The sequence below is a fragment of the Hordeum vulgare genome, chromosome 1H (genome assembly GCF_904849725.1).
Source record: "Hordeum vulgare subsp. vulgare chromosome 1H, MorexV3_pseudomolecules_assembly, whole genome shotgun sequence".
NCBI classification, from domain to species: domain Eukaryota; kingdom Viridiplantae; phylum Streptophyta; class Magnoliopsida; order Poales; family Poaceae; genus Hordeum; species Hordeum vulgare.
Genome location: NC_058518.1, coordinates 515071985 through 515144073, shown reverse-complemented (window position 1 = coordinate 515144073; position 72089 = coordinate 515071985). Strand labels below are relative to the sequence as shown.

Here is a 72089-nt window from a genome sequence, read left to right as displayed (position 1 = left end):
TACATATTTGCACAAAACCCCTGATTTTATAATAAAATGGAAGAATAAAAAGCGTGATGTTTATCGGGGTCCAAGTCGGAGCCGGCCTTCTCTACGTAGTACGTCGGTAATTTATAAGCAAGTACTCCTAGTAAGTACGTCGGCCCGTCCATCAAATCGGGAGACCCCAAACGGCGCACGTTCGGATCGCTCCGCCGCCGCCATGATAGGACGCGGGAGCGCGCGCCACGGCCGCAGCAGGCCGCCGCCCCGCAAGTTCAAGTCTGTCCCGGAGGCCATCTCCACCGGCGACGGCGACGGTGACGGCGGCCCCGTCTTCCGCGTCGGCCCCATCATCGGCACCGGCTCCTTCGGGGAGATCTACCATGGCACGGACGCCGAGACCAAGGAGGAGGTCGCCATCAAGCTCGTACGTGAGCCCCTTCCTTCCTCCTCTTATTTTCAATTTTCTTGATTAACTATATATCACAAGTGCTGCTTAATGCCAGGAATCTCTGAGGGCGAGGTTCCCCCAGCTCATCTACGAGGCCAAGGTCTACAGGCAACTCCAAGGACAAAGTATATAATACTGATTCACCCCCTGCTTAATACTGTATTAATTGTTTTGTTTTGTTTGCAATTGCACACACACACATACGTGTGTGTGTGTGTGTGTGTGTGTGTGTGTGTGTGTGTGTGTGTGTATATATATATATATATATATATATATATATATATATATATATATATATATATATATAATCCTTGCAATAATTGTGTACGTGCTTGGCAGCCGGGATTCCAAATGTGAGGTGGTTCGGCGTCGAGGGCGACTACAGCGCCCTGGTCATGGACCTGTTGGGTGCCAACCTCCAGGAGCTCTTTGAGTCGTGCGACGCCAACTTCTCCCTCAAGACCGTCCTCATGCTCGCCGACCAAATGGTACACCTCTGCAATGCAATGCAATTAACATGTACTGTATATATGCACCATGTTTTTGTTTTACTAGTTATTAGTTAACGCGCGTCTTGTGTTTTTGTTTGGGTAGATTGATCGGGTCGAGTGCCTCCATGTCAACTCTTTCCTACACAAGGACATCAAGCCGCAAAACTTCCTCATGGGCCGCGGCAAGAGCGCCAATCTGGTACCTACCTACCTACTTTGTAGAGTTGTAGTTCATAGATCGTTGCATATTATTCATTGCATGGATCATTGCAAGCAGGTATACGTATATGTTTACTTGTTTTGTACTAAGTATTTTCGACACCTCTTAGGTTCATCTTATAGATTTCGGAATCGCGAGGAAGTACATGGAGATGTCCAAGCACGGCAAGCAGCACATCCCATACAGGTGCACATACCATTTTGATAGTAATGCCTTCTTAATTATTACCCATAAGGCAACAGTTTGGAACAAAACATGTGTATACATTTTTTTTGGTCGATTTAACCAAATGCAGGGATGACATGATGGGCCTGCAAGGAACACCGAGATACGCCAGCATAAACAACCATCTCGGAATCGGTAAGGGTTTATCTCATTCGATCTACATGCACATGATATATATTATTATTCGGCGCGGTTGTTTTCCCTTGGAGCTTCGATCTGCCTTTGGGTTAAATTCGACATTGCAAAAATCTGACACCCAACTTACAATTCCCCGCAGAGCAAAGCCGGAGGGATGACCTAGAATCCATGGGCTACATGCTGCTCTACTTCCTCCGAGGAAGGTCAGTCCTCGATCTCCAACAGAACTTAACCTCCCTGCACTCAATCTCTACCATTAATCCATAAGGCAACAGTTAATCGATCCACACTTGGTAACTAACACATGCATGCATGCATGGCGTTGTTGTTGCTATCTGTCGACCTCAGCCTCCCATGGCAGGATGCGGACGCCGGGAACCACAGGGAGACGCACGACATGATCAAGGACATGAAGGTGGCCACATCGCCTCAAGAGCTCTGCCGCGGGCATCCAACCGAATTTGCGTCCTTCCTCGTCTACTGCCGCTCGCTGGGTTTCGAGGACGAGCCCGACTATGGCTACCTCAGGAAGCTGTTCAAAGACCTTTTCGTTCGACAAGGCTTGGAGTATGACTATGTTTATGATTGGATGGTTCCCCGCCATTATTACAAAGACGACGACTACCGGTACTGAGTTTTCTCTTTGTAAAGATAAAGAGCGAGGATGCAATCCAGGAGCTAGCCATGGATACCGGCGACTACAGGTTGTGCATGCATGTTGCCGAGTTTGTTTCGCGACTAGCTATATATGCAAGCAAGATTTTGTTTATTTGAAGGGAAGGCGTTTTTAATCTGTACTGAGACATCATGAATGCTATAAGTATGTTAAATTCCAGGAATGAGTGTATGCACGTATGTATGAAACATCATGAGTGCTCTAAGAATGTTAAATTCTACTCCCTCCGTTCCTAAATATAAGTCTTTTAAGAGATTTCACTAGGTGTCTACATACGAAGCAAAATAAGTGAATCTACACTCTAAAGTATGTCTATATACATCCGTATGTAGTCCATTAGTGGAACCTCTAAAAAGACTTATACTCCCTCTGTAAAGTAATATAAAAGTGTTTAGATAACTAAAATAGTGATCTAAACGATCTTATATTAGTTTACGGAGGAAGTATTTAGGAACGGAGGGAGTAGAAATGAGTGTATATATGCACATATGCATTGTATTAAAAAATACTAGTACTTATTAAACTCCATAAAATTATTCAACGAAGTCGGGAGTGCGCGGGCAGCAGTGGAGTGGCGCCTCCCTTCTTCTGGGTTAGGGAAGGCGGTGCGGGCTACTTGCACGACAGAGATGGCCCCTGGCGGACCAGAGCTTCTGCTCTCGGTAGGCAATGTTTAGGCTTAGAGGGTGTTTGGATCACTAGAGACTAGAGACTAGAGACTAGTAGTAGTCACCTTTAGTCAGTAAACCTCCAAACACCCCTGACTAATGGGTGACTAAAACTAGTTTAGTCCCTAGTCACCCCACCCCCAACTAAAAGTGACTAAAGTCTCTTCTCCAATTAATAGCTCATTCTCCCATGCTGGCACGCCAATGGAAGGGAGATAAATGAGAATAATTTAATACAGAGACATTTAATGCTGACTAGTAGTAGTCACCTTCCAAACAGGGCCTGACTAAAAACTTCTAGTCTGACTACTACTAGTCACATGACTAGAGAGTATCCAAACACCCTCTTAGTTTGAGGTCAGCGGCGGAGCTAGCCAATTGAATCAGGGTGGACCAGCAATGCTATTATACATACATAAGTATAATTTATTTTTATTTTTTATCCTTTCTCCTATATGGCATAAAAACTATTTTCAAAGTTCAGGGTGGGTCATGGCCCACTCTGGCCATCCTTTGTCTCCGCCACTGGATGAGGTCCTCTCCCCATGGGTATAGTGGTTAATGCTGGTGGTTGGGACACCGCTACATTTGTCGGACACATCTGCGGGAAGGCCATGGGCATGGCGTCGTGTTAGTTTACTCAACAACGACGTTGGTAGTCACGGGGTTGTGTCTCCCCCCGATCCATCGAGACTGGATGGGGATGCAAGCATGGGCACCTCCTGCCATGAGGCATCAGCCCACTCTCCGTTGCTGATGTCGGGCTAGGAGTGAAAGGAGATGCCTTCTACTCTTCCTACCATGCTTGGTGCACTGTGATGTGGACGGGTGGTGGTGTCTCAGATATAGATGATGGGGTCGCGACCTCAGATGGCAGTCAGCATGGTTGGCTCTCCTACGGACACCACGGCCGTGGTGGTGGCTTTTCCTCTTTGTCGTGTGGGCGGCGACAAGTGTAATGGCAGGTGGCTCAGGCACGCTCTTTGCACTGGCAGTGACGACGCCATGATACTGTTGGAAATATGCCCTAGAGCCAATGATAAATAGTTATTATTATATTTCCTGTTTAAAGATAATCATTTATTATTTATGCTATAATTGTATTGAATGAAAACATAGATACATGTGTGGATACAAAGACAAAACAATGTCCCTAGCAAGCCTCTAGTTGGCTAGCCAGTTGATCAATGATAGTCAAGGTTTTCTGACTATATGCAAGTGCTCTCACTTGATAACAGGATCACATCATTAGGAGAATCATGTGATGAACTAGACCCAAACTATGAACGTAGCATATTGATCGTGTCGTTTTATTGCTATTGTTTTCTGCATGTCAAGTATTTGTTCCTATGACCATGAGATCATATAATTCACTGGCACTGGAGGAATACCTTGTGTGCATCAAACGTCGCAACGTAACTGGGTGACTATAAAGGTGCTCTACATGTATCTCCGAATGTGTTCATTGAGTTAGTATGGATCAAGACTGGGATTTGTCACTCCGTGTGACGGAGATGTATCCCGGGGCCCGCTCGGTAATACAACATCACACACAAGCCTTGTAAGCAATGTGACTAAGTGTAAGTCACGGGATCTTGTATTACGAAACGAGTAAAGAGACTTGCCGGTAACGAGACTGAAATAGGTATGCGGATACCGACGATCGAATCTCGGGCAAGTAACATACCGAAGGACAAAGGGAATGACATACGGGATTATATGAATCCTTGACACTGAGGTTCAACCGATAAGATGTTCGAAGAATATGTAGGATCCAATATGGGCATCCAGGTACCGCTATTGGATATTGACCGAGGAGTGCCTCGGGTCATGTCTACGTAGTTCTCGAACCCGCAGGGTCTGCACACTTAAGGTTCGATGATGCTGTCTACAGAGTTCTCGAACCCGCAGGGTCTGCACACTTAAGGTTCGATGATGTTTTAGTATAGTTGAGTTATATGCGTGGTTACCGAATATTGTTCGGAGTCCCAGATGAGATCACGGACGTTGCGAGGGTTTCCGTAATGGTCCGGAAACGAAGATTGATATATAGGATGGTTTCATTTGGTCACCGGAAAGTTTCGGGCAATTTTGACAGTGTACCGAGAGTGACGAATGGGTTCCGGGTGTTTACCGGGAGGGGCCCACCCACCCGGGAGTGAGCCCAAGGCCCTAGGGTGGCGCACCAAGTCCTTATTGGGCTGATGGAGTCAGCCCAAGAGGGCTATGGCGCCACATAAGAAAATACCAAAAGAAAAGAAGAAGAAAAAGGAAAGAGGGAGGTGGGAACGAAGAGGAGGACTCCTCCTTCCCAAACCGAATTGGAGGAGGAGTCCTCCTCCTCCTGGCGGCCGGCGCACCTTGAGGCCCTTGTGACTCAAGGCTTGCCCCTCCCCTCCTCCTATATATAGTGGTGGTTTAGGGCTTTTTGAGCCACAACTTTGCCACGTGCAACTCAAGGCTATTCTACATAGGTTTTTTCGAGCCGTCTTCAATCATCTCGTAGGTACGTATCCTTTGCAATAAAATATATATATGCCATTGAGTCGGACTCCAATGCTTTGGATTGATGTAAATTTGGGGAATAAGAAATCCACATAATGTTGAACCGACTTCTCTTGCTTTGGCGGGTTATGATTGATAATGACGGGTCATGATTGTTGGCAATGCCCCGTCAAACAATTGTCATCTTTGAAAATGCTCTTTAAATTTTTGATATATCCATATTACCTGTAGCCCCCAAGCTCCAAGTTTAGCAGTTCATGATGACTTGGAGATTTGCAATAATATCTTTCACCATGTAGGCCCCAAGTGCCGGGTTGTCTTGCCTGCATCAGCCTGGGACTTGTAATCATCTTATACTTATAAAGCTTCAGCTGGTGTAGCCCCAAGGGCCGGCTCATCAATGTGTGATGGGTCGGGTATCATCAGCAGCTTGATTCTTCAATCAAGGAACATGATGGAGTTCTAAACCTTCAAATCTTTTCTCAAGCTTTCTCACTGCGTTGCAATACCCAGTCATGGAAGGGTTCCTCACATCCCGCTCTTTCATCACTTGATTAACCACCAGATCCGAGTCACCATATACCATCAAGCGTCGGACGCCGAGCCAGATGGCCATATGCAACCCGTAGAGGAGAATCTTCAATTTGAACCTCATGATCCATGAAACAACTGAGTACTATAGCCCCCAAGTGCCGGGTCGATTGCTTGCGGTGACTCGGGACTTCCATATTATTCTCCTTTGAAAGTAAAACATCATATGATGTAGCCCCCAAGAGTCGAGTCATTATGCAATGATGAGCACAGACTTTGTAAATCTGATGATGTAACCTTGAGCAACAATGTGTAGCCCCCAAGGGCCGGGTCATTATAAAAATGATGAGCCGGTTCTTCGTTGAATCCATATTTGAAATAAAGAGCGACTTGTAGCCCCAGGGCCGGCTTATCTCCTTGAGGTAGCCGGGTCTTTTGATGATGTGATGATTTGAAAAGCGGATTGCATTAGCCCCCAAGTGTCATGGTGCATGCTTGCAGCGACATGGGACCTTCATACTTTGATGTAATATCGATTTGAATAATGTAGCCCCCAAGTGCCGGGTTGCGTGCCTGCAGCGACTTGGGACTTTCATACTTTGATGCAATATTGATTTGAATAATGTAGCCCCCAAGTGCCGGGTTGCGTGCCTGAAGCGACTTGGGACTATTCCTTCCATCGTAGAATCATATCCACTCTCATGATACCTTTGTGATGAAAGAAATCCTTGGCCGTGGTTGCAATGTGACTCGGCAAATATATGGTTGAGAAATCCATAAGTGTTGTAGTTTACTACAGAGCACAAGTTGAAGAAATCCAAGAGCCGGTCAATTAGATGACCCGACATTATATGTGATAGGGCAGCTCTTTGAAAATAATCAATTCTTCCGAGCTGACTTTAAAAAAACCCCAATCATTGAACACTGGTTATGATAAACCATGATGAAAATCCAGCCATATTGGCTATTAAAGATTTATTTGCTCCTGCAAAAATTTATGCTTTGACCCGGTTTGAAGACCGGCATGATATGTATGTATGATGCATGATGCAATGCAATATGATGCATGTATATGATAAAACAATGATGGCAACACCATAGTATGGCATCAAGTTATTTTAAATAAGCTGACTCAGTGAGTCATGGCGGCCGACTCAGTGAGTCACGACGGGTAGGATGAGCTCTCAAGGCTCTAGTGGTATCCGAAAAGGTTAAGCCGACTCAGTGAGCCACGGCAGGCTAGGACGAGCTTGCAGGGCTCTAGTGCTACCCTAAAGAGGCTTTTGAAACAGCCTTTGTTGTTTAGGCTGACGGATCAGGCACAAGTCAGGCTTCAGTGAAGCAAGTTCAGTGAACCCATGGTTTGACTATTTTCCATATGCCGGCTCCCCCAAGTGACCTATGATTAGGGAAAATTCGGACATAGGATTATAGAAGCGTTTACGTTCTTACTGCAAAACGACTTAGGGACTAGTAGCCCCAAGTAAGCCGACTTAATCCTCAAAATCATATAAGGCGCCCATGTTTGAACCGTGCAACGTGGTAACTTTGGTCCTCTTTGGCTTACCAGTACCCATGTTTGAACAAGTGCATCGTGGCAACTTATCTTGTTTGATACTGATAGCGTCCATGCTTGAACGGCTTATGAATCATCCGCCAATAAGGTCGGGCACCCATGTTTGGGCGGTCGCATCATGTCGACTTGTCTTCTTGGGCGATTTTGAAATCTTCTCGTCAATGAGGCAACAGCCCCCAAGACCGGCTTAATTTTTCTGTAACAACCCGGGGTTCTGGAATTATTCATCCGAGTTGAGTCTGGGATGAGTCTGCCGAGCCATGTCCATGTAGCCCCCGAGTCTTAAGTCGACTCAAGGAGGCGGCTTGAGATTCTCCATACTTGATTGTGGCATAAACCGGCATAAGATTTGACAGTTGATGATGGATTTTTGACCCGTGCTTAATTCTCGGGTGGCCCGGCTTTCGTGGTTCCTCCAGGACCACTTTCCTTTTCCTTTGTTGCTTGCTTTGAATTGCCGGTTCAATAATGACCGACTCAAATTGTAGCTTCACGAGGGATGTTTCCTTGACAAACTCTCATGTTACGTTTGATATGCTGAAGTAGATAATATTGGCCAATGCGCCGATCCATTGAACAATCCGACGCAAGTTAGAGCTGGTCCGTGTTTTGATGATGTTGTGTAAGATACGAATGTCATGTTTTCCTTTGCTCCAATGTTGTTGGGGGAGATGGGCCGCAAAGGCATCTTGCATGCGTCCTTTGGGCGGCTCGTATAGGAGAGCACCACACCGATATGTTGATGGAGAACAGACCGTAGGGACGATGGCTTGCACGTGTCTGTTGGGCGGCTCATACACGCGAGCACTGCACTGATATGTTGATGGAGAACGGTCCATGGGCCCGGTGACTCGCGCACATCTGTTGGGTGGCTCGTATAACGAGCACTGCATCGATATGTTGATAAAAACCGGACCATGGGAGCGGCGACTTGCGTCCGTCTGTTGGGTGGCTTGCACAAGCGAGCACTGCACCGGTGAGTTGAGTTGAGTGCGAGAGTTATCTGGCGATTTGGCACAGACTCGAGAATCGGTCGCGACGTTGCAAGCCGCCTTGGTCGTCCGGATGTGAGAGTTGGCCGCATCATTGTAAGCCGTCTTGGTCGCGCATACGTGAGAGTTGGCCGCATCATTGTAAGCTGTCTTGGTCGCGCATATGTGAGAGTTGGCCGCCGTCATGGTTGCGCGGGCGTGAGAGTTGGCCGTGTCATTGTAAGCCGGCGTTGATGGCGAGTTGACCATGACACTGTAAACCGATGTGGACGGCAAATTGACCACGACGTTTGTAAACCGGACGCCTATCCCGCGTCGGGTTGATGTTGACCGGGCTCCGTACAAACAATATAATACCATTTTTATACTTAATAATTATTCTGGATAAAAGATATTGCAATGCAAAGTAATTGTCTTTCGATGAATAATGTGTATAAAAAATAGATGAGAAAGATAGCACCTGATTTAGGACGACGGTGTTCGATTGATGAGACCCGGTTGTAATATTTCGCTGTACTATTTCTTGCTGCAGAGCGATCAATGTGAATCTGGTGTTGTATTTGCTAACCAACTCGGGCCATCATCTGCGTATAGATCGATCATTTTTCCTTTTTCTTCTTTGTCTTGTTGATGAAATAGTACTAGTGCTTTATGGCACTACTCCACGTGGGGTGTAGCTCCGTTTCATGGTGCTGAACCGCTGAGGCTTCGTTTGGTTAAGGGGGGTTGGGGAGGTTTTGAGAGTGAGCGATTTCAGGGGATTGAGTGAATCCCTTTGTTCCATCCAATTCTTTCAAATCCGCGGGGCTTTGCTTTCACTAGTCCATCGAGGAGGGTTTTGAAACACATGGATAGAAAAGAATTGAAGGGGAACGGAGGGGATTGGGCTAAGCAAACCCCTCCTATCAAATAGACATCCGAGGATCTGTGAGTTTCTGGCCCTTTCGAAAATTTCCTCTCAAAACCTCCCAAATCCCTCTTAACCAAACGAGGGCTGAGGGATTTTTTTTCCTTTCCTTCTTACACGCCAGCAACTCATGATGGATGGCTGATACAGCAGACCGACCATCCCATGTTGACGGGTTGCAGCCTCGCAGGGCTCTGTACATACGTGTGTCCTTTGTATCCAGCTGATCTCTTACCAATTGCCGTTCACTGCTCGTTCTTTGCTTACATGCTTACTGAAATATTCCATGTTCTGCAGTTCTGCTAGTGGATAATGATAGCGTGGCATTAACTCGTGCGGGTCTTGGCTGTATCCGGCTTTGGGCCGATTTTTTTTTTATAACCTTTGCTGCAAACAAAACGCGACCCCAGTTTAAAAATAAGTTCAAAATTGACTTTTTTACGTGACCCCAACGTCTGGGTTGCACTGAAGACGTCACGGACCCTGGCGTCTGGTGATGGCCCGCTCGACCTGTCCCCCGTTGACCAGATGACGTGGCAAGGAGACCAGACACCATGGTCCCTGGCGTCTGTCCCAGACCGAGACGCTAGGGTCCCTAGCGTCTCATAAGGCCAATATAGTGCAAACCTACTCGTGCCACTTGCGCGTACCTAGACGCCAGGGTCCATGGCGTCTGGTCCTGGCCACATGACGAGACGCCAGAGTCCCTGGCGTCTGGCCCCGATAACTACTGCAGCCCCCCCCCCCTTCTTCCTCCTCACCCCTCCCTCTCTCTGTTCGTTCTTTGTCTCTCTCTCGTCCCCACCTTCCTCCTCACCACCCCCTGATCTACTCCCTCCTCCACCAAAACTAACAGATCTGACCCCCCAAGCTTCATTGAGGTAATGTTCTCCAAACTATCCAATTATTTTTTGTTTTAACATTATATTTTGATAGTATTTTGGTATATTAGGTTATGTTAGATTAGATGTTTTTTTCTTAGTTTTAGGGATTGTTTGATAGTTGTTAGATTATATAGTTGAATATGTTTCAATAGATTTTATGTAGATGTATGTTGAATATGTTGAATATGTGTATAGTTGAATATGTATGTGTAGATTATATAGTTAGGCATATAAGTATGTGTAGATTAGATTATGTAGGTCTTAGTTTTAGGTAGATTATATAGTTGAATATGTTGTGTATATAAATATGTTAGATGATGATATGTATGTGTAGGTGTTAGATATGTTAGGCATAGTTAGGTATAGTTAGGCATAGTTTATTTGGATGATGATGATTTTTTTGTATAGCATACTGGATGATATATGTTAGGCATATGTTAGATTATACAGTTGGATGATATATGTTAGGCATAGTTAGGCATATTTTTTTAAGATACGTATGTGTAGGTCTATGTCATGTCCTTTGGTTATTTTTTTTTTTGCAAAAGAGAGATGATGAAATTCGATGTATGTTATTTTTTCGTAGGATGACGAATGATAATGGCCCTTGGTATGATGGATTAATAGAAGAGTTTGACAGAGTGCACCGTGGTCCTGCAATTGAGAATCGTAAGGTATGATGGATTAATCGAAGACTTGTCAATTATTTGTGTTTTTTTATGTTTGTTTGTCGTCCTGACATGAAGCTCACATTCTTTGTAGGGTGTAGTAGCTATGCGCATGAGGGGTCATGCTGCAAATGACTTTTCCTACGACGTGCGATACGAGCCCTACATTGCAAGGTTGGGTCTGCTGCCCTTTGTTTTGCAATTCAAGAGGAACCCACCACCGGTGAACCATGCAACTCTCACCGCACTGACTGATCGTTGGAGGCCCGAGACACACTCTTTCCACCTTCCTTTTGGGGAGATGACGATGACCTTAGAGGACATGGCCATGATAAGAGGCCTTCCTCTCAACGGCGATGCCGTTACGGGTCATGTCAGTGCCGTGAACTGGCGACAGCGGGTTGGCCTCTTAATTGGTGTTGAACCCCCTCCCGCTCTGGAAGGCAAGCTTGATCCCTCAAAAGTGAAGCATTCCTGGTTAAAAGAAGTGAGAGGAGGACCGTGCCCTGCGGATGCCGATGACATTGTCGTGCAACAATATGCTCGGGCCTATCTTTGGTATATACTAACCAAAGTAGTCTTCACAGACGCAACCGGTAACTCGGCACTCTGGATGTATTTGGAGCGCCTAAGGAGCTAGGATGTTCCGTTTAGCTGGGGTTCAGCAGCACTATCATACTTGTATCGTCAGGTGAGAGCTTCTGCAGACATTTTCTTTTTAATTTGTCATGCGTCACACATTGCTAACATTTATGTATAATTGCAGTTGTATCAGGCGTCAATGAGGACAAAAGATTCATCTTCATTGTGTGGGTTTGTGTGGAGCCTCTCTGTGTGGATGTGGGAGCGGTTGCCGGTTGGACGGCCCATGTTAAAGAACCCTGATCACCCAAACCCCAATCCACATGAAGGGCTTCATCATGAAGATCCATATCGTCGCCCGACAGTTGTCTATCATTGGGATCATGTGTCTGTTTACACAGGAAGCTCTCATATGCGATACAAGTGTTATGTGAACGAGCTGGACACCTTAACTGCTAAGCATGTACCAACATTTCAGTTCCTTGTATTGTATGTTTTTCTGACGGCCATATTAGAACGTGTACCTAACATCTCAGCTCGTCCTATTGTTGTAGGTTTTTTGGCGGCCTTATGAGGAAGATCGTGAGTACGACCTCAACCAGATGTGCACGCGTGATAGTAATATTTGGAGGTCTAGGTGTCCAATGATATGCTTTTACGCTATCGAGTACCAGTTTGTAGACCGTGTTGCCAGGCAATTTGGGATACGCCAAGGTATTCCAACTGAGTTGACCAGCAGTGTAATCACAAGTCTGCATCGGTAAGACAAAATGTTTCATGATATTTTGCACTATAGCATTGTGAAAGTTTATGTTTGATAATCGTTTAAACCACCGTGCATCATTTTAGGTATAGTCGAAGGAACAATCAGGATATATCTGATTGGGCTGTCAAACACCAATCGTGGATAGCAATGTGGAATCAGAGAGAGAGGTTAATTGAAAAAGAGGATAGATCCCACAATGATTCTGCCTACCAGGAATATCTTGTGTGGTATGCTGAGCGTTACCGGTTGAAGCTTAAGCCCGGTTGGACTAGGGAAGAGTGGTCTGAGTTGGTGTCAGAAGATCCATCTGCTGCAGAAGGGTATCATGCCTTCAACATGGATGTGCGAGAGACCGGAGGTAGTCAAGTGGACTATGCACCCATGCATGACGAACTAGTAAGTGAATGAATCAGAACCAACCATCATTACATTGTCTTCTTTAATTCTGAATGTTTGTTGTGTTAATGAATTGAAGGGTAGAGAGTTCCTTATGTGCGTGAACGATGCCAGTGTAGCACTTAGTCATCCCCGAGGAGGTGCATCATCTGCGAGAACTCTTAGGACCACGTTGGAGGTATGATCATGTTTACACATTTTTGTCTTAATGAATTACTTATTTGTGTCTAACATAGTGTTTTGTGTTTTCTCAGAAGTTTAGGTCAAGCTTCCACAAGTGGGCAGCTATGCTTTCTTGCCACGGTGCTCAGTCCATGGACGTGTTTACAGGTGGTACAAGCCGCTCCTCTAGAGCTTGACGTCGTCAGCTGACCATCGATGACATAGAAGAAGAGGAAGAAGAAGAGACGGCACAGGACCATGAGGTAGATATTGATACTCCACAACCGTCACAGCCGTCACAACCGTCACAGTCCAGGAAGAAGAAGACACCACGTGTTGTGAGAAAGAAGAAATTAAATTCTCGGCTTCGTAGCCCGGAGTATAGTCGTAAGAATTCTCGGCTTCGCTTCTTTTATAACTATCACGCAATACATGAGCGCGAGCCATGGATATAGCACTATAGGTGGAATAGAGTGTGGTGGTGGTTGTGAGACAAAAAAGGAGGAGATGGTCACACTGACTCGGCGTATCAATAGGCTATGGAGATGCCCATTAATAGATATCAATCTGAATGAGTAGGGATTGCCATACAAGAGATGCACTAGAGCTATAAGTATGTGAAAGCTCAAAAGGAAAACTAGTGGGTGTGCATCCAACTTGCTTGCTCACGAAGACCTAGGGCAATTTTGAGGAAGCCCATCATTGGAATATACAAGCCAAGTTATAAAATGAAGATTCCCACTAGCATATGGTAGTGACAAAGCAAGAAGCTCTCAATCATGAAGAACATGGTGCTAACATGAAGCACAAGTGTGAAAAAAGATAGTAGCATTGTCCCTTCTCTCTTTTTCTCTTTTTTTTCATTTGGGTTCTTAGGCCTCTCTTTTTTCTCTCCCTTTTTTTTGTTTTTGGGCTCTTTGGCCTCTTTTTTTTTATTTCCTCACATGGGACAATGCTCTAATAATGATGATCATCACACTTTTATTTACTCACATCTCAAAGATCAAAATGATGATGACTCCATAGGAAATGCCTCCGGCAGTGTGCAGCGATCTAGCATGGCGTATGACGTTAAAACATCTCGCTAGCTATCTTACGATCATGCAATGGCAATATGAGAGTGACGACACAAGTCATGAGACGGAACGGTGGTAGTTGCATGGCAATATATCTCGGAATGGCTATAAAAATGCCATAGTAGGTAGATATGGTGGTTGTTTTGAGGAAGGAATTTGGTGGGTTTGTGCATCGGCGAGAATTGCGCGACACTAGAGAGGCTAGCAATGGTGGAAGGTGAAAGTGCATCTATACCATGGACTCACATTAGTCATGAAGAACTCACATACTTATTGCGAAAGTTTTTATTAGTAATCGAAACAAAGTGCTAAATGCGTACTCCGAGGGGAAGGGTTGGTAGGTGTAAACCATCGCGCGATCCCGACGTCAACACAAAGGATGACAATCAATAGATCAATTATGCTCCAACTTCCTAACATAGCGGTTCACCATACGTGCATGCTACGGGAATCACTAACTCCAACACAAGTATCTCTAGATTCACAACACCCTACTAACATAACTCTTAATATTACCGAATCCATGTCTCAAAACTAATTGAGAGGAATCAAAACTTCGTTTTCTACTCAATGCACATGAAGATGGAGGTTTTTGCATCCTCTTTGGGTACCTAGCACATTTGGGACTACTTTCATAGCATAAGCCAACTACAAAATCACGCACCACCGTGCTCTAAAAGATATAAGTGAAGCACTAGAGCAAAAGTATCATGCTCAAAAGATATAAGTGAAGCACTATGAGCATTCTAGCAAAATCACGATGAATGCATGTCTCTCTCTCTCAAAAAGGTGTGCAGCAAGGATGATTCTGACACAACAAAAAGAAAAGACTCCTATGATACAAGACGCTCCAAGCAAAACACATATCATGTGGTGAATAAAATATAGCTCCAAGTAATGTTACCGATGGATTGAAGACGAAAGAGGGGATGCCTTCCCGGGGCATCCCCAAGCTTAGGTTTTTTGGTGTCCTTGAATTTGGCTTCGGGTGCCTTGGGCATCCCCAAGCTTGAGCTCTTTCCACTCCTTGTCTCTTTGTCCATGAGAACATCACACAAAACTTGAAAACTTCACAACATAAAACTTAAACAGAAACTTGTGATAACATTAGTACAAGAAAACAAACTACCACTTCTTTTGGTACTGTATAAAACTTGAATTCTATCTATATTGATGATGGGCTACTGTATTCTCACTTTTCCATGGCTAGTACCCCCCGATACTAACCATAGTTTCATCAAAACAAGCAACCAACTCAACAAAAACAGAATCTGTCAAAAACAGACTAGTTTGTAGAAATCTGTATACTTCGTATACTTCTGGTACCTCAAAAAATTTGAAAAATTACAATGGCCTAGGAAAAAAAGCATATCAATCAGCAGAAAAAAATAATCAACTCAATAGCACTTTCTGAATAAAAATTAAAAATCATCTCGTGAGCGAAAAGTTTCTGTCTTTTTCCAGCAGGATCAAACAACCATTACCAAGACTAGTCATAAAGGCTTTGCTTGGATCAAACAAAAAAGAAACACAAAAACACAATCACAACAGAATTATGAAAGTGTGAAATCAACAAAACAGAAAGAAAAAGATAAATTCATTGGGTTGCCTCCCAACAAGCGCTATTGTTTAACGCCCTTAGCTAGGCATAAAAGCGATAGAATCACGTATCGTCGTCTTTGGTGCTCAAACCATAAGTGGCCCTCATCATGGATTCATAAGGCAATCTTATTTTCTTTCTAGGAAAGTGTTCCATGCCCTTCCTTAAAGAAAATTGAAATCTAATATTCCCTTCCTTCATATCGATGATAGCACCAATAGTCCTTAGGAAAGGTCTACCAAGAATAATAGGGCATGTAGGATTGCAATCAATGTCAAGCACAATGAAATCCACGGGTACATAATTCCTATTTGCAATAATAAGAACATCATTGATCCTTCCCATGGGTTTCTTGACAGTAGAATCAGCAAGATGCAAATTAAGAGAACACTCTTCAATCTCATTAAAACCCAAAACATCACATAAAGACTTTGGAATCGCAGAAACACTAGCACCCAAATCACACAAAGCATTGCACTCATAGTTTTTTATTTTGATTTTGATGGTAGGTTCCCACTCATCATGAAGCTTTCTAGGTATAGAGACTTCCAATTCAAGTTTCTCTTCAAGAGATTTTATCATAGCTTCGACGATATGATCGGTAAAGGCTTTGTTTTGGCTATAAGCATGTGGAGAGTTCAACATGGATTGCATCAAAGAAATGCATTCAATCAAGGAGCAACTATCATAATTGAATTCCTTGAAATCCACGGTAGTAATTTCATTACTACTCAAAGTTTTAACGTCTTCTACTCCACTTTTAATGTTTTTAGCATCAAGATAGATGGACTCCGAATCATTGGGGCACTTTTCAACCAAAGTGGATTCATATACAGCCCCATAATCATTAGGTTTGACACAAGAAAACAAAGATTCAATGGGAGTCACACCAAGCACTTTAAGATCTTCGTGATTCTCATGACGAGAACACGCCTTTTTAAGCCATTCATGTCTAGCATGAATTTGGGCGGTTCTTTCTTGGCTCTCAATCATGGAAACACGCATAGCTTTTAAAGTTTCATCCATGTCGATTTTGGGACGAGCACATCTAACTTTCAAAGCATCAACATCACAAGAAATTCTATCCACGCTCTTAGCCAAATCGTCAATTTTGAGTAGTTTTTCCTCTATGGACGCATTGAAAATCTTTTGAGAGTTAATGAACTCTTTGATATTACTCTCTAGATCAGAGGGTAATCTATTGTAATTTCCATGAGTATTGTTGTAGGAGTTGCCAAAGTTATTAAAGGAGTTACTAGGAAAAGGCCTAGGAACATAGTTTCCTCTAAAGTCATTGTTGTTGCCAAAGTTATTCCTACCAACAAAATTAACGTCCAAGCTAGCGTTGCTACTCTCAATCAAAGAAGACAAAGTCATATCATTAGGATCCAAAGGAGCACTTCTACTAGCAACCAAATTCATTAACTCATCCATCTTAGCACTCAACGAGTTAATTTCTTCTATAGCGTGTACCTTCTTACTAGTAGGTGACCTTTCAGTGTGCCATTGAGAGTAGTTTGTCATGATGTTGTCTAAGAGCTTTGTGGCTTCCTCTAACGTGATTTCCATGAACGTTTCACCTGAGGCGGAGTCCAAGATATTTCTAGAAGCGAAATTCAAGCCAGCGTAAAAGATTTGGATAATCATCCAAAGGCTCAAGCCATTAGCGGGACAATTTCTAATCATTAATTTCATTCTCTCCCAAGCTTGTGCAACATGTTCATGATCAAGTTGTTTGAAATTCATGATATCATTACGGAGAGAGATAATCTTAGCCGGCAGAAAATACTTGGATATATAAGCATCTTTGCACTTATTCCAAGAATCAATACTATTTTTGGGCAAAGATGAAAACCAAGTTTTTGCTCGATCTCGCAATGAGAACGAAAATAGCTTCAATTTAATCACATCATTATCCACATCTTTCTTCTTTTGCATATCGCGTAACTGAATGAAGGTATTAAGATGGGATGCGGCATCTTCACTAGGAAGGCTGGAGAATTGCTCTTTCATAACAAGATTCGGCAAAGCAACATTTATTTTATATGATTTTGAACTAGTGGCGGGAGAAATCAGAGTATTAATAAAATCATTATTATTAGTATTCAAGAATTCACAAAGTTTGGTGTTTTCAGTCATGGTGACTTCAGCAAGCACACAAGCACACAAGCGAACAGAAAGCAAGCGAAAGAAAAGGGCGAACGAAAAAGGCAATTTTTTTTGTAAATTTTTGTTTTTCAGAAATGGGGGAGAGGAAAACGAGAGGCAAAAAATTTAAATGCAAGAGACGAGTTTGCGATACTTACTTGGACAAGCTTCACTTGATGCTCCCCGGCAACGGCGCCAGAAATTATTCTTGCTACCTCTTGAGCTTGCGTTGGATTTTTTCCCTTGAAGAGGAAAGGGTGATGCAGCACAGTAGAAGTAAGTATTTCCCTGAGTTTGAGAACCAAGGTATCAATTCAGTAGGAGTATCAAGATGAAGCACTGATGCACCTACGCAAAAACAGCAAACTTGCACCCAACGCTACAAAGAGGTTGTCAATCCCTTCACGATTGATTGCAAGGTGAGATCTGAAGGCGGAAAGCGCAACAAAGTAAAATTGTAAGGCGGAAAATATGATGTGAAGTAGGCCCGGAGACCATAGTGTTCACTAGAGGCTTCTCTCAAGATAACAAATATTATGGTGGGTGAACGAATTACTGTCGAGCAATTGATAGAACCGCGCAAACTCATGACGATATCTAAGGCAATGATCATACATATAGGCATCACGTCCAAGACAAGTAGACCGATATTTTCTGCATCTACTACTATTACTCCACACATCGACCGCTATCCAGCATGCATCTAGTGTATTGAGTTCATGACGAACAGAGTAACGCCTTAAGCAAGATGACATGACGTAAAGAGATAAATTCATGCAATAGATATAAACCCCATCTTTTTACCCTTGATGGCAACAACACAATGCGTGCCTCGCTACCCCTTCTGTCACTGGGTGAGGTCACCGCACGGTATGAACCCAAAACCAAGCACTTATTCCATTGCAAGAATCATAGATCAAGTTGGCCAAACAGAACCCACAACTCCAAGAGAATTACAAGGATATGAAATCATGCATATAAGAGATAAGAAAAAACTCAAATAAGATTCATAGATAATCTGATCATAAATCCACAATTCATCGGATCTCGACAAACACACCGCAAAAGAAGACTACATCGGATAGATCTCCATGAAGATCATGGAAAATTTTGTATTGAAGATCCAAGAGAGAGAAGAAGCCATCTAGCTACTAGCTATGGACCCGAAGGTCTATGGTGAACTACTCACGCATCATCGGAGAGGCAATGGTGTTGATGAAGAAGCCCTCCGTATCCGAATCTCCCCTCCGGCAGGGCACCAGAACGTGCCCGAGATGGGATCTTGCGGAGACAGAAGCTTGCGGCGGCAGAAAAGTATTTTCGTGGATCTCTCTCGTGGTTTTGGATTTTTCGGGGATTTATAGGCGGAAGAAGTAGGGCAGAGGAGCCACGGGAGGCCCACAAGCCTGCTAGGCGCGCCCCCTGGCTGCGCCTAGGGGGCTTGTGGCCTCCCCTGGTGGCCTCTGCCTTGGTTCTCACGCTCCCCATGTATCTTCTGTTTCGGAAAAAAAATCTTTTCGGAGGTTTTATTCCGTTTGGACTACGTTTAATATTCTCCTCTGAAAAGGGTCAAAAACACGAAAAAAACAGGAACTGTCACTTGGCACTGAGTTAATAAGTTAGTCTCAAAAAAGATATAAAAGGCATACAAAACATCCAAAGTTTGACAAGATAATAACATGGAACCATAAAAAATTATAGATACGTTGGAGACGTATCACATATCGACCAGAGTTAGAAGAATACCCATTTGCTAAAAAGTCTAAACATTGTCGTCGTTTTCAAAAACATTGGTACACATATTTCTGGTGGCTTGAGTATTCAACTCACACTGATAGCGCTTATTGTTTGCCATGCTTTCTCTTCTCAAAAAATCCTGTTGGAGATGTGGGTCTATACATTCTCAGTTTTAGAAACTAGAAAAAGGTTAATGATGGAAAAGTGTGTGCTTTTCTAACTCATGTTGGGGGTCCTGACTCTGCTCTCAACTATTCAGTTCGGTGATATGAAGATCTCAAGACTAGTATGACTCATATAGACAAGGTGGTAAAAAAGCAAAATAAGAAACTAGTTACTGATGCGAGATTGAGGCTTAAGACTACCATTGATGCCATGAGGTAAGCAATTTTTTTACATCAACTAAAATTTGACATGACTTAATATTTTGGTATCTAACATCTAGTTGCTTTGTCCCATTAGGTGGCTGATATTCCAAGCTTGTACTTTTAGAGGTCATGATGAATCTGCAGGGTCTAAGAACCAAGGAAATTTTCTTAAAATGGTTAAGATTCTCGCTTGTTACAATAAGGGCGTTGCAACCATTGTTCTGGAAAATGCTTCAAGTAATGCGAAGTATACATCCGGAGAAGTTCAGAAAGAGGTTGTTGGCATACTTGCTCGAGAGGTGCAAAAAGCAACTAAAGAAGAAATAGGCAATGCCAAGTTCTGTATAATGGTAGATGAAGCTCATGATGAATCAAAAAAAGAACAAATGACAGTTGTTCTTCGGGTTGCCAACAAAGAAGCAGAAATAATTGAGTGTTTCCTTGATCTAGTTCATGTTAATGACACTGCTGCCTTAACTTTGAAAAATGCAATTTGTGATGTACCGTGAGATAATAACTTAAGCGTACAAGACATCAGGGGCCAAGCATATGATGGTGCAAGCAATATGAGAGGGGAATGAAATGGATTGAAGACCCTTATTCCCGGTGAATGTCCATATGCCTATTATATTCATTGTATGGTTCATCAATTACAATTGACGCTTGTTGCTGCATCACGAGAGGTACATGAGGTGCATAACTTCTTTCAGAATGAAAATTTTGTAATAAATGTTGTTAGTGCTTCTACAAAGCGCTGCGGTGAACTACTAGCAAACCAAGCGGAGGAAATTGCTCGTGGAATCAAGTTGGGAGAACTTGATACAGGTAGAGGGCAAAACCAAATAGGAATCTTACAGAGACCAGGAGACACAAGATGGAGTTCACACTATAAGTCCATACAGAGTTTAAAGAAGATGTTTGCTGCTACAGTTGCCATCTTAAGAGGTATAGGAACTGATCGTTCAGTCACAAAATATTCTCGTGGAGATGCCGTTGGATACCTTAAAATTGTCATATCGTTTGATTTTGTGTTCATTCTACATCTGATGGAAAAGATTATGAAGATCACTGATGTGTTGTGTCAGAAACTTCAATACAAATCTTTGGATATTTTAAATGCCTTGGGTTCTGTTTCTAACACAAAGGTCATACTTGGTGAGCTAAGGGAACATGCTTGGGAATCTATTTTAGAGGAGGTCAAATCTTTTTGTGTCGAGCACGAGATTGATATCCCAGATTTGGACCGCAAGTATGTTCGTCTACTTTCTAAAATTACTTAAACTTATATCTTTGTTGATTTTTATCTTGAGAATTGAGCTGACTTTGTAATGAAATTAATAGGTATGCTGATGTTATCAAATCTCGAAATAAACATGACTACACAACAACGCTCCACCACTACAAAGTTGATATTTTCAGTGTTGCAGTTGATCAACAACTAAGTGAATTGAATGATCGATTCAATACCCAAGCAACTGAGCTCCTTACTTTCTGTTCATCATTGGATCCAAGGGATGAATCTTTTGATATCCCAGATATAAGCACCCTTGCAGAAAAAAATTATCCCACTAAATTTTCAAATCAAGAATTAGGTCAGTTGGAAAGTCAACTACCTCATTTTCAGCTAGATGTGTGCAACCATCAAGAAGTGATGACCTTACCATCTATTGCTAGTTTAACAAAAGGAGTGGTTAAAACAGGTAAAACTTCTTCATATCCAATGGTTGATAGGTTGTTGAGACTAGTTATCACTCTTTGAGTCTCAACGGCGACTGCAGAGCGGGCTTTCTCGGCTATGAAGATTGTCAAGACACGTCTTCAAAGTAAAATGGGAGATGATTTGCTTCGCCATTGCATAATAATTTACATAAAAAATTCAGCAGCTTGTGATGAAATTGTTAATATTTTTGATTTGATCGACAATCGTAGAGGCCACTTTAAGTTAGTAGGAATGTAATGACATTTTTATGTCCCTTGAGCGGCTAAGATATCTTGTATATGATAACTTTTGTATTGGATTTTTTTTTTTTGACTTGCCCCCTCCTATCCAAATCTTGGCTCCGTCACTCGTATGCTATAACAACGTTTGTCCAATTTCGACGAGGAAAGTGGGAGGACGGCTCTTGTAGCTAGTCAACGTTATAGTTGACAAACCTGGTTGTAATTCTTTTTTGGTATGATTTTCTCCCGCAGATAAAAGAATAGTTTGAGCGGTTTTTCCATCAAGAAAACAAAAATTGAGCAGTCTTGTCGAAAACAAAACAAAATGGTCGGAAAACGGTATGGAACGAACGTTCGTGTTTGGAGTTGCACGCGCTCCTGCCACTCTCTCTATCCCTATCCCTATCCCTATCCTAGAGCAGCCAGCCGTTTTGCTTGTCGCCGTCGACCTCTCCTGCTCCTGCTCCTGCTGGACAGATCCCCATGCCGGTGAGTAGTCTCACTCTCTCTCCCGTTTCCTACCAGACTTGACTCTTGGTCTCTTTTTCCAGATCCCCATTCCGGTGGCAATGGCGCCGTTTTTCTGCGATCTGGGTGTATTCCTGCCGGCGGCCTTCTCCATTGGGGGTCCGATGTGGTGTACAGCGAGGAGGCCGTGGGCGACCTGCTCGCCACCCTCAACCAGCTAGCCGGCCCGGACACACACAACCATACTGCTCGCCGACGAGCTCCCCATGGGTGAGCCATCCCATCCTGGCCGATTCGATCTTCAATTCCTGCCGCTCAAGTGTTTACTTATGTGAATGGGTGGCCGATTCGGTCATCAATCCCTGCTACTCAAAGTGAATGAATCACCAATTGCTTACTTATGTGAATGGGATCATCAATCCCTGCTACTGAAAGTGAATTAATGACCAAGTGTTTATTTATGTGAATGAATGAACAGACATGGTGGAGTGCTTCTTAGAGGGGGCCATGGCGGAGGCGAGGCGATGTGAGGCGGCCATGGCTGAGTGGAGGCGTCAGTCAGTCTTCACATACAGCACACAATGCAAACGCAAGGTACGGCACGCTCAACCATTCCCCCCGCAAATCACATAGTAGGTCAAAAGGACGCACTCTTCTGTACATCAGCGATACATTTCTGTGGCGTTTATCCTGCCATTTCCCCAGAACCGGCGGGGTTGCATCCAAACTAAGCGCTCCTCGCCCAGCCTTGGCAGGGGATGCCGGTGTGTTCCAATGCAATGCCGCGAGAATCGGAGGCAGGCAATTGTTTGTTTTATGACCACACCATGTTAGGCAGCAATTGCGTTAATAATAACATCAATCAACTAGCTGATTTAGGAGTACATATACAACAGCCGGTGAGCTGTTTTATGACCACTATTACTTATTCCAGTGAGGTCTTGGTTCTATTCTGCTAGCCCCCCTCCCCCCCTCTCTGATTTCAATATGTTAAACTGGAACGTGAGACCTGCTGGCATAATGCAGGCTGGAACGTGGGAGTTCGGGGTCTCATGAACAAGTTTCCTCTGAATTAATGTATTTATGTTAAACTGTCTGAGTTGCCAAAGCTTTTGGATCATGCTTATTTTGCTTTTCTCAATCTGTGGCTATACGTGGGAATTAATGCTGCAGTCTTACAGTGAGAAACCTTCAATTTAGCCGGCACTTATCAAGAGTAGAACATAATTTTGCCATGTATGCATTTAGCACCACGTTTGCCGGTGAGCCTGAAATCACAATGAATCATTACAAGCTTTCATCACTTCTGTACAACCTAAGGCATTCATGGGAAGAATAACTAAACAACACATGCATGGGGCATACCAAGTCCCAACCATGAAAGCACCTCAAACCAAATCTGGTGTGCCAAGGGACAGTCAACTAACAGGTCAGCTGTCCAGCACCGGATACATTGCTGGATACATAAACATACCCAGCACGCCTCGCTGGTCAGCGACGTGCCTGGGGAGTTTCCCGAAGCCTCCCTCGCCCCAACCCTCACCGGCAGTGTTCTTGATACGCCAGAACTTGACACCAGCGGAGTCAGTGTCATAACCGACGATCAGGACGTAGTGCACAAACATCCCTTCGCTTTTGGGTGCAGCTGGTGGCGAGTCAATAATACCCCCTTTATACTCTCGGAAGCTCCCTGAGCACTGCAAGCGAATGATAACCGGTTGTTGTGATACTGCCTCCTCCAGCGATTCTTCGTTTGGGTTATCGATTGTTCTGAAACCTGTGATTGCTGCTGCTGGTGTCTTACTTTTCTTGCAACCTAGTATACGTTCGCGGCCCATGTACCCATAGTCCGATTCTTTGGATATACCATTCTTCTGGACGTACTTGAGCGCGTTTTCAGTGTAGCCACCTGCACATCCGAAGCTTTTCGTATCACAGTCGATCAGCTCCTGAACTGATAGCAGAAGTGCCTCCTTTCTTTTGATATAATATAGAGCCTCAATAGCTGCTACAACCACCATAGCCCAGCAGCAACCTGCCACAAGGAGTTCAAAAAATGAATAGAAATAAACACTAACCTGCCACAAGGAGTTCAAAAAATGAATAGAAATAAACATAAACATGTCCTATTTAATTGCGTGTTATCAATAGGCGCTACTTCAGCCCAGTGAACTTTTACTGTCAATTCTCCTTTACTTGTGCAATACAAATAACTTCACATGTATTAACAAAGAGTGCCGTAATTACATTTATCTTTGTATGCATTGGTGCAACGTGTGTTGGATTCCAGCACACCTAATCTTGAGGAACATTGTTCTGCAAGTGCAATTTGGCGTTTCACAGGATAAGGTCAACAATATGATTGAAGCTTAGAATAAGAGGCCTATCAAGATTTGAGTTTTTTTTTGAAACGCGGTCCCTTAGGGCCCGATTCATTAAAAAAGGTCAAAGAGAATTGCTTTGTTAATTAACAGAAAACCGGGCAAAAACCGTCACATCATGCCCACAAAAACAAGGAACATAGGACGACCTGGCGACCCACACAAGAACACACACATGCTGCCGAAGAGAAAAGCGTTGACGAGGTTGCAGCCCGGCGTCGACAAAAAAAATTAAATAGTGAAGATTGAGACACTTACTACAACTATACTGATTCCTGACTGCACGGGAGACGGCACCAGCCTCAACCCAGTCCACTCTTGATGGTCTACATTCCGGCTCAGCGGTGCAAGGCGAGGCATACATGCCATTGCATGAAGAACAGCCGATCCGTCGAGTCATCAGATACCATAACGGTATTCCACCGACACTGACTGAAGCAACAGCCATCACAACATTTGGACTGCAATACCTACAAAATGATAATTTGTGAGAAATATAAATGCAGGCCAACACAAGAATGAAATGGTAATTCAGAGTAAATATATGTTCAGATCTAAAGGGAAGAAGGGTGTACTGAACATAGTGGCCTTCCGCTTTGCTTACACTTCCCTTTTTTTCAAACATTAGTTTTGGACTGGATGTATGGAGTATGAAACAGTCTGCTGAACTAACTTTGCTATTCTCAGCTTTACTTAGTCAGCTTGGTAATGAAATTCGTGCTTTGCATTCCTGGTATGCAGGTGTACTTTCTCCTGACATTTCCCGTTGGAGGGAAATATGGTAAAACTTTCCATTAACCCAGGACCCAGAAGCTTCACTTTTTACTCAATGGGGTGCTGCTCCGATTTTATTTGGTTCCTTCCTCCACATCAGTGCAACATTAGCGCATCCCTCAAGCAATCCTCGGAATGGATGTCATCTGCCAAGCAAAATCCGGGATGGGGAAGACTGCTGTCTTTGTCCTGTCGTCTCTCCAGCAGATTGACCCTGCTGCTGGTCAGGTGGCAGCTCTTGTATTGTGCCACACAAGAGAGCTGGCTTACCAGGTAGGCTTGTGAGTAAATAAATTCGGCCTTGCTTGTTTTTATGTGCACATATTTTCTCCCCGTCCAGGCCCTGGTTTGCTAATTTGCCGTCAATGTCTTCTGTAGATATGCAACGAGTTCGAGAGGTTCAGCAAATATCTGTCTGATTAGAAGAGGGCGGTGAGGAGGGCTTGATGAGAAGAGAGATCGGACAAGAGATCCGTCCGGAACAAACAGGGACAAAACGAGATCTCACTTGTCCCACTCATCACGATCTGCGAACGTGTTCTCCTTGTGGCCGTCGGAGTGGGCCTGGCCTCCGGGGTCTCCATGGCCTCGCCTGAAAAAAACCAAACCATCGGCGGTGAGGAGGGCTTGATGAGAAGAGAGATCGGACAAGAGATCCGTCCGGAACAAACAGGGACAAAACGAGATCTCATCTGTCCGAGTCATCACGATTTGCCTGCGTCTTGTCCTTGCGGCCGTCGGAGTAGGCCTGGCCTCCGGGGTCTCCATGGCCTCGCCTGAAAAAAACCAAACCATCGGCGGTGAGGAGGGCTTGATGAGAAGAGAGGTCGGACAAGAGATCCGTCCGGAACAAACAGGGACAAAACGAGATCTCACCTGTCCGAGTCATCACGATTTGCCTGCGTCTTGTCCTTGCGGCCGTCGGAGTAGGCCTGGCCTCCGGGGTCTCCATGGCCTCGCCTGAAAAAAAACAAACCATCGGCGGTGAGGAGGGCTTGATGAGAAGAGAGGTCGGGGAAGAAACGGGGAGGTCAGATCTGCGGCGGTTACCTGTTGTCGGCCATCGGATTCCGGCGGGCGGTGTCGCGGCGGCGGAGGCGGAGCTAGGGTTTTGGGTGGGCGCGGAGGCGGAGCTAGGGTTTTGGGTGGGCGCGGGGGCGAAATGGACGGGTGGGGGTCGCGACGTGGTGGGATGGATATATGCCTTGGGGACGGCAGTGCTGGGCTTTGTGGGTGTCCAAATGGAGGATTGGGCTCTCTGCGGCGATCATGGATCCTTGGGGCTTTCTGGTTGGGCCCGAATCATGCGAGGCTTTTTCAGCAGTCTGTCGCGGCAGCAGGCAGCAAGGAAAAAAATTGCCCTGCCCTGGAGCTGCATCTGGATTGATTTTCTCCAGGCAGCAAGGAAAAATCTTTGCAACAAGATGAAATTTCCACAAAAACAAGTCGAACTCAATCTTACCCGGCCCATCCTAGATAGGTTTGTGTGGAGTTTGGTAAAAAAAAATTGTAGATCCGAGGGCAAGGTCGCCAGATCTGCAAAATCCATGGGTCAGAAGCGATGAATTTCATCATCATACAAGTAAAGTTGAGAAAGAGTTGTATACGCGAGGCAGGCTTACCTTTTGCCTTGTCGTCGTCATTCTTGCTTTGCCAACAACCATGAAGGGCATGCCAACTTTTTCTTCCTTTGCCAACAAACATGGCATGGCAGAGGACCTCTCTCCATGACTTTTTCTTGTTTGCGAGAGAGGGAGAAGAAGATGCGGGCAGAGGACCTCTCTCTATGGCTTTTTCTTGTTTGAGAGAGAGAGGAAGAAGAAGATGCGGGCGGCTAGGGTTGGATTGGGTTGGAGGAGGGGAAAGAGCCAGCTTATATATGGCAGGAGCTCCGCCAATTCAGCTGAATCAGTAGACCTCCTCACTCCCTGGCCCACCCGCGCGCGAGAAAAATACACGCACGTCGCTACGCTCTGCGGAGAGGAGCTAGTTACGTTACGTCGTCACGGCTCCCGATGGCAACAAAGCTAGCTAGTCACGACGCTCCAACGCCCCGAACCACAACGTAACTAGCTCCTCTCCGCAGAGCGTAGCGACGTGCGTGTATTTTTCTCGCGCGCGGGTGGGCCAGGGAGTGAGGAGGTCTACTGATTCAGCTGAATTGGCGGAGCTCTTGCCCTATATAAGCTGGCTCTTTCCCCTCCTCCTCCAACCCAATCCAACCCTAGCCGCCCGCATCTTCTTCCTCTCTCTCTCAAACAAGAAAAAGCCATAGAGAGAGGTCCTCTGCCCGCATCTTCTTCTCCCTCTCTCGCAAACAAGAAAAAGCCATGGAGAGAGGTCCTCTGCCATGCCATGTTTGTTGGCAAAGGAAGAAAAAGTTGCCATGCCCTTCATGGTTGTTGGCAAAGCAAGGATGACGACGACAAGGCAAAAGGTAGGCCTGCCTCGCGTATACAACTCTTTCTCAACTTTACTTGTATGATGATGAAATTCATCGCTTCTGACCCATGGATTTTGCAGATCTGGCGACCTTGCCCTCGGATCTACAATTTTTTTTACCAAACTCCACACAAACCTATCTAGGATGGGCCGGGTAAGATTGAGTTTGACTTGTTTTTGTGGAAATTTCATCTTGTTGCAAAGATTTTTCCTTGCTGCCTGGAGAAAATCAATCCAGATGCAGCTCCAGGGCAGGGCAATTTTTTTCCTTGCTGCCTGCTACCGCGACAGACTGCTGAAAAAGCCTCGCATGATTCGGGCCCAACCAGAAAGCCCCCAAGGATCCATGATCGCCGCAGAGAGCCCAATCCTCCATTTGGACCCCCACAAAGCCCAGCACTGCCGTCCCCAAGGCATATATCCATCCCACCACGTCGCGACCCCCACCCGTCCATTTCGCCCCCGCGCCCACCCAAAACCCTAGCTCCGCCTCCGCGCCCACCCAAAACCCTAGCTCCGCCGCCGCGACACCGCCTGCCGGAATCCGATGGCCGACAACAGGTAACCGCCGCGGATCTGACCTCCCCGTTTCTTCCCCGACCTCTCTTCTCATCAAGCCCTCCTCACCGCCGATGGTTTGTTTTTTTTCAGGCGAGGCCATGGAGACCCCGGAGGCCAGGTCTACTCCGACGGTCGCAAGGACAAGACGCAGGCAAATCGTGATGACTCGGACAGGTGAGATCTCGTTTTGTCCCTGTTTGTTCCGGACGGATCTCTTGTCCGACCTCTCTTCTCATCAAGCCCTCCTCATCGCCGATGGTTTGGTTTTTTTCAGGCGAGGCCATGGAGACCCCGGAGGCCAGGCCTACTCCGACGGCCGCAAGGACAAGACGCAGGCAAATCGTGATGACTCGGACAGGTGAGATCTCGTTTTGTCCCTGTTTGTTCCGGACGGATCTCTTGTCCGATCTCTCTTCTCATCAAGCCCTCCTCACCGCCGATTGTTTGGTTTTTTTCAGGCGAGGCCATGGAGACCCCGGAGGCCAGGCCCACTCCGATGGCCACAAGGAGAACACGTTCGCAGATCGTGATGAGTGGGATAGGTGAGATCTCGTTTTGTCCCTGTTTGTTCTCGACGAACGAATCCCTTCTCCGAATCCTGATCCTCCTCGTGCGTTTGGTTCCAAGGTATCGCGCAGATGAGGGTGTTCTACCTGGCAACGCGCCCGTCGAGTCCTTCTTGTCCAAGCTCGCACGAGCGGCAGCCGCCTCAGCGTGCCACGCCAGACAGTAAGTTTCTGCTTCGTGCCCTAACTCTTGTGTATGTGACACGTGGGCCAGCCACCTGTGTTGGGCCCACATGTCACAGACTCGAATGCACCTGCAGTTCCAACCTCAGTACCCTTTTGCCAAGTGGCTCTGTTGCTTACCCCCCCTCTCTCTCAAATGAACAGTATGAAGCAAACCATGGGAAAGTACTTCAATGCTCAAGAGAAGAAAGAACCTACAACATACATCACTAGGTAAAGTTCATTTGTTGGGCCATCCCCATCAGTTTAATATTTGATAACCTGTTGAACCGTGCTGAGGAATGTTCGTATCCTTCTTGTGGAGAGAATGTTCGTATGGCAGGCTGTTTTTCTAAATTAACACGTATTCATTTTGTTGAACTATTGGTTTTACACAGATACATTTAACATCTAAAATCTTGAATGAGTAATTCCTGGAGAGAACTACCGTTCTGACCTTCTCACTTTTTATATTTTGTGAAGTAGTATATTCTCTGACCATATTCTGCTACTGCCTCCGTCACGGTTTAGAAGGCACCGTTAGACTTGCGTGCGTTTCCAAAATAGACAAAGATTAAGGCGCGTTGCATTTACTCCTAGCAGCTGATTAGTACTCCGTTGTACTACTTCTGTATGCATGCGTAGTGTGAATGCTATTTTTTAACTCATTTCACAGCCAATTAATAACCACCTAGGTCTTAGAGAATTTGCATGCACGCCTTCTAAACCGTGACGGAGGGAGTACAACTGTTCTACATTAATTGGAATTCTAACATTGTTGTTGAAATTGGAGTTACAAGCACTCTCTTGTAAAGTAGGAATTCCAAGATGTCCGCAAGTGCTCTTTTGTAAAGTAGGAATTCCAAGATGTCCAACCGAATGTATCTTGTGTTGTTCTTTAGACTAGTCCAACCCTGATTTGCTAAGTCTATATTATTGTTTCAATAACTTATGTAAAGTAAGTAACTAAAACTTGGACAACTTCAAATTTTATTTTGAAGTCCGGATAATAAACTTCTGTTTTTTTTTCCATGTTTTATGTTAGTCTTGTGGGAATTCGTGTCCTTGTATGAAAGCAGGACTCTATGGTTTTCTTATTAATTTTATTTTTGTATGAACCGAGTTAATTTTGTTTCAATTGTGCCTGTTGTTACATTGATATCCTGACCATATGTTCATTTTGCTGATGAACACTTGATAAATTTCACTCTGGCTAAGTCTATATTATTACTTAAGTTTTGCTTTGGTTTACCTATTTCTTGTGCTGATCAATTGCTTATGTGCAATCTAGTTTTAGCTATATGCAAGCTTGGTTAAATTTTGTGTTCTTGTACATCTATTATAATTTGTGTTGCAAATTTGTCAGCTGCTTTTCCTAATGCAATCTTCCAATAAGAAATGCTCTGTCGTTTAAAGTTGTCATCATGATTTATAGTAGTTACATTGCAATCTTCATAGAAAAAATTGCTCTGTGTAGCTGTGTCCTGTTGTTTGCCTCTTTGTTTCGCTGTGATACTCCAAGTTCCTATTTATTTGCCTTTGGCCTAATTGTTCCTCTTGTATTTATTTGTTTAGCTGACTATATATAGTTGTTACTGTTCTTTTGTAATGCAGGGAAGAATTCCTTGATTTCAAGGCCTCTCTTGAGCACAGCTTGAAAGAAGTCAAGGCTGCGGTTGACAATTCTGCGAAAGACCAGTACACACTTATCGAGGCCTGCAGTTCTGCAAACTCTAAGATTATGCAGAAGGTCTTCCGCCACCTAGACGAAGTTTCCAAGGAGGTCAAGGCTGCTGTTGATGCCGGCGTCAAGTCCCAGGAAACAAGTGCTGATACCGCCGACAAAATCTTCAAACTAATGGATGAATTGTCGTCCACACTAAAAGAGGCCCCACTCCCCCCCTCAAAGGCCGGTGATCTTCTGAGCAGGCTTGAGAAGCTCGCCCTCTTCCCGAAGAAGGTTATAAACATATGTGACCTTGTCTCTTATTATGCCACCATAATTGGTGGCGTCTGTTTGACTGCAGGTAAGCTCTTTCACCTCTTAGTTTTGGCGTTGTTAGTTTCTCTTTTTATCTGCTGAGGACATTTGTGTGTTTGCAGGGCTTTTTGATTCAAAATTGGGACTTCTTGATCCGAAAGTAGAGCAGTCTCTTATTGAGCGTTTTTTCCCCAGCAATAATCCTGGCCTATTTGAAGACATTGGGCGCCGGACCAGAGATGTTTTGTTCAAGGACTTCGAGCCTAATATGAGCGTGCCGATCGAGCCCCGGCTTGATGATGTTATGGTGAGTGCCTGAGAATCTTTCATGTTTCAAATTGCTGATATTGGCTGCATCGTTTTGATTGATTAAGCTGCTGTATTCTTTTGCAGCTCTTGTCCTCCTTTGCAAACAAGTCTCCTGTGCAGATAATCGTTGGGAATCAGCTGAAGCTTCGCCATGGATCAATGGGTCTCGACATAAAAGTTGATCCTACGAGTCATGTAAGTAACCAACAACTGCTGGCTTTCTGTGTGGCTTTTAATCCATTCTTGTACCTACAATCTCAGTGGTCAATGATGCAGGTTAGCGCACTACTGTCTTTCCCTTGCGCGTTTGGTGCTGATTATGTTCCAAAAATCCGTATGTGTTACCCGTTCCGTGACTCTTCCACTGTAAGTCCATCCAGAGCTTTTGTCATATCATTTATGGATTAGTGCTCTTAATGCTGGCTGATATTGCTGTTTAGCTCATTTTGATGTTTCTGCTTGTAATAGACCTTGGATGCGTTCTACGAGAATGCTGCTGTTCGTGCCAACGTCAGCATGCATCCTGTTCGCGGTGATGCCATGCTGTCGTTATCTGGTCTGTTTGGCACCAAAGCCTTCAACCTGGGGGGGGAGCATGGAGGTGCACCCTGGGAATGTCGGGCGGAACATCTATTCAGTTGGTGGATCTGTTAGCAGCAGTACCTTCACAGCTGGACTGCAGTAGTAAGTATTGAAACCACCATTCTTGTATGTTTGTATTTGGGCACTGTTTTTTATCCTGCTTGGCGGCCTATTTACTCAACACAGTTTCAAACCAGCCTACTAATACCTTAGATAGTGGCCCTTCCACTTTGGTATAGTTGTGGTTAATGTGTTTGGCTGAATAAGAGGATCAGTCCGCTTTCCTGCTGTTTGTACCATATTGCCTTCCAATTGATGGTTTTTTGTTGTTGTTGTATACAGCAATAACCGAGACCAGCTGTTGGTGATGATGACCCACAAGCTGCAGGAGAAGTCAATGGTCAAAGATTTGATGCACCGATCGGCGATCTGCAAGGATCTTTACACTCTCTTTGCGCCTCTACTGACGTCTGAGCTGACGATCGCGGCTCAGCTTGTGCATTGCAGCACAACCGAGAGTACTGTTGCTGCAGTCGGAATCGAGTATGTTGATCCGAGTTCTATCCTCAAGCTTCGCCTTGCAAGCTCGGGCGTGCTGTCTGCTGTTTTGAAGAATAACTTGGGAGAAGGCCTTACTGTTGGCGTCAAGGGTCATGTGAATATCATGGACTTGGGTGCCGTTCCCCGGGTTGGGGTTTCAATAGATTGGAACCCCAGCGCCTGAGTGTTTGTTGAGGTATGTCCTGGTTGGTTGGAGTGGAGTGGTTTAACATGAGTAAATCGAGAGATTCTTTGGTCCCTGGGAGTATGCTTGTAGAAGTTTTGGTCACTTGCTGGGATGTTTGTTTTCTTGTTTGTGCGACCTGAAAGGATATGCTTGGATGGTTAGAAGTTTTGGTCACTTGCTGGGATGTTTGTTTGTTTGTTTTGGAATGAATATGCTTGGATGGTTAGATGTTTTGGGCAGTTGCTGGGATGTTTGTGTGATTGGAATGAATATGGATTGTTGGGGGTCCTGGAGTCCCTCCGCCCCGTGGCTCTACTCGCTCCCGGAGTAAATGGAGCTGTACGGTGAATTACCAAATGAGTCCTTAGTGCTCATTTCATTCAGTTTGTGCTTTACTCGTCTGCTCTTCTTGTGCTATTTTTATGAGCTATTTTTCCTTACCTGACAAGGGAAATCAAAACTCTTAGGAATTGCAAAGGTATATGAAGTCACAAAAAACGGTAGTATTTGAATAAGAGCATCTCCAACAGCGGCGCAAAAAGGAGCGTGCGTTAAACCGGCATTTTACCGCGCGCGGGACAGAATTGCGCGCTCCAGCGGCGGCGGGAAAACCGCGCGCGCGGGAACCGCTAGCGCGCGCGAAGGCGGCAGCGTGCGCGTCATTTTTGCGGCGCGCGGGACGCGGCGCCCATAAAAGGCAGCGCGCTGCCGCTTCCTCTCGCGCCGCGTTCTCTCTCCCTCTGCCTCTCGCGCCGCCGCCCCAGCGCGCTCTCTCTGCCTCTCGCGCCGACACGCCACCATGCCGTCGCGCCGTCGTTCTGCGTCGGGCTACCGCGGCGTCCGCCAGCGCCCCAACGGCGGGTTCTACGCCGAGATACGCTCCGGCGATCTCCGGCTGAGCCTCGGCACCTACGGCACGGCGCACGAGACCGCCCGCGCGTTCGACGCGGCGGCGTGGCGCCTAGGCAGGCCGCGCCCCCAGATGAATTTCCCGGACGTCCACACGCTCCAGCAGGCGTTAGACCTGGCCCCGCCGCCTCGTCTAAACTCCGCACAAGACCGTGCGGAGCACATTGCTGCAGCGCCGTCTCCTCGTCGCCCAGGAGGACGAGCGGGTCATGGCGGAGTGGCGCCGACGCCACCCGGAGGACGTCGCCTACGAGCAGGAATATTGGGAACGGCGCCGCGAGGAGGACACGCGCCGGTGCCGCGAGGAGCGGTTGGACAGGCGTCGTCGGAAGGCATTGGCGTCTGCGCAGGCCGACCTCGTCAATGCAGGCGGGAGGTCCTTCTTCACTTAAGAAGATGAGCGTTGGTTTGACATCTGGTTGATGTCAACCTCTGACGACACCAACGACGATGATGATGGTGCAGATGACTGGAGCGACTAGGAGTTTTTTTGTTTTCGAACTATCTAGCACCGAACTATCTATCTATGTTTTCGAACTACCTATCTAGTTGCAATATATGTAAAATAACTTTATATCGTTTTTATTTAATGAAATCTATTTTACAAAATGTTGTGCGCGCGCTGCATTTTTGAGCACTGCTGGAGCGGCGCGCGCGCTGCATTATAGCGCGGCTGTTGGAGCCAGCGCCTATCCCTGCGCTAAACCAGCCGACGCGCGCGCTGTAAATACATTTTTTGGACGCGACGCGAAGCGCGGCTGTTGGAGATGCTCTAAGTGAGAGCGAGACAAGGTATTCTCCTTTTTTTGCCCCCTGGTGTACATAGGCTCAAACATGGTTGGAGGGATGCTTTCCTGTGTTGCACAAGGACAAAGGAGAAGACGCTCTTCCACTTCCTTTCTTCCTCCCGCGCCCGCCTAAGCCCGGCTCGCGTTAGAAGTACATCTATAATATATGTATAGCAACTCCAAAGCGTCAATGTCACCAGTGCCTTCAATTTCCATGCTGTTGCAAAATTTGTGAGAGAGATATTCATGGGGTGCTTTGCTACTACCCAGGCAGGCATTTTTCTTATGTGCCAGTGTTGTTTTCAAAACTTGTAAATTTGTAGAGAAATTGAATCGAGGATTGAGATAGTGAGTTTGGCTGCTACACATCGAATATCTGTTTTTGGTAATATCTGTACAATTTGCAATATAGCTGAAAACAAAAATGCTAAACATACAAAGGGCTTATCTTTCTAACTAACATTCTTCCTGATTTTCAATGGAGTGGGGCCCTCATCTTCCTTAATCTTCAATCAAAATTTAACTGCCTGTAAAACCCTTGTAAATCTATGCATGTGTAGCATTACTGAACACTCCCCTAACAGTTTAGCAAAAAACATGAGCAGTTTGTGCTGATGTTGGAGAGGTTGTTTAGGTGTCTCATGTGGTACCCGTACACATCTGACTTGCAAGTAAAATCCTTCCCCCCTTTCAAAAAATAAATAAATCCTTTCCCTGTTTTTTGGGTCTATTTGATCTTGAATTCTCACAGCGCAGACCTTTCTACCTCTTGCATCAACTAGTAAACATGCATGTGCAATGCATGTATTATTATCAAGGTCTTAATTGCTGGTTATAGCATCGATATAGTTCATTATAATGGTTTGAGCAGGATGACGCTAGCTATATAGTATTCATATACAATTATCCACTAAAGTTATGAAATAGTCGATTATAGCCTTGTTGTAGCTAATTTGAAGCATCGCTATTTAAAACTATGATTATTATATAAAAAATAAAAACATAAGCTACCCAAGAAAGAAAGCATAGCAATAAAGTAAACAAAAATATAATAATGTACTAACATAAGAGAGGCCATAGAGAGATGTTTAACAATGCTGTAGTATAAAATAATGTTACTCAAACTAAATATTTGTTATCATTTTGTCATCAATCATGAGTGGATCAACTATGTTCGAGTAATATTTTAAAAAAACAAACTTTCCTTGTTCTCTTGATCAAATCATGCCGAAGCTAGGCCAGGCAGGCTGTGTTGGTCTTCTTTTATCGACTCATAAGCTAAAGCAAATAGCTATTTGTTTTTCTTCTTTTGAGGATGCAAACGGATTTGTCTAATTCGAGGTAAACAAAATTTGTTGCAAGGTGCTAAAAGGCAATTAGATTTAGGCCCTAGTTTCCTCCCATATTTTCTAGCTTCAGGTTGGGAAACTTTGCGAGATGCTTTCAGGACTTATTTTTCTTCAGAAGAGAAAAATGGAAAACTAAGAAATAAAGGAAGTACCAATGAACAATAGTTAATTTAAAGATTTGATGCTAAATGTTATATATGAGGATAGAAAAACTTCAGGTGTATACAAATTAACGCGTTTCTTAAAATCAAAACATAACACGAGCTATTGATAATAGTTTGATAGGAAGCCAAGAGGCTGCTTTCTTCACAATCTTCCAAAGAATGGCGTCTTTTTACTCACAAAAATGAAGGAAATATTGATCTTGTTGTTTTTCCAGCTCTAAAATACGTGATAGTAGCATTTCACCATACACACGAACTTGAGTGACCAAGATCAGACATTTTGACATGAAATGATAGTAACTTAAAATGTACACCAGAATTATAACAAAACAACAGGTAGCAAATCAAAAAAGATTCAAATGTTTCTTCATTCACTTTCTCTTGAACTCAACCATGTCTTTTCTTTTTATGCCATCAGTGCTCCGAGGAACTTAAGACTTCAGAATGAGGCCTAGGCACTCGTATGTGCACCACCTAAATGAGAGAACAACTAGAGAAGCATGAGGAGCCCATGCACAACCTTGATCAATGGTGCCAAAGTGTCCGAGAAGCCTCATGATCAGTACACCAGCGACGTATGACATCTCGGACAAGCTCATAATGATGGCAAGGTAGTAAATGAGCCTTGAAGTATGTCATGGCTCTTCTGTGGCCATAACCTTCCCGAGCGCTAGGAGAGCGATGCAGGCGAGCGAAGCATCAGCGACATCCATCATCTAGTTCTCCGTGTCATTGCTCTCACAGAACTACAACCCACAGAGCACTGCTGGAACTAGCTGTTGGGGAATGTTTCATGTGAAACAAAAAATTTCTTACGCACACGCAATACCTATTCATGGCGATGATCATCTACGAGAGGGGAGAGTGAACCTACATACCCTTGTAGATCGCTAAGCGTAAACTTATATAACGCAGTTGATGTAGTGGAACATCCTCGTGATCCAAATCGCAGCCCGTCCCACGATCTCATCATGATCCGTCCCGCACTCCCATCACGATCCATCCCGATCTAGTGACGAACAAGCGACACCTCCCCGTTCAGCACACGTACAGCTCGATGACGATCACCGCCTTCTTGATGCAGCAAGAGGGGCGGAGAGGTAGATGAGTTCTCCAGAACGACGGCGTGGTGGTGGTGGAACTATTCCGGGACAGCTTCGCCTAAGCACCGCCGAACTAGACTAGAGGAGAAAACGATCTAGATGAAGTAGAGGGAGCACGTGGCAATTAGGGTCAGGGCTGCCTCTAATTCCTCTAGTATATATAGGAGGGAGGGAGGGGAGGAGGCAGCCTCAAACCCTCAAGGTTTGGCCGAAATTGGAGGTGGAGGAGTCCTACTCCAATCATACTAGGAGTAGGATTCCTCCTCTCCGCTTGGAAACCCTTTCCTCCTCTTTCACCTTTGGGGTTTTTCCTTCTCAAACCTCATGGGCCTTAGTGGGGGCTTAGGCCAGCCCACTAGGGGCTGGTTTGTCTCCTCCCACAGCCCATGAGTCCCCTCGGGGCGTGACACCCCTCCCGATGGTCCCTGGTACCCTCCCGACACTCTCGGTACACTACCGATGAGCCCGAAACTTTTTCAGTGACCAAAACAGGACTTCCTATATATCAATCTTTACCTCCGGACCATTCGGGAGCTCCTCGTGACGTTCATGATCTCATCCGGGACTCCGAACAACTTTCGGTCACCAACACCTATAACTCTACTATACCGAAACATGACCAAACCTTAAGGACGTGTTTGGTTTCTTGCGTCGCACCTGGGGCGCACCCGCCATGCAAAATTTAGCATGTTTGGTATCCTGTGCGGGCCCAACTGATGCAAAAGGACATCTCTTAGCCAGGCTGTGGGGAACGCAGGATTCAGGCGTTTGGCTCATGCAGGCCCAACTGGTGCAGATTGGTTGCACCCACAATGCAGGCGTGGGTAGCGATTCTCTCGCGGTCCTGGCCCGTGGAGGTAGGGGTCAGAGCGTCCTCTCGCCTTTCGCCTCATTTCTTTCTTGTTACCCGCTCGAGCTCTCACCTCGCTATTCGTCGCCGTCCCCAAATCCGTGATGGATATGGTTGAATCCTCGTCAATGTCTTCCCAACGCTAGCTCCATCAAACTCTACTGCCAAAGATGCCTTCACAAACGTGTGCTGCTTTGCGAGATCCACACCCCATGGATTGGATCTGGGTCGGTGGGAACCAGAGGCCCGCCCCCAACGCCTCCTTCCTGGCGCCCATTCTCTGCCGGATCTACCACCCCATTGACCCGAGTGTGGTGGATGGGAACCAGAGGCCGAGGAGGTGCCAAGATGTTTGTTCAATTTTTTCTTGCAAGGTCTTGTGATTTGCTCATGGATGGCGCATGTGCTTCATGTTTGTTACATATTTGTTCCAGATCTTGTATTTGGTATTCGTAATCTCCTAATCTTGACCTTGTTTTTGCTTTGAATGGTGAGAGGCTGGGGTGGGATTCCAAGTATTGTCTGAGAAACGAACGTCAACTCATGCTAATCAATTCATCGGTTTTGTGTTCATCTGAATTCGTTGTACTAATTGCTAGCTAGTGGTGTTGTTTGGCTGTGGATTGCCATTTAAATGTCCATCTACAATTCAGTGTGTCTGCTTTTCAATTTGAGACCAAAACAACAGGTCTAATGCATGAAATTAAGCTCTAATATAACTTGATTTTCGGTTCAGCTTTTCTTTACTTGTTTGAGGATATTCCAATAAATACAATAACTAAAACTTATTTTTTTCCAGAATTATTAATGCAGCCTACCAAACAACATCTGTGGTATACAACATCTCTCGCGCATAGATATCCTACAGTCCACCAAACAAACATCTCAATTCAACTTTGCATCCATCCAACCTGGCCAAGTTCAGTCCGAATTGTCCATGCAATACAGGTTGGAGCTACCCAGACAACCAAACACACCGTAAGTGTGCAAACCCTGCGGGTTGGAGAACTATGCAGACATGACCTGAGACATTCTCTGGTCAATAACCAATAGTGGGACCTGGATGTCCATATTAGCTCCTACATATTCTACGAAGATCTATATCGGTTGAACCTCTATGTCAAGGATTCAGTTAGTCCCGTATGTTGTTCCCTTTGTCCTTCGGTATGTTGCTTGTCTGAGATTCGATCATCGGTATCTCCATACCTAGTTCAATCTCATTACCGGCAATTCTCTTTAGTTGTTCCGTAATACAAGATCCCGAGACTAACTCCTTAGTCACATTGCTTGCAAGGCTTATTGTGATGTTGTATTACCGAGTGGGCCCCGAGATACCTCTCCGTCACGCGGAGTGACAAATCCCAGTCTTGATCCATGCCAACCCAACAGACAACTTCGGAGATACCTGTAGAGCACCTTTATAGTCACCCAGTAACGTTGCGACGTTTGATACACACAAGGTATGCCTCCGGTGTCCGGGAGTTGCATGATCTCATGGTCATAGGAACAGATACATTGACATGCAGAAAACGGTAGCAACAAACTAACACGATCATATGCTATGTTTATAGTTTGGGTCTTGTACATCACAACATTCTCCTAATGACGTGATCCCGTTATCAAGTGACAACACTTGTCCATGGCCTTGTCCAAGAACTCCTTCTTTGCCGATCTATTTTGAACTCCTTCAAAACCATGTCAAGGCATGCATTTCATTGAAAGTTTTATTAAGCATCTTAATCTATCTCTATAGATCTTGATGCTCAATGTTCAAGTAGCTTAATCCAGGTTTTCCTTTGAAAAACTCCTTTCAAACAACCCTTTATGCTTTCCAGAAATTCTACATTATTTCCGATCAACAATATGTCAACCACATATACTCATCAGAAATTCTATAGTGCTCCCACTCACTTACTTGGAAATATAAGTTTCTCATAAACTTTGTATAAACCCAAAAGCTTTGATCATGTCATCAAAGCATATATTCTAACTCCGAGATGCTTGCACTAGTCCATAAAAGGATCGCTGGAGCTTGCATACCTGTTAGCATCTTTAAGATCGACAAAGCCTCTGGTTGTATCACATACAACCTTTCCTCAAGGAAACCATCGAGGAAACAATGTTTTGACATCCTATCTGCAAGACTTCATAAATAATGCAGCAACTGCTAATATAATTCCAACAGACTTTTAGCATCATTACGAGCAAGAAAGTCTCATCATAGTCAACTCTCTGAACTTTTTGGAAACATCTTTGCGACAAGTCGAGCTTTCTTAATGGTGACTTTCACCATCATCGTCTGTCCTCCTTTAAAAGATCCATCTGTACTTAACAGTCTTATGACCATCAAGTAGTTCTTCCAAAGTCTACACTTTGTTTTCATACATGGATCCTCTCTCGGATTTCATGGCCTCCAACCATTTGTCGGAATCTGGGCCCAGCATCGCTTGCTCTTAGTTCGTAGGTTCATTGTTGTCCAACAACATGACCTCCAAGACAGGGTAACCGTACCACTCTGGAGCAGTACGTGACCTTGTCAACCTACTAGGTTTGTAGTAACTTGATCTGAAGCTTCATGATCACTATCATTAGCTTCCACATCAATTGTTGTAGGAGCCACAGGAACAACTTCCTGCGCCCTGCTACATACTGGTTGAAGTGACGGTTCAATAACCTCATCAAGTTTCCACCATCCTCCCACTCAATTCTTTCGAGAGAAACTTTTCCTCGAGAAAGGTCCCATTTCTAGAAACAAACACTTTGCTTCCGAATCTGAGATAGGAGGTATACCCAACTGTTTTGGGTGTCCTATGAAGATGCATTTATCCGCTTTGGGTTCGAACTTATCAGGCTGAAATTTTTCACAAACTCGTCGCAGCCCCAAACTTTTTAGAAACGACAACTTAGGTTTCTCCAAACCATAGTTCATACGGTGTCATCTCAACGAAATTACGTGGTGCCCTATTTAAAGCGAATGCGATTGTCTCTAATGCATAACCCATAAACGATAGTGGTAATTCGATAAGAGACATCATAGTATGCACCATATCCAATAGGGCGCGGCTACGACGTTCGGACACACCATCACACTATGGTGTTCCAGGTTGCATTAGTTGTGAAACAATTTACACAATGTCTTACTTGTGTATCAAACTCGCAACTCAGATATTCATCTCTATGATCATAGCGTAAACATTTTATCCTCTTGTCACGACGATCTTCAACTTCACTCTGAAATTACTTGAACCTTTCAATAATTCAGACTTGTGTTTCATCAAGTAAATACACTAGTATCTACTCAAATCATCTGTGAAGTAAGAACATAACGATATCCACTGCATGCCTCAACACTCATTGGATTGCACACATCAAAATGTATTACTTCCAACAAGTTACTTTCTTGTTACATCTCATTGAAAACGAGGCCTTCAGTCATCTTGCCCATGTGGCATGATTCGCATGTCTCAAGTGATTCAAAATCAAGTGAGTCCAAATGATCCATCTGCATGGAGTTTCTTCATGCGTTTACACCAATAGACATAGTCCGCATGTCTCAAACGTTTCAAAAATGAGTGAGCCCAAAGATTCATCAGTATGAAGCTTCTTCATGTGTTTTATACCAATATGACTCAAGCGTCAGTGCCACAAGTAAGTGGTGCTATCATTACTACTTTGTATCTATTGGCATCAATATTATGAACATGTGTATCACTACGATCGAGATTCAATAAACCATTGAAGGTATTTATTCAAGCAAATAGAATAACCATTATTCTCTTTAAATGAATAATCGTATTGCAATAAACACGATCTAATCATGTTCATGCTCAACGCAAACACCAAATAACATTTATTTAGGTTCAACACTAATCCCGATGGTAGAGGAGCATGTGATGTTTTGATCACATCAACCTTGAAATTTCTTACAACACACATCATCACCTCACCCTTGTCGCTATCCGTTTATTCTGTAGCTTTTATTTTGATCTACTAACACTTAGCAACCGAACCGGTATCTAATACCCTCGTGCTACTAGGAGTACTAGTAAGGTACACATCAATATCATGTATATCCAATATACTTTTGTTGACTTTTCCAGCCTTATTATCTACCAAGTAACTAGGGTAGTTCCGCTTTAGTGACCGTTCCCCTCATAGTAGAAGCACTTAGTCTCGGGTTTGGGTTCAACCTTGGGTTTCTTCACTAGAGCAGCAACCGGTTTGCCGTTTCATGAAGCACCCCTTCTTGCCCTTGCCCTTCTTGAAACTAGTTGTTTTACTAACCATCAACAATTGATGCTCCTACTTGATTTCTACTTCCGTGGTGTCAAACATCGCGAATAGCTCAAGGATCATCATATCTATACCTGATATGTTATAGTTCATCACGAAGCTCTGTAGCTTGGTGGCAGTGACTTTGAGAACTATGTCAATCACTATCTTATCTGGAAGATTAACTCCCACTCGATTCAAGCAATTTATAGTACTCAGACAATCTGAGTACATGATCAACAATTGAGCTTTTTCTCCCTTACTTCACAGGCCAAGAATCTTGTCGGAGATCTCATACCTCTCAATGCGGGCACGAGCCTGAAATCCCAATTTCACCTCTCGAAACATCTCATATATTCTGTGACGTTCAAAACGTCTTCGACGCCTCAATTCTAAGTTGTTAAGTATTACGCACTGAACTATCACATAGTCATCAAAAACGTGTATGTCAGACGTTCGCAACATCCACAGACGACGTTCGGGGTTCAGCATATCGAGCGGTGCATTAAGGACATAAGCCTTCTGTGCAGCAACGAGGACAATCCTCGATTTACGGACCTAGTCCGCGTAATTTCAACTATCATATTTCAACTAAATTTTCTCTAGGAACATATTAAAAATAGTAGGGCTACATCGCGAGCTACAACATAATTTGCAAAGACCTTTTGACTATGTTCATGATAATAAGTTCAATTAATCATATTACTTACGGACTCCCACTCAAATAGACTTCCCTCTAGTCATTCGAGTGGCGCATGATCCAAATCCACTAACTCAAGTCCGATCATCACGTGAGTTGAGATTAGTTTCAATGGTGAACATCTCCATGTTGAGCATATCAACTATATGATTCATGCTCGACCTTTCGGTCTCTTATGTTCCGAGGCCATGTTTGTACATGCTAGGCTCGTCAAGTTTAACCCGAGTGTTCTGCGCGTGCAACTGTTTTGCACCCGTTGTATGTGAACATTGAGTCTATCACACCCGATCATCACGTGGTGTCTCGAAACGACGAACTGTCGCAACGGTGCACAGTCGGGGAGAACACTATTTTATCTTGAAATTTTAGTGAGGGATCACCTTATAATGCTACCGTCGTCCTAGGCAAAACAAGGTGCATAAAAGGATTAACATCACATGCAAATCATAAGTGACATGATATGGCCATGAACTTGTGCTTCTTGATCTCCATCACCAAAGCACCGACATGATATTCATTGTCACCGACGCCACACCATGATCTCCATCATTGTGCTGCCATCGAGGTTGTCGCGCTATCTGTGTTGTTACTACTAAAGCTACTGCCTAGCGATATAGCAAGGGCATATGCAAGCGCAAAATAAATTTAAAGACAACCCTATGGCTCCTCCGGTTGCCGTAGCATCGAAGTGCAAGTCGGTATTTAACTATTACAACATGATCATCTCATACATCCAATATATCATAATGTCATTGGCCATATCACATCACAAGCATACCCTCCAAAAACAAGTTAGAAGTCCTCTAATTTGTTGTTGCATGTTTTACGTGGTTGCTATGGGTATCTAGTATGATTGCATCTTACTTACGCAAAGCCACAACGGTGATATGCAAATTGCTATTTAACCTTCTCCAAGGACCGCCTCGGTCAAATCCGATTCAACTAAAGTTGTAGAAACAGACACCCGCCAGTCATCTTTATGCAACAATTTGCATGTCTGTTGATGAAACCGGTCTCTCGTAAGCGTACGAGTAATGTTGGTCCGGGCCGCTTCAATCCAACAATACCACCGAATCAAGAAAAGACTAAAGAGGGAAGCAAATCGAACATCAACACCCACAAACTCTTTTGTGTTCTACTCGAGATATCATTTACGCATGAACCTAGCTCTGATACCAGTATTGGGGAACGTTTCATGGGAAACAAAAAAATTCCTACGCACACGCAATACCTATCAATGGTGATGATCACCTACGAGAGAGGAGAGTGAATCTGCATACCCTTGTAGATCGCTAAGAGGAAGCGTATATAAAGCAGTTGATGTAGTGGAACATCTTCGCGATCCAAATCGTAGCCCGTCCCGCGATCTCATCACGATCCGTCTCGCGATCCCATCATGATCCATCCCGATCTAGTGTCGAACGGACGACACCTCCGCGTTCAGCACACGTACAACTCGATGACGACCATCGCCTTATTGATCCAGCAAGAGTGGCGGAGAGATAGATGAGTTCTCCAGCACGACGGCGTGGTGGTGGTGGTGTTGGAACTATTCCGGTACAGCTTTGCCTAAGCACCGCTGAACTAGACTAGAGGAGAAAACGATCTAGATGAAGTAGAGGGAGCACGTGGCAATTAGGGTTAGGGCTGCCTCTAATTGCTCTAGTATATATAGGAGGGAGGGAGGGGAGGAGGCAGCCTCAACCCCTCAAGGTTTGGGCGAAATTGGATGTGGAGGAGTCCTACTCCAATCATACTAGGAGTAGGATTCCTCCTCTCCACTTGGAAACCCTGACCTCCTCTTCCACCTTTGGGTTTTTTCCTTCTCAAACCTCATGGGCCTTAGTGGGGGATTAGGCTAGCCCACTAGGGGCTGGTTTGTCTCCTCCCACAGACCATGAGGCCCCTCGGGGCCCCTCCCGATGGTCCCCGGTACCCTCCCGGCACTCCCAGTACACTACCGATGAGCCCGAAACTTTTCCGATGACCAAAACAGGACTTCCTATATATCAATCTTTACCTCCGGACCATTCTAGAGCTCCTCGTGACGTCCGGGATCTCATCCGGGACTCTAAAGAACCTTCGGTCACCAATACCTATAACTCAACTATACCGAAACGTCACCGAACCTTAAGTGTGCAGACTTTGCGGGTTCGAGAACTATGCAAACATGACCTGAGACATTCTCCGGTCAATAACCAATAGCGGGACCTGGATGTCCATATTGGCTCCTACATATTCTACGAAGATCTCTATCGGTTGAACCTCTATGTCAAGGATTCAGTTAATCCTGTATGTTGTTCCCTTTGTCCTTCGATATGTTACTTGTCTGAGATTCGATCGTCGGTATCTCCATACCTAGTTCAATCTCATTACCGGCAAGTCTCTTTATTCGTTCCGTAATACAAGATCCCGTGACTAAATCCCTAGTCACATTGCTTGCAAGGCTTATTGTGATGTTTTATTACCGAGTGGGCCCCGAGATACCTCTCCATCACACGGAGTGACAAATCCCAGTCTTGATCCATGCCAACCCAACAGACACCTTCGGAGATACCTGTAGAGAACCTTTATAGTCACCCAGTAACGTTGCAACGTTTGGTACACACAAGGTATTCCTCCGGTGTCCGGGAGTTGCATGATCTCATGGTCATAGGAACAGATACATTGACATGTAGAAAATAGTAGCAACAAACTGACACGATCATATGCTACGTTTATAGTTTGGGTCTTGTACATCACATCATTCTCCTATTGATGTGATTCCGTTATCAAGTGACAACACTTGTCCATGGCCAGGAAACCTTGACCATCTTTGATCAACGAGCTAGTCAACTAGAGGCTCACTAGGGACAGTGTGTTGTCTATTTATCCACACATGTATTTGAGTTTCCAATCAATACAATTCTAGCATGGATCATAAATGGTTATTATGAATAAGGAAATATAATAATAACCAATTTATTATTGCCTCTAGGGCATATTTCCAACAGTAGCCCGGACACCATGTGTGAGAGCGGTGCTAGGACCATGTAGAGCCTCACTTTCGACCACCTCCAAGCTTGAGTCAGTAGTGGCCGAACTTCTCATTTGTCATTGATCATGACTCGGTTGTCTCTCAAATCAGTGATATGTTATCCACAAGAAAATGATATGTAGTGTTTGGAGTTTTGGATACGAGTTTTGTTTAATTGTCACTTAAATATTTTGAAAGTTCAGCCAGGAGAGAAGTTCATTACATTGTGAAAAATCAGAGGAAGTCCACCAATAAGGTTGGCTATGCCCAAGATGAAAGTAACTCACATGTTTTGGCACCACTTGATGCTGCTGTTTAAACAACAGAGAGACTGGTGACTAACTGTCTGACTCCACTAAGCCTATGTATACTGGCTTTCAGTATCCTAATCATCCCTCTGTTGTTGCCTAGGAGCAGACAGATTCACATCTTCAGAGACTGACAACACTACATTGCTCCAGGAATCTGCGACTTTGGTCTGTCGCCCATTCGGGTGATACATGGTATAGGAAAAAAGGTGACCACATACACAAGAGAGATTTAGACGACACAGAAAATAAAGGCAACAAGTTTCACAGAATTGGTTGTTCTCGGAGATTTGTTTGTTCATTACATGCATGTGAAACTTATCTTGATTAACTTACTAATGACAGGCAGTGCAGAAGTGTGGAATAATAAATCTAAAAGGAAAATAATTCGTCCTGTTACGATATTTATCACAATTGGGCTGAAAAATGAGTTGTTATTTGCAGTTCCATGAGCATCTAAGCAAATTAAGTTACTACTGTTAGACTGTATCTTTGAATAACAGTAAGTAGCTGATGTATGCATGCTGATCACTTAATCGGACCTACCTTTGTGGCCAATTAGGTGGTGAGTTGGATTCATGATAGCTTCACCAGCAGGCATTTCATCGGTTACCACTTAAATCACCTCTTTCTTGAAGATTTCTGCATGCAATGTTTCTACTCTCTAGAAACACTCTATTTTAGTATGGGTGTAAGGTGGATTGACAAGTCCCTTCATAGAAATTTAATGGTGAATACACCTGAATGTGACAGTAGGTCTTAGCACACTTGAAGAATTTTCAAGCATCACTAGGAGCATTTTAAGCCAAATTCATGGTCAGGCAATATAAGATGTGTAGAAAATAAGACACTTTTCCAAATTATTGCAAGACACATTGTTGTGGGAACTCTTGTTACAGCTTGAAGAAATTAATGTTGAAGCAACAATGAGAGATTTTTTTGACCTGAGAAGCCTTTCAACATTAGAAGGGGCCTGTCGGCATGAGGGAGCATCAAGAGGGAGTGAGCCATTTTTTGATGAATTTGTGCTACATAGCTGCCACAGGAGAGAGAGAGAGAGATGTAACAGAAACCAAATGAAAGTAGCAAATGTCCATTACGCAAGCTCTTGCATTTTATTAGAATCTGGGTTAGCGCATAAACTGGTCACCCGTAGGGATAGTAGTGCAATCTTAGTCTCTCAGATAGTAGCGCTGACAGCTGACTACTGAGATAATCCTACTTGCCACCACATCCTTATATAAGCTAGTGTTACAAAAAATGGCAAATGAGAGCTAACAAAAGGCATACTCAATCATAGTGGAGTACCACTTTCTACATTCCCTCGCTCATAGTCATTAAAAGGCTTTCAACAATTTATCTTGGCTCCACTTTTACTCTAGCTTATCATTGCCGAATAATACAAGACTTGATCTGCAGGTGGTTCTTTCCTACTTTCACAGTTTTGTACAGATAAATGCCTAAAGCTACCACGACACGGTCAACAAACAGAATTTGCAAGTATTATTCTATAGTTAGTTAGCACATGGTTCTTAATAAAAATGCAGGCAACAGTGCAATTTGGATCTAATTCAAGCAGGCACTCAGAAGATTTCCATAGCAAGTTGAACAAGTAGCAGGAAGAAACAAACAAAATGTAAATAAAGACCAACTTACCTTTAGTACATGATTTTTCCTAAGAAGGAAGGCGATATGACACAATATATATACTCAGTAGCCCGACCTAATAAATTAACAACCTAACATTAAAAAACACATTGGAGTCACAAATCATCTATTGTAGCAAGCCATGAATCCAACATTTGAATGATGTGTCAAGGATAACAATAATAACACCAACAACATACATTAGAATCGCACACCACAAATTGATACATAGGGCTAATTAGTTTATCGAATCCGATACACTTAAGTAAGTGTAAAAAAATCTACTTGTCGGATAGTAGTGTCATACAACAAACTTCCGAATTTGGTACATCTCTGATATCAGGACAGTCTCATAACATAAAATCGGTTTGAGTCTCATTATTCATAGATGAACACTTGTATAGCATTGATGATTAGTATAATACTGAGTACCTTTTAGATAATAGTGTCCTAGAACAAATAGTTGGCATCTTTCCAATCACAACGTACGAGTAAATTGGTTGGGAGATACAGTCTGTTGCTTGCTATAAAACAAAAGAGAAACTATATATCATATAGTCAGTTGCTTTCTTTGAAATACAAGGGAAACCAAAAAGAAATCAAGTATTCCTCAAGGAAACCGTCGAGGAAACAATGTTTTGACATCCATGTGCAAGATTTCATATTTTAAAAATGCAGCAACTACTAACATAATTCCAACAGATTTTTAGCATCGCTACGAGTGAGAAAGTCTCATCGTAGTCAACTCCTTGAACTTGTCGGAAACCTCTTTGCGACAAGTCAAGCTTTCTAAATGGTGACATTTACCATCATTGTCTGTCTTCCTTTCAAAACACCCCTGGTACCCTTTCGGTGGTCCCGGTACAATACCGATAAACCCCGAAACCTTTTCGGTGTCCGAAACTGGACTTCCCATATATAAATCTTTACCTCCGGACCATTCCGTAACTCCTTGTGACGTCCGGGATCTCATCCGGGACTCCGAACAACCTTCGGTGACCACAAATACAATTCCCGTTACAACTCTAGCGTCACCGTACCTTAAGTGTGTAGACCCTACGGGTTCGGGAACCATGCAGACATGACCGAGACATCTCTCCGGTTAATAACAAACAGCGGGATCCAGATACCCATGTTGGCTCCCACATGTTCCATGATGATCTCATCGGATGAACCACGTTTTCAAGGATTCACTCAATCCCATATGCAATTCCCTTTGTCTACCGGTATGATACTTGCCCGAGATTCGATCGTCGGTATCCCTATACCTTGTTCAATCTCGTTACCGACAAGTCTCTTTGCTCGTTACGTAACACATGATCCCGTGGCTAACTCCTTAGTCACATTGAGCTCACTATGATGATGCATTACCGAGTGGGCCCAGAGATACCTTTCCGTCACACGGAGCGACAAATCCCAGTCTCGATACTTTCAGAGATACCTGTAGTGCACCTTTATAATCACCCAGTTACGTTGTGATGTTTGATACACCCAAAGCACTACTACGATATCCAAGAGTTTCACAATCTCATGGTCTAAGGAAATGATACTTGACATTATAAAAGCTCCAGCAGACGAACTACACGATCTTGTGCTATGCTCAGGATCGGGTCTTGTCCATCACATCATTCTCCTAATGATGTGATCCCGTTATCAATGACATCCAATGTCCATGGTCTGGAAACCATGACCATCTATTGATCAACGAGCTAGTCAACTAGAGGCTCACTAGGGACATGTTGTGGTCTATGTATTCACACATGTATTACGGTTCCCGGTTAATACAATTATAACATGAACAATAGACAATTATCATGAACAAGGAAATATAATAATAACCATTTTATTATTGCCTCTAGGGCATATTTCCAACAGTCTCCCACTTGCACTAGAGTCAATAATCTAGTTACATTGTGATGAATCGAACACCCATAGAGTTCTGGTGTTGATCATGTTCGCTCGTGGAAGAGGTTTTGTCAATGGATCTACGACATTCAAATCCACATGTACTTTAAAAATATATATATCTACATCCTGGATGTATCCACGAATGGAGTTGATGCAACACTTGATGTGCTTGGTCTTCTTGTGAAACCTGGGCTCCTTGGCAATGTCAATAGCTCCAGTGTTGTCACAGAAGAGAGTCATCGGGCCCGACGCACTGTGAATCACTCCTAGGTCGATGCTGAACTCCTTCATCCAGACTTCTTCCCACGCTGCTTCTGAAGCAGCTATGTACTCCGCTTCACATATAGATGCCGCCACGACGCTTTGCTTGCAACTGCGCCAGCTGACTGCCCCACTATTCAAAATATACATGTATCCGGTTTGTGACTTGGAGTCATCCAGATCTGTGTCGAAGCTAGCATCAACGTAACCCTTTGCGACGAGCTCTTTTGCACCTCCATAAACGAGAAACATATCTTTAGTCCTTTTCAGGTACTTAAGGATATTCTTGACCGCTGTCTAGTGATCCACTTCTGGATCACTTTGGTACCTCCCTACCAAACTTATAGCAAGGTTCACATCAGGTCTGGTACACAGCATGACATACATAATAGAGCCTATGGCTGAAGCATAGGGGACGGTACTCATCTTTTCTCTGTCTTCTGCCGTGGTCGGGCATTGAGCTGTGATCAATCTCACACCTTGCAATACAGGCAAGAACCCCTTCTTGGACTTATCCATATTGAACTTCTTCAATATATTGTCAAGGTATGTGCTTTGTGAAAGACCAATGAGGCGTCTCGATCTATCTCTATAGATCTTGATGCCTAATATGTAAGCAGCTTCTCCAAGGTCCTTCATTGAAAAACACTTATTCAAATAGGCCTTTATGCTTTCCAAAAGTTCTATATCATTTTCCATCAACAATATGTCATCCACATGTAATATGAGAAATGCTACAGAGCTTCCACTCACTTTCTTGTAAATACAGGCTTCTCCATAAGTCTGTACAAACTACAAACCCAAACACTTTGATCACCTCATCAAAGCGAATGTTCCAACTCCGAGATGCTTACAGCAGCCCATAGATGGAGCGCTCGAGCTTGCATACCTTGTCAACATTTTTAGGATCAACAAAACCTTCAGGCTGTATCATATACAATTCTTCCTTAATAAAGTCGTTAAGGAATGCCGTTTTGACGTCCATTTGCCAGATCCCATAATCATAAAATGCGGCAACTACTAACATGATTCGGATGGACTTCAACATCGCTATGGGTGAGAAAGTCTCATCATAGTCAATTCCTTGAACTTGTCGATAACCCTTAGCGACAAGTTGAGCCTTATAGATGGTCACATTACCATGCACGTCAGTCTTCTTCTTAAAGATCCATTTATTTTCTATGGCTCGCCGATCATCGGGCAAGTCCACAAAAGTCCATACTTTGTTCTCATACATGGATCCTATCTCGGATTTCATGGCTTCAAGCCATTTGTTGGAATCCAAGCCCGTCGTTGCTTCTTCATAGTTTAAAGGTTCACTGTTGTCCAACAACATGATTTCCATGACAGGGTTGCCATACCACTCTGGTGCAGAACGTGTCCTTGTGGACCTACAAAGTTCAGTAGCAACTTGATTCGAAGTTTCATGATCATTATCATTAACTTTCTCTCTAGCCGGTGCAAGCACTCCATAAACATTTTCTTGTGTTGCGCTACTCTCCGGTTCGAGAGGGGGTACAATTACCTCGTCAAGTTCAACTTCCCTCACACTCACTTCTTTCGAGAGAAACTCTTTCTCTAGAAAGGATCCATTCTTGGCAACAAAGATCTTGCCTTTGGATATGAGATAGAAGGTATACCCAATAGTCTCCTTAGGGTATCCTATGAAGACGCACTTTTTCGATTTGGGTTCGAGCTTTTTAGGTTGAAGTTTCTTGACATAAGCATCGCATCCCCAAACTTTCAGAAACGACAGCTTAGGTTTCTTCCTAAACCATAATTCATACGGTGTCATCCCAACGGATTTAGACGGTGCCCTATTTAAAGTGAATGCGGCAGTTGTGATAGCCTGGCTTATTAGGGATAATAGACTACTCATATCAATAAGGAATTCCTTCTTTTCCGGGAGCCCATTCGAATAGAACTCCGAGGTTAAGCGTGCTTGGCTTGGAGTAGTTCTAGGATGGGTGACTGACCGGGAAGTTGATCCCGGGTGCGCATGAGTGAGGACAAAGTGCACAGAAAAGACTAGTATTGATACGTGGGGCCAGTCTAGATCCCGCCACGAGTAACGACCGCCGACGGGTGTGTCCGGGGCGTTACAAGTTTGGTATCAGAGCCGACCCTCGCGTTACACGGATGTTTGCGGATAGGTGTGCGGTCATGTTGTTCATGACGTTTGTGACCTATCGTGGCACACGGCATGGTACATGTACTGGACTGGATGCACAGACGTTTGTTCCAAGAGGGAACAGTCCTGTGGCCCGACAGGGACGTCGGTTCCTCTGAGTGGTGGTGTATGTGATAGCCTGGCTTATTAGGGATGATAGACTACTCATATCAACAAGGAATTCCTTCTTCTCCGGGAGCCCATTCGAACAAAACTCCCAGGTTAAGCGTGCTTGGCTTGGAGTAGTTCTAGGATGGGCGACCGACCCGGAAGTTGATACCGGGTGCGCATGAGTGAGGACAAAGTGCGCAGAAACGACTAGTATTTATATTTGGGGACAAAGTGCGCAAAAAAGACTAGTATTGATATGTGCGCGTGAGTCAGAACTCTGGAAAGAGCATGAAGTGTTGATGGTCAATAAGACCACTGGTTTCAAGAGAAACGACAAAGGCAAGAAGGGTAACTCCAAGAAGAGCGACAAGCCTGTTGCCAATCCGACGAAGAAACCCAAGGTTGGACCTAAGCCTGAAACAGAGTGTTATTATTGCAAGGGAATGCGTCACTCGAAGCGCAACTACCCCAAGTATTTGGCTGATAAGAAGGCGGCCAAGGAAAAATCAGGTATATTTGATATACATTTTATTGATGTGTATGTTGGAATTATGCCCTAGAGGCAATGATAAATAAGTTATTATTATAATTCCTGTTTCAAGATAATCGTTTATTATCCATGCAATAATTGTATTGAATGAAAACATAGATACATGTGTGGATACATAGACAAAACACTGTCCCTAGCAAGCCTCTAGTTGGCTAGCCAGTTGATCAAGGATAGTCAAGGTTTTTTTGACTATATGCAATTGTTATCACTTGATAAGTGGATCACATCATTACGTGAATCACGTGATGGACTAGACCCAAACTTATGAACGTAGCATATTGACCGTGTCATTTTATTTCTATTGTTTTCTGCATGTCAAGTATTTGTTCCTATGACCATGAGATCATATAACTCACTGGCACCGGAGGAATACCTTGTGTGTATCAAATGTCACAACGTAACTGGGTGACTATAAAAATGTTCTACATGTATCTCCGAAGGTGTCCGTTGAGTTAGTATAGATCAAGACTGGGATTTGTCACTGAGTGTGACGGAGAGGTATCTTGGGGCCCACTCGGTAATACAACATCACACACAAGCCTCGCAAGCAATGTGACTTAGTGTAAGTCACGTGATCTTGTATTACAGAACGAGAAAAGAGACTTCCCGATAACGATATTGAAATAGGTATACGGATACCAACGATCGAATCTCGGGCAAGTAACATACCGAAGGACAAAGGGAATGACATACGGGATTATATGAATCCTTGGCACTGAGGTTCAACCGATAAGATCTTCGGAGAATACGTAGGATCCAATATGGGCATCCATGTCCCTCTATTGGATATTGACCGAGGAGTCTCTCGAGTCATGTCTACATAGTTATCGAACCCGCAGTGTGATAGCCTGGCTTATTAGGGATGATAGACTACTCATATCAATAAGGAATTTCTTATTTTCCGGGAGCCTGATCCCGGGTGCGCATGAGTGAGGACAAAGTGAGCAGAAAAGACTAGTATTAATATGTGGGGCCAGTCTAGATCCCACCAGGAGTAACGACCGCGAGCGGGTGTGTCCGGGGCGTTACAGCAGTCTCTAATGCATATCCCCAAAATGATAGCGGTAAATTAATAAGAAACATCATAGATCGCACCATATCCAATAGAGTGCGATTACGACGTTTAGACACACTGTTACGTTGAGGTGTGCCAGGCGACGTGAGTTGTGAAACAATTCCACATTTTTTGAAGTGCGTCCCAAACTCATGACTCAAATATTCTCCTCCACGATCAGATCGTAAGAACTTTATTTTCTTGTCACGTTGATTCTCTACCTCATTCTAAAATTCCTTGAACCTTTCATAGGTCTCAGACTTGATAGAGTGCGATTACGACGTTTAGACACACCGTTACGTTGAGGTGTGCCAGGCGACGTGAGTTGTGAAACAATTCCACATTTTTTGAAGTGCGTCCCAAACTCATGACTCAAATATTCTCCTCCACGATCAGATCGTAAGAACTTTATTTTCTTGTCACGTTGATTCTCTACCTCATTCTAAAATTCCTTGAACCTTTCATAGGTCTGAGACTTGTGTTTCATTAAGTAGACATACCCATATCTGCTTAAGTCATCAGTGAGGGTGAGAACATAATGATAGCCACCGCGAGCCTCAACGCTCATTGGACCGCATACATCGGTATGTATTATTTCCAAAAAGTTGGTCGCTCGCTCCATTGTTCCGGAGTACGGAGTCTTAGTCATCTTGCCCATGAGGCACGGTTCGCACGTGTCAAATGATTCAAAATCAAGAGACTCCAAAAGTCCATATGTATGGAGTTTCTTCATGCGTTTGACACCGATATGACCAAGGCGGCAGTGCCACAAGTATGTGGGACTATCATTATCAACCTTACATCTTTTGGTACTCACACTATGAATATGTGTAACATCATGGTTTGAGATTCACTAAGAATAAACCATTGACCAGCGGGGCATGGCCATAAAACATATCTCTCATATAAATAGAACAACCATTATTCTCAGATTTAAATGAGTAGTCATCTCACATCAAACGAGATTACGATACAATGTTCATGCTCAAAGCTGGTACTAAATAACAATTATTAAGGTTTAAAACTAATCTCGAAGGTATATGTAGAGGTAGCGTGCCGACGACGATCACATCGACCTTGGAACCATTCCCGACGCGCATTGTCACCTCGTCCTTCGCGAGTCTCCACTTATTCCGCAGCTCCTGTTTTGAGTTACGAATGTGAGCAACTGCACTGGTATGAAATACCCAGGAGCTACTACGAGCGCTGGTAAGGTACACATCAATAACATGTATATCATATATACCTTTGACGTTGCTGGCCTTCTTATCCGCTAAGTACTTGGGGCAGTTCCGCTTCCAGTGATCGTTCCCTTGCAATAATAGCACTCAGTCTCAGGCTTGGGTCCATTCTTTGGCTTCTTCCCGGCAACTGGTTTACCGGGCACGACAACTACTTTGCCGTCCTTCTTGAAGTTCTTCTTACCCTTGCCTTTCTTGAAACTAGTGGTCTTATTCACCATCAACACTTGATCTTCCTTTTTGATTTCCACCTCCGCTGATTTCAGCATTGAATACAAGTCGAGAATGGTTTTCTCCATCCCTTGCATGTTGTAGTTCATCACAAAGCTCTTGTAGCTAGGTGGAAGCGACTGGAGGATTTTGTCAATAACCGAGTCATTCGGAAGGTTAACTCCGAGTTGAGACAATCAGTTGTGCAACCCAGACATTCTGAGTATGTGCTCGCTAACAGACTCATTCTCCTCCATCTTATAACTGAAGAACTTGTCGGAGACTTCATATCTCTCGACCCGGGCATGAGCTTGGAAAACCAGTTTCAGCTCTTGGAACATCTCATATGCTCCATGTTGCTCAAAACGCTTTTGGAGCCATGGTTCTAAACTGTAAAGCATGTTGCACTGAACCAGGGAATAATCATCACTACACGACTGCCAGGCGTTCATAACGTCTTTAGCCACTAGGAAAACGGGTGCTTCACCTAGCGGTGCATCAAGGACATACATTTTCTTGGAAGATATGAGGATGAGCCTCAAGTTACGGACCGATTCCTCATAGTTGCGTCCATCGTCTTTCAGCTTGGTTTTCTCTAGGAAGGCGTTGAAGTTCAGTGGGACATGTGCGTGGGCCATTGGATCTAGAATATAGATTGTAAAAAAAATTAGACTAAGTTCATGATAATTAAGTTCATTTAATCAAATTATTTAATGAACTCCCACTCAGATAGACATCCCTCTAGTCATCTAAGTGATACATAATCCATATCGACTAGGTCGTGTCCGATCATCACGTGAGATGGACTAATCATCAATGGTAAACATCTCCATGTTGATCGTATCAACCATACGACTCATGTTCGACCTTTCGGTCGCTCATGTTCCGACGCCATGTATGTACATGCTAGGCTCGTCAAGTCAACCTAAGTGTTTTGCGTGTGTAAATCTGGCTTACACCCGTTGTATGCGAATGTTAGAATGTATCACATCCTATCATCACGTGGTGCTTCGAAACAACGATCCTTCACAACGGTGCACACTTATGGGAACACTTTTCTTGAAATTTTAGTGAGGGATCATCTTATTTACTACTGTCATTCTAAGCAATAAGATATAGAAACATGATAAACATCACATGCAAATCATAAAGTGACATGATATGGCCAATATCATCTTGCTCCTTTGATCTCCATCTTCCGGGCGTGGCATGATCTCCATTGTCACCGGCATGACACCATGATCTCCATCACTGTGTCTTCATGAAGTCATCTAGCCAAGTATTACTTCTACTACTATGGCTAACAGTTATCAATAATGTAAAGTAATCACATGGCGTTATACAATAAATTAAGACAACTCCTATGGCTCATGTCGGTTGTCATACTCATCAACATGCAAGTCGTGAATCCTATTACAAGAACATGATCAATCTCATACATCACATATATTTCATCACATCCTTTTGGCCATATTACATCACATAGCATACCCTGCAAAAACAAGTTAGACGTCCTCTAATTGTTGTTGCAAGTTTTGTGTGGCTGCTATGGGTTTCTAGCAAGAACGTTTCTTACCTACGTCACAACCACAACGGTGATATGCCAATTGCTATTTACCCTTCATAAGGACCCTCTTCATCGAATCCGATCCAACTAAAGTGGGAGAGACAGACACCCGCTAGCCACCTTATGCAACAAGGGCTTTTCAGGCAGTGGAACCACTCTCACATAAGAGTACATGTATATTTTGGAAAGAAAAAGTTTGAAAAATCAGGGTGTTACAAACCTACCCCCCTTAGAATGAATCTCGTCCTCGAGATTCGGTTGCTCAGGGAGCAGATATGGGTATGCTGATCTCAGGAAATCTTCCCTCTCCCAAGTAGCCTCTTCTTTGGTGTGATGTCCCCAAAGAACCTTATAAAACTTGAGCACTTTGCTCCGAGTGATCCTTTCCATCTCATCCAAAATTCTAACTGGTTTCTCCTCATATGTCAAGTCCTTGGCTAGCTCTATCTCGCTCATGTCTGCCTGCTTTACGTGTGGTGGAATACATTTCCTCAGTTGCGAGATATGGAACACGTTGTGCACATCTGACATTTCAGGCAACTCTGCCTCTCTTTGCGATCACAGGAAAGGGACCGATGTATCGCGGTGCGAGCTTTCCTCGAGTGCGAAACCGTCTCACTCCCTTCATAGGAGTTACTCGCAGATAGGCATATTCTCCTGGCTCAAAGGTCACTTCTCGATGCCTTGGGTCGTAATAACTCTTTTGGTGGGATTTGGCTGCCTTAAGGCGTTCTTGAATATCTTTGACTTGCTTCTCGACCTCTAGCATCAAATCGGTTCCGAAGATACGGCTGTCTCCTATCTGTGACCAGTTTAACGGGGTCCGACACTTTCTGCCATATAATGCCTCAAAGGGTGACATCTTCAAGCTTGTTTGATAGCTATTGTTGTACGAAAATTCCGCATACGGTAGGCTATCTTCCCATTTGGGTCCATGGGTAAGAGCGCATGACCGAAGCATGTCTTCCAATATTTGGTTCGCCCTTTCCGTCTGCCCATCAGTTTGAGGATGGTACGTTGTGTTGTGCTTTAGCATGGTTCCCAAGGCCTGATGCAGTCGCAGCCAGAATGCTGAGGTAAATAGAGAGCCTCTATCAGATGTGATGGACTTGGGTACCCCATGCAGGCTTACTATTCGAGACATGTATAGTTGTGCCAGTTGGTTGGCATTGAGAGTGGTTTTCACTGGGATGAAGTGGGCTACCTTAGTGAGCATGTCCACGATAACCCAGATAGCATCATTGCCCCTTGTGGACTTAGGTAATCCGACAACGAAGTCCATACATATGTCATCCCATTTCCATTGGGGAACCGGTACAGGTTGTAGTAATCCGGCGGGCTTTTGATGCTCTGCCTTTACCTTGTTGCAAATATCACAGCAGGCGACATAATATGCTATGTCCCTTCGCATTTCGGACCACCAAAATGTTTTCCTCGGGTCTTGGTACATCTTTGTACCTCCCGGGTGAATGGAATATGCGGACTCATGAGCTTTCGTGAGTATCTGCTGTCTCAGGTTATCCTGGTCAGGAACGCATATCCTCTTTTCGAACCACAGGATGTCCTGCTCGTCCACTCGAAAAGATTTGTCCTTTAGCTGAGGAAGTGATGCTTTGATTCTTTTGATGACCTCATCACCTGCCTGTGCTTCTTTGATTTCCTCAATGAGGGTGGGGGTAATCTCCAAGGTCTCCGGAATTGCCGGACCGCAAAGTATCATGTTGAGACTTGCAAGCTCTTCTTGCAACCTCGGGTGTACATTCGCCATTATCGCATTCACTGTGGCTCGTTTTCTGCTTAAAGCATTTGCGACCACATTGGCTTTCCCTGGGTGGTAGTTGATTCCTAGGTCGTAATCCTTTACCAGCTCAAGCCATCGTTGTTGCCTAAGATTTAGATCTGGCTGGGTGAAGATGTACTTGAGACTTTTGTGGTCGGTGAATATCTCACACCGTTGACCAATGAGGTAATGCCTCCAAAATTTTAAGGCATGTACCACAGCTGCTAGTTCCAAATCATGGGTGGGATAATTTTCCTCATGCGGTCGCAGCTGTCGAGAGGCATAGGCCACAACCTTTCCTTCTTGCATCAGTACACAGTCGATTCCTCTTCGGGAAGCATCACAGTAGATGTCAAAAGTCTTGTGAATGTTCGGGAGGACTAGGACAGGGGCGGTTGTAAGTCGAGTCTTCAACTCCAGAAAGTTGCTTTCGCAAGCGGTCGTCCAGACAAATCTCTGATTTTTCTTTAGCAGCTCTGTTAGTGGCTTGGCTATTTTAGAGAAGCCATCTATAAACCGCCGGTAGTATCCTGCCAATCCCAGGAAACTATGGACTTCGGTCACTGAGACTGGTTTCTTCCAATTTAATACCGCTGTGACCTTACTGGGGTCGACTGCCACACCTTGCTCTGACAGAATATGCCCCAAAACTCGCACTTGCTGAATTTGGCATATAGTTGATGGGATCTTAGTTTTTCCAACACCGCTCTGAGGTGTTGCTTGTGTTCTTCCTCATCCTTGGAGTATATCAGGATGTCATCGATAAATACTACCATGAATTTGTCTAGAAAGTCCATGAAAACTTTGTTCATCATGCCCATAAAATAGGAGGGAGCATTTGTTCGTCCAAATGACATGATCGTGAATTCATATAGGCCATATCGGGTGGTAAACGCTATCTTGGGTATATCTTCTTTCTTAATCTTTAACTGGTGATACCCCGTCCTGAGGTCGATCTTGGAAAATACCCGTGCTCCACTCAACTGGTCAAACAAATCGTAGATGCGTGGGAGTGGGTACTTATTTTTAATCGTGACCTCATTAAGCTGGCGATAGTCCATACACATCCGCAAGCTTCCATGCTTTTCCTTGACAAACAACACTGGTGACCCCCAAGGTGAGATACTAGGTCGAATGTATCCTTTTTGTAGTAACTCATCCAACTGCTTCTTCAATTCGGCCAACTTGGGCCCTGGCATACGATAGTACTTCTTGCAGATCGGGGTCGTGCCGGGAATAAACTCAATAGCGAATTCCAATTCCCGATTGGGCGGCATGCCGGGTAATTCTTCTGGGAATACGTCTGGGAACTCACAAACTACTGGAATCAAATTCATGTCGGTGGCTTCGGCATGATATGCTATTCCCTTCCTCAACCTCATATTGTTGGCCGTGAATTGAACAGTTCGTCCGACCGGATTAGCTAGTGTGACGGTGCGGTTGGCACAGTTGATGCATACTTGATGAGGTGTCAACCAGTTCATCCCTAATATCACATCCAGTCCGGGGGACTCAATCGCAATGAGCTCAGCTAGGAATGAGGCACCTTGAATCTGTATTTCCAGATCCCGATATACGAGATTTGTTCTGAGCCGTGAGCTAGGGGATTGTATCACCATGACCTTATCCAACAGCGAAGGGGAAAATTTTGCAAGGCGGCAAAACTCCTTGAAATAAAAGAGTGGGAAGCCCCCGAATCAAATAAGACTACTGCAGGTATGTTATTAACAGGAAATATACCGATCACCACGTCCAGGGCTTCACATGATTCCTCGGCTGAGATGTGGAAGACACGCCCTTGAGTGTACTTGGGGTTGGGACGGCTTCCAATATTGTTGACTTGCATTTTGACGTCCGAGGATGTCTTTCCATTGCTGGTGGGGCACTATCTTGCATAGTGCCCGCTCTGGCCGTAGGAGAAACAGGTGTTGTTGCAGCAGCAATCCTCTAAAATGGGTTGTTTGTCGAAAGTCGTGCTCTGGCTCCCTGTCTTGGGGGTACTGTTGTTGGGATTCCATGCGGGCTTGTATGCTGTGGTGTTGGGCTGCCAGGTACGTGGCTTCTGCACAACCTGCTCCTTGTTAACCCTTTTTGGTTCGAATTTCCTCTTGTAATCCTCGTACCCAGTCTTAAGTTCTTGTTCGGCTATAAGCGCCTTGTTCACAAGTGTCTGGAAATATGGAAAGTCCAACATGCACAGCTGACAACGGAGGGTATGATTGAGACCTCCTAGGAAGCGGTCAATCTTCCTATCCTCAGTGGCCACATCATGGGTGGAGTATCGTGCCAAATTGTTGAATTTGTTTAGGTACTCTACCACAGTCAGGCCTCCTTGGGTGAGAGCCAAAAATTCTCTTTGTTTTACCTTCATAATGCCTGTAGGGATGTGGTACTTGCGAAATGCTTCCTTGAATCTATCCCATGTGATTTCTTCTTCATAGGGCCATGCTGCCTTTGTATTGTCCCACCAGATAGCTGCCGGCCCTTCGAGGTAGTGGGTCACAAACGGAACCTTGTCTGCCTCATCACAATGGGCTATTTCCAGTTTCTTTTCCATAGTTCTCAGCCAGTCGTCAGCCTCAATTGGATCTGCTGCTTGGTCAAAATTGGGCGGTTTGGTGCATTGGAAGTCGTCCAATTTGGATCGTGCACCGTGGTTGTTATTCTGGCCTGCCATGGCCTGCATACTTCTCAGGAATTCCATGAGGTCCTGGTTCCTCTTTTCTTCAAACATTCTCATCATTTGATCGGGGATGGGTGCCTGCGGTGGGGGAGGTGGAAGATCCTCGGGAGGCTGTCCTGCTTGCCTGGCGGACCGACGGAGGGGGGTTCCATCATTGCCATGGCTGCAGCTTCCCTTCATCCTAAATTATTGTTCCCATTGCAGAATACCGAATCGATGAGCAACATCCACAGGGGAAATCAGGGTTGCAAAACACCAAAGGAAATGTTTACACGATAAAGTGAACAAGCAACACATAATTATACAATAAGATCTAGCATTATCCATGACAAGCTAGTAGAGGTAATATCATGACTGGACTGCTCATACGACAGTTGACATATGCGACGATGCATGCTCGACAACTCTAACCTCGACTCTAGTGATGCGGATGGCACGGGCACTGGAGGATCGAAGACTCCTCGTCGTCCGATCCAGAGTCAGAGTCAGAACTGATGATGTTGACCTCATCCTGCGGACCAAAGGAAACGCGGCGACGCTGACGGGGCGGCCCTCCTTCCGAGGAAGGGGAAGCACGACGCCTCAGCATCGGAGCAGCAGGGGTGGCAAGAAGTGAGGCCCACTCAGCAAGAGTCTCACGGCGGCTGCCAGACGAGGTGCCTGGCGACACTAAGGAGCTAACTCGAATATCATGGCCAGGAGTAGGTGGAACTGGTGGTGCATATGGGGGTGGAGCAGAAGACTGTGGTGGAGGTGGCACGGGAGCAGCAAGGACTAATGCAGCCTGGAGATGGGAGAGCTCCTTAGCCAGGGCTACAATCGTGCGATAGCTGGCGTTCACAAAGCGAGACAACACAGCAGTCACACGGTCGCATGCAGGGTCTACAGAAGCAAATATGACTCGCCCCGTCGTAGGCGACAGGGTGTGGTAGTGGAAGAAACCTGGATGAGTCTTCATCTCGACCTCGTGGACGCGCAAGTCGGTGAGAACCTCTACAACACTAAACTCGATTGCCACCTCTGGAGTAGAAGCCCTTCCGCCCTTGGTGGAGCGGGAGTAACTGCCAATCTCGGAGCTCGCAGTCAGGAAAGCCTGTGCATGGTACTCGAACACGGACTCCGCTAGCTGCTCTCGGAACACCTGGTACTCTGGTTCGTCTCCATGAGGGTACAGCCGGAGCCAAACATTCCTGATCAGTCCTGGAAAGGTGTACGGTGCAGGCTCATAGTTGAAATGGCACGGAACCGGTGCCATCTACACTCACAAAATCGGAGGTTAGCTATACCATGTATCATGATGTATGCCATGCGTCAATCAAGTGCAGCCATCAATATGCAACAAGCAAATGCTTGCTCAAGACTTTATACTACTCGTTGAACTAGCACGGCTAACTAGGGTGTCCTACAGTTAGCGTGGCTCTGATACCAAGCGTTGTGGCACCCCGATTCACAGAACCGGTTTACCAGTGTTTCCAACCCAGAGATCATGTCTTCTCGAAACACTATACCACTTGATACAGAAACAAGCCAACTTTATTAATAGCGTCACGTACATAGCTTACAATACTGGCGAGGCCAAAGCACCCCCGGTGATGCAATAGTATCTACATTATTTATGTAACATCAACATGGGCCTTGAAATGACCAAGTACTTCTACGACGTAGCGGAAAGTAGCGGCGACTCCACACACAGGGACACTGCTGTGGACACTTCCTAAAACGAACCATCGGGACCTCCGTCCGCGGCTTCTCCTGCATCTGGCATGATATGCCAGGTGAGTACTTTGAATATACTCGCAAGCTCACAATAACCAAGTAATGCAGCAAACATAGCATAACAACCATAGTCATGTATCAAATGAACCAAATATCAACTTACTGTCTTCGGAGTTGTCCCACAACCCTCGAATTACTTACGATCCCAACGGATCCTTGTCACATCACGTGGTTACCAGACCACTCATCAAATAGCCTTCTCTCGGCTAGTATGATTCCAACATCCTCTGATGTTCTCGTGAGACGAGTTGTTCCATCGTTACTATCATAGGCACGATTGATCACTTGTTGAGGTCTGTTCCGGTTGTCCATTACCGTGGACACGGCTATTCGTATAGATTTGACACTCCGCAAAGGTTGCATACTTTACCCACACACTGGAGTACTGACCTCGTGATCCCATTCGGGTGGACCAGCATTACTCCACTAGACTTTCTTGAACTGCGATCCTCTCATCGTACCTCCGGCAACCACTCCCTCTCTGGAGTCCTGCCTGGGTGGCCCTGTGTCCTCATGACACCTACCACCGTCATGGCCAAACTAAACTTGTCCCAATCGAGGACGGGGCCTATCATCTCAACTGGGCTCACAGGGTTATCACCGCCTACCTGATCAGGGTAGCACGCATGCATAACCCTCCCTCTTTGGAGATACCGGTGAGAGCGATCACACGATCAGCTCAAGTCACGGTCGTCCCATACCGGCAAAATGTGGTCATACGATAATGCCCGGACAGGTGACTCCGATCAACCACTAGATGAGATGAACTCAAGAATCATAGTAGTAGATATATATCACCACTAACTAAATAAGCAAACTTTAATAATTAAAAGAATAACCATCATCCTTATCATTAACATGAAGATATATGCCATGCTATGCAATGCTTGCACCATATGGAAATAATGGCTTGCCTTGGTCAGTGGGGTTGTTCAAATACTCCTGATCTCCAAAGTTTCCTTCTGAAATCATATTGAAAATGGCAAAAGGAAGGAAAAATCATTTAATATCCTTTTATTAACCAGAAATTCTATGTGTGTGGGAAAAATACCAAAATTTACCAAGTTGTAAAGAATTTTAATACCAACCCAATGCAAAAAAAATCAAGTGATTTGGACTTGTGGATAAAAAGTTATAAGCATTCAAAGTTTTTGTTAAAAACTGAAAATATAAAAAGAAAAAGGAAATCCTGGGGATGGCCACGTCGAAGGCGTAAAGTGGAGGGGCGCCTCCACTTAACGCTTCGGCCGCGGGCCGCAGTCCGTGGCAGGTGGGACCTGCATGATTTAAACAGAGAGGAGGGGAGGGAGACAGAGGCGAGGCGGCCGGCCGACGATGGTCGCCGATGATAGAGACGGCGGTGACACCAGGGAATGGGCGGAATGGAACGGGTAGTCCACGGTGATCACGTACGTACCCGTAGCTCGGCTAGAGGTGGACAAACGACATCGTCCCCTTCTTCTCCGGCGGCGGCAGCTTCGGGTGATCGTCGGAGACGGTGTTCCACGGAGAAATGGGCTCGGGCGAGAGGTCGAGGAGCACCAGCAGGACTCACTGAACCTGTCGGAGGGATCAATTTGGCTCTGGGACTGGGGAGAAGGCTGTCGACAGAGAGGGGGCGGTGGCAGAACTCCGGTGATGCTCCGAGGCCAGAGGGCCTCCGGGCCTTGGCTCACTCTTCGGGGGCTCCATCTAGATGAGCAGGAGGGGGATGGAGTGCTCGGAGGGGTCGGGCTCCTCCTTAAATAGGCGGACGACGAGCTCGGTCGATCTCTCCCAAAGCGGCGAAGATAAGCTCGGGCACGGTCGCCGAAGCACTGAGCTGGTCGTCGCGGAGCACATGGATGTGACCAAGGAGGGCAGAGACGCGATGGGATGGGTCCTGGCCATAAATGGCTTGCGGACGGGCACAGTGGCCGGAGGCGACAATTCGGCCCTGTGCCGGAGCTTGGCTGTGAGCGGCGGTGGCGCTCTCCGGTGGCCCAGCACCTTCCAGGGGTACCACGAGTCTGCCAGGGGGTTCACCGACGCTCAGGACAAGGAGGGGACAGAGTGTGACCACTCGGGACGGCTCGACTGTCACTGGGGCTGCGCAGAGCGCGCTCTGTGGCATGCCAGTGCCATGGTCACCATGGTTGTGGCTGTCCTGGTGCCACACCAGCCTGGCCACCTTGTCCCTAGCGTCGACAGACCCTCGATTAGTCACTCACCATTGCTGGCTGGATCACTTAACATCACCATCGACTTCGAACATCAAAAACAGCTTCTGTCAACAAAGTTTGGGAGGTTCTGGAGCTCAATTGGATAAGGATTAGATCAAGAGGTGATGTCTGGTGGATTCAGCATAGGAAAGACTCCAAACTGGCAAAATTTGGCAAGGTTTGGAGATCAAATGGATATAGTTCCTTTGTAAAGCACCTTTCTGGTCCAGAATACAAATGAGCTCATATCACTCATTTGAAAGCTTTGCTACCAGTGAGGTTTGGTAGGAAAGTGTCATTTGGCAATGCACACATGCTCAAAAAATTTCAGCTGCATTGTGCACTCCTAGCTAGCGCTTCCTTCACAAGGGTTCACTGTTAACAGAAACTTAGCAGAGTTGTTTTGCTCAAAATTTGTATTGTACCATGGGATGTTTTTACATATTGGAACTATATATGATCCCTAGTAACTACAAGAATTTATTGGGAATTTTTCAAAGCAGGAATCATAGGGTTGCTTCACGAAGGGGTAATTCTGGTCACATAATAAATAATTATTCTGGCCATAATTATCCATTGGGCAAAGGAATATTTTTGCATATTCTGAAATCATATGGCAATGAGAAGATGCAGTAAAAAATTTGGGTCTTAAAGCTCATCCAAGCTATGGGTTGCTTTACAACCCATAGGGTTGCCATAATTCCCAAAAATAGGAAAAGAAATTGTTTAGGCAAATAAAATATTGCAAATAAATCCCAGAAACATTTTGGCAAGATAAAAGGGTTTTGGAGTGGTTGGTGGCAAGAAATCAAGGGCCGAGGATCCCTCTTGGTTGAAGTGGTCTGAAAAACCCATCAACTTGCCCGTGGAACTCCAAAATATTTTGGAAAGAAAAAGTTTGAAAAATCAGGGTGTTACAATCTACTTCTCAGTCTCTCTTGCTGGATCAAGAAGGCCGAGATCGTCATCGAGATGTACGTGTGCTGAACGCGGAGGTGTCGTCCGTTCGGCGCTAGATCGGGACGGATCGTGGGACGGATCGCAAGACGGTTCGTGGGACGGATCGAGGGACGGTTCGAGGGACGTGAAGACGTTCCACTACATCAACCGCGTTTCTTAACGCTTCCCGCTGTGCGATCTACAAGGGTACGTAGATCTAATCTGCACTCGTAGATGGACATCACCATGATAGGTCTTCGTGTGCGTAGGAAATTTTTTGTTTCCCATGCAACGTTCCCCAACACCTCTCCCTCCATGTGGGCTACCAGCTTGTTGTTGGAGCGCGAATCAAGTTGATCCGCCTTGCGCTTGTTGTTGTTGTGGCCGCCTCGATTGTCTCCAGCCGGCTTTGGAGTAGTCGGCATGGGGACAGCTTTGTCCGAGGCGGTCACCTTGACCCGCATTGCGGAGTCGGACGTGGCGTACTTGTATGCCTTGGCCATGAGCACCGCCAGAGAGGTGGGCTCAGAGCACATGAGCTTGTGCTTGAGGAGGGTGCCGTCTCGGCAACCGTCGATGTAGTACTGGATGGCCTGTACCTCATGCACTCCCTCGCAGGAGTTGCGAAGCTCCGTCCAGTGCATGACGTAGTCGCGAAGGGGTTCGTCGGGCCTCTGGACGCACATGGCCAGCTCACGAGGCTGGCCAGGGCACTTGTAGGTGCCAGTAAAGTTGCGGATGAACGCCTCCTCGAAGTCAACCCACGAGTTGATGTTGCCGGCGAGAAGGCTGTTAAGCCATGTCCGAGCCGAGCCGGCCAGCATGAGTGGCACATAGCATACAGCTACGTGCTTGTTGCTCCTGGCGATGCCAAAGACGGTGGTGTAGTCGATCAGCCAGTCTTCTGGCTTGGTAGTGTCGTTGTACTTGGGGGTGTCCCGAGGAAGAGTAAAGCCTCGGGGAAATGGCTCCCCTCGAATCCGGGGGCCGAAGCACGCCGAACCGATGGGAGCGTCCTCCTCGAGAAGATCTGACTGTGCCAAGGCGTTGAGACGCCTGCGGGCGTCGTGGTCGCCCTATGGGACGTGAGTGTCGATCCGAGCCGCGATCGGAAGGGCGCCTTGTGATCCGGTAGCATGGGTCCTCCCCAGACGAGGAACCTCATATACCAAATCACTCTCATCATCCCCGCGACGCCGGCTCGAAGTATGCTCGCTCTGGCGTTGAGAACGCCTGTCGTGGCTGCCATCGCCCTTCCGGCCGGAAGTGCGATGTGAGGAAGATCCCTCGGTTTGGTGATGACCGTTGGGGTTATGGCATGCTCCGGGATTGAGTCCCAGAGACTCCAACTGAGCTTGACCGGGGTCAAGCCGTGTCTGCTGCTCGTTGGCAGCGTCAAGGAGATTCTTGACCCGCTTCTCCTGGAAGGTGCGCTCCTTGCCCTCCAAGCTTGGCATTTCTGCCATGGGCGCCTGGGCACCCGTAAGTTGGTCGTAGGAGTCTCCTAGACGGCCTGCTTGTCGCCTAGAATCTCGGCAATGACCCGGCCGTGGCCGTGGACCGAGCCAAGCCGGCTAGGGGCCTCGGAAACCGGAGTGAGGCCTTAAGCAGAGTTATACTCGCGTTGTGTGGCCTCCATCCGGCATTTAGCCGCGGCAATGGCAATGCCCTCCTCCAAGATCTGCCTGCGGGCCTCCTCCAGTGAGGCCCATGCGTCGATGGGGTTTGTGGAGGTGGCTATGGGCGTCCTCAAGCCGGTAAGTGCGGCCTGAAGAGTGTCGGCGGATACAGCAGCAGGCTCACCAGCGTCTGCTGACGCCTTGCCATGAGCCATGCTGGTGCCGGCGCCGATGACCATTACCTTCACAACGTTGGAGACGGTGGCGACATGATACTGGGTAAAGAACCCCACAGACGACGGAGGACCGTCGAAGACGAGTACATTGCTGGGGTACACGTCAAATGTATGCTTCTCAGCAATAGAGAGCCTACTGAAGCTGGTGCATAACGCCTCGACATCGAAGTCCACGCCAGGGTAGCGAGGACCATCGCCGAGACGCAAGTCGCTAAAGAGAACGCTGAGGTTCTCCATAGCAGCGACGGAGCGACTCGTCGTCGGACTCCCCATCAGAGTCCGCATGACGGACTGGGACGTCGATCATCATCGGTGAAGCCTCATCGAAGGCAGGCTCCACGGGCATGCAGATCGGTCCGAACGCGATGCATCCGGTGGTGTAAGCGCGGGGCCCCGCCCAGCGCATGAAGCCAGCCGATGCAGCAGACGGCCCCACGGTGGGCGCCAAATGTCGGTGTTTACTCACAACATAAGGCATGGGTAGGCTAAAGATGGTGGGAACCGAAGTAGCACCGGAGGGCACTGGGAATGAGGATGGTACAAGCATGGAACGCACGATGTACCTAGGTTTAGGGCTCTCCGTAGAGATAACACCCCTAATCCTACCGGAGTGTATGATGTATGAATGGGACTACAAAATGCTCCTCGAGCTGTGCTACCTCTTGAGCTTGCGTTGGTTTTTCCCTTGAAGAGGAAAGGGTGATGTAGCACAGTAGCAGTAAGTATTTCCCTCAGTTTGAGAACCAAGGTATCAATCCAGTAGGAGTATCAAGACAAGTCTCCAATGTACCTGCACAAAAACAAACAAACTTGCACCCAACGCTATAAAGGGGTTGTCAATCCCTTTACGATTATTTGCAAGGTGAGATATGAAGGTGGAAAGTGCAACAAAGTAAAAGTGTAGAGCTGAAAATATGATGTGAAGTAGACCCGGGGGCCATAATGTTCACTAGAGGCTTCTCTCATGATAGCAAGTATTACGGTGGGTGAACGAATTACTGTAGAGCAATTGATAGAATCACGCAATGTCATGATGATATCTAAGGCAATGATCATACATATAGGCATCACGTCTGGAAAAGTAGACCGATACTTTCTGCATCTACTACTATTACTCCACACATCGACCGCTATCCAACATGCATCTAGTGTATTAAGTTCATAACAAACGGAGTAACGCCTTAAGCAAGATGACATGATGTAGAGGGATAAATTCATGCAATAGATATAAACCCCATCTTTTTACCCTTGATGGCAACAAAATGATGCGTGCCTCGCTACCCCTTCTGTCACTAGGTGAGGACACCGCACGGTATGAACCCAAAACAAACAAATTCTCCCAATGCAAGAATTATAGATCAAGTTGGCCAAACGAAACCCACAACTCGAAGAGAATTACAAGGATACGAAATCATGCATATAAGATATCAGAGGAGACTCAAATAATATTCATAGATAATCTGATCATAAATCCACAATTCATCGTATCTCGACAAACACACCGCAAAAGAAAGTTACATCGGATAGATCTCCATGAAGATCATGGAGAACTTTGTATTGAAGATCCAAGAGAGAGAAGAAGCCATCTAGCTACTAGCTATGGATCCGAAGGTCTATGGTGAACTACTCACGCATCATCGGAGAGTCAATGGTGTTGATGGAGAAGCCCTCCGTGTCCGAATCCCCCCTCCGGCAAGGCACCGGAACGTGCCCCAGATGGGATCTTGTGGAGTCAGAAGCTTGCGGCGGGGGAAAAGTATTTCCGTGGCTCTCTCTAGCGTTTTTAGATTTTTGGAGAATTTATAGGCGGAAGAAGTAGGGCAGAGGAGCCACGGGGGGCCCACAAGCCTGCTAGCCCCCCAGGCCGGGGCTAGGTGGCTTGTGACCTCCTCCGAGGTCCCCTGCCTTGGTTCTCAAGTCTCCTGCGTATCTTCTGTTATGGAAAAAAATCATTCCACGGGTTTTATTTTGTTTGGACTCCGTTTAATATTCTCCTCTGAAAAAGGTCAAAAACACAGAAAAAATAGAAACTGACACTTGGCACTGAGTTAATAGGTTAGTCCCAAAAAATATATAAAATAGCATATTCATGCATACAAAACACTGAAAGTTGACATGATAATAGCATGGAACCATCAAAAATTATAGATACGTTGGAGACGTATCAAGCATCCCCAAGCTTAACTCCTGCTCGTCCTCGAGTAGGGAAGTGATAAAGACTGAATTTTTGATGTCGAATGCTACCTAACATATTTTTCCTTTGTAACTTCTTTCTTGTGGCATGAATGTTCAGATCCTTAAGATTCAAAAAAATAGTTTACTATTGACATGAACACAATAATACTTCAAGCAAACTGGCAAAGTGATCATGAACTTTTGAAATAACAAGGCCAAAGAAAGTTATCCCTACAAAATCATATAGTCTGGCTATGCTCCATCATCCCCACACAATGAATTTAAATCATGCACAACCCCGGTATTGGCCAAGTAATTGTTTTTGCACTCTTACTTTCTCAAACTTTTTCAACTCTCACGCAATACATGAGCGTGAGCCATGGATATAGCACTATAGGTGGAATAGAGTGTGGTGGAGGTTGTGAGGCAAAAAGGAGGAGATGGTCACATTGACTTGGAGTATTAATGGGCTATGGAGATGCCCATCAATAGATATCAATGTGAATGAGTAGGGATTACCATGAAACAGATGCACGAGAGTTATAAGTGTGTGAAATCTCAAAAGGAGAACTAGTGGGTGTGCACTCAACTTACTTGCTCACGAACACCTAGTGCAATTTTGAGGAAGCCCATCATTGGAATATACAAGCCAAGTTATATAATGAAAATTCCCACTAGTATATGGAAGTGTCAAACCAAGAGACTCTCTATCATGAAGAACATGGTGCTATTTTGAAGCACAAGTGTGGAAAAAGATAGTAGCATTGTCCCTTCTCTCTTTTTCTCTTTTTTTTGTTTGGGCTCTTTGGCCTCTTTTTTTTTATTTCCTCACATGGGACAATGCTCTAATAATGATGATCATCACACTTTTATTTACTCACAACTCAATACTTAGAACAATGATGACTCTATAGGAAATGCCTCCGGCAGTGTACCGGGATGTGCAATGATCTAGCTTAGCGTATGACGTTGAAACATCTCGCTAGCTATCTTACGATAATGCAAAGGCAATATGAAAGTGACGGCACAAGTCATGAGACGGAACGGTGGGAGTTGCATGGCAATATATCTCGGAATGGCTATGAGAATGCCATAATAGGTAGGTATGGTGGCTGTTTTGAGGAAGGTATATGGTGGGTTTGTGCACCGACAAAAGTTGCGCGGCACTAGAGAGGCTAGCAGTGGTGGAAGGTGAAAGTGCATCTATACCATGGACTCACACTAGTCATGAAAAACTCATATACTTACTGCGAAAGTTTTATTAGTAATCGAAACAAAGTGCTAAACACATACTCTTAGGGGAAGGGTTGGTAGGTGTTAACCATCGCGCGATCCCGACCGCCACACAAAGGATGACAATCAATAAATCAATTATGCTCCGACTTCCTAACATAGCGGTTCACCATACGTGCATGCTACGGGAATCACTAACTTCAACACAAGTATTTCTAGATTCACAACACCCTACTAACATAACTCTAATATCACCAAATCCATGTCTCAAAACTTAATTGTTAGGAATCAAACTTCTCTTACTAATCTATGCACTTGAATATGAAAGTTTTTATTATAAGCTCTTTGGATGCCTATCATCTTTAGGACTACTTTCATAACACACGCCAATTACCAAGTTACTGAGAGAGAGCACTCTCAAAAAGATATAAGTGAAGATCGAGAGTTTTTATTTCTACAAAATATGACACCGCCGTGCTCTAAAAATATTTAAGTGAATCACTAGAGCAAAGTTATCTAGCTCAAAAGATATAAGTGAAGCACATGCGAGCTAAATTGCCTAACTCAAAAGATATAAGTGAAGCTCATTGAGTATTCTAGCAAATTCACGATGAGTGCATGCCCCT

At 45.0% G+C, this 72089-nt stretch overlaps 3 protein-coding genes across 3 annotated transcripts in view; 2 read left to right on the top strand and 1 right to left on the bottom strand.

The window, feature by feature from the left end:
• LOC123403139 (casein kinase I-like) overlaps positions 1-2279 on the top strand; it is a 6147-nt gene extending 3868 nt beyond the window's left edge. Inside the window, exons 2-10 of the mRNA XM_045097105.1 lie at positions 119-263; positions 313-409; positions 489-558; positions 773-921; positions 1028-1123; positions 1254-1330; positions 1440-1504; positions 1647-1710; positions 1856-2279. Of these exons, the coding sequence (XP_044953040.1) occupies positions 119-263; positions 313-409; positions 489-558; positions 773-921; positions 1028-1123; positions 1254-1330; positions 1440-1504; positions 1647-1710; positions 1856-2141 (1049 nt within the window). The 3' untranslated portion in view covers positions 2142-2279. The remainder of the gene's footprint in view (positions 1-118; positions 264-312; positions 410-488; positions 559-772; positions 922-1027; positions 1124-1253; positions 1331-1439; positions 1505-1646; positions 1711-1855) is intronic.
• A 20485-nt stretch (positions 2280-22764) lies between these two features.
• LOC123452735 (ervatamin-B-like) lies at positions 22765-25263 on the bottom strand. The gene has a single exon (XM_045129448.1). It carries the CDS (start codon positions 24279-24281, stop codon positions 23589-23591), a length of 693 nt encoding a protein of 230 aa, XP_044985383.1. The 5' UTR covers positions 24282-25263; the 3' UTR covers positions 22765-23588.
• Positions 25264-28302: 3039 nt separating this feature from the next.
• On the top strand, positions 28303-32876 carry LOC123403128. The gene is made up of 12 exons (XM_045097095.1): positions 28303-28316; positions 28407-28490; positions 28591-28674; positions 28775-28858; positions 28944-29045; positions 29210-29278; positions 30659-31071; positions 31148-31332; positions 31419-31529; positions 31611-31700; positions 31803-32018; positions 32259-32876. Exons 1-11 carry the CDS (start codon positions 28303-28305, stop codon positions 31986-31988), a joined length of 1422 nt encoding a protein of 473 aa, XP_044953030.1. The 3' UTR covers positions 31989-32018; positions 32259-32876.
• Positions 32877-72089: the final 39213 nt, after the last annotated feature.

Bases quoted from the DNA above. Each gene is read 5' to 3' on its own strand.
- LOC123452735 (XM_045129448.1), bottom strand. From the start codon at position 24,281: ATGTTTATGTTTATTTCTATTCATTTTTTGAACTCCTTGTGGCAGGTT.
- LOC123403128 (XM_045097095.1), top strand. The intron at 28,859-28,943 runs GTGAGATCTCGT...TTTGGTTCCAAG, and splicing joins GATCGTGATGAGTGGGATAG to GTATCGCGCAGATGAGGGTG. The intron at 29,046-29,209 runs GTAAGTTTCTGC...TCAAATGAACAG, and splicing joins TCAGCGTGCCACGCCAGACA to TATGAAGCAAACCATGGGAA.